At 48.0% G+C, this 72,089-nt stretch overlaps 2 long non-coding RNA genes across 3 annotated transcripts; one reads left to right on the plus strand and one right to left on the minus strand.

Moving 5' to 3' along the window:
- Positions 1 to 4,110: 4,110 nt before the first annotated feature.
- On the minus strand, positions 4,111 to 30,737 carry LOC132342222 (uncharacterized). Of its 2 annotated transcripts, none has more exons than XR_009490539.1 (2): positions 11,039 to 30,737; positions 4,111 to 4,422 (listed from the first exon to the last, which is right to left on the minus strand). It is a non-coding gene; the product is annotated as an uncharacterized lncRNA (long non-coding RNA). The 2 variants fall into 2 exon arrangements; XR_009490538.1 differs by having other exon boundaries at positions 6,461 to 30,737.
- LOC132342221 (uncharacterized) lies at positions 5,644 to 34,691 on the plus strand. Its single transcript, XR_009490537.1, has 2 exons — positions 5,644 to 6,712; positions 18,882 to 34,691. It is a non-coding gene; the product is annotated as an uncharacterized lncRNA (long non-coding RNA).
- Positions 34,692 to 72,089: the final 37,398 nt, after the last annotated feature.

Consider the following 72,089-nt stretch of genomic DNA (forward strand, 5'->3'; position numbering starts at 1 on the left):
TTTGGTGTTTGTCCCCTACTTCTCTTCCCCTAAAACAATAGTTTCTATTGAGGATCTCTGTGGTTTTGAAGAAAGAGACTCTACTTTGGTTCCAAGGGTAGAACAAACTAATTAGTGGTCACAGTGATTCATTCAAGAATAACAATGTGATTTAAACCAGTTTTTTTTTAAAAAGTTAGTTTCATGACTTTTCCTAATAGCAAGAATCAAAGCCGTTTTCTCTCTCTCCTTAGGTGTAAACATGGATGCTTATCATCCCAGCTGAATAAGGATGCATATAGTTCCTTGCTGGGGAGAGCAGCCAGTCTTAGGATAAAAATCACTCCTCTAAGGACAGTATGATGGAAGGAAAGTGGAAGGAAGATGGAAGGAAAGATCCAAAAGGGAGGGGACACATGTATATGTATGGCTGGTTCATTTTGCTGTACAGTTAAAATTAACATAACATTGTAAACTCCCAATTAGTTTAGTTATATATATATATAACTATATATGGAGCACAGTGGTAGCAGTGGCTGTGGTCATCAGTGGTCAGGGGGCAGCAAGTTGGGGAGGGGGGTGGGCGATGGGCAGTGTTTGGTGATGACTGGAAGAACTCTGACCTGGTATAGGGTGATGGTGGAGCACCCAGGCTGGTCTGTGGGGCTGGAGGAGGGGTGTCCCTCAGGAACAGGCTCTGCTGAAGGGCAGGAAGACAGGTGTTATAGTTTATTGGAGTATAAACTATGCTCCAATAAAAATTAAAGAAAAATGATGTATAGGTAGTATATAAACTGTATATCTGTATTATTTTCTTTTACAGTTCATTATAGGCAGTAGGGTTTATAGGGCTTGAGTAGCATCGATACTCCCCATCGTTACTCCACTCTCTTCGCCCCTCCGTGAGCAGCTGCTGCTGTTCTTACCGTAAGGGCTGGATGCCAGGAGCTGCCTGTTTTATGTGATGTGACAGGCAGCTTTCGGTTCTGTCACTCTAACTCGGTCCCTGAATTGACTGTCTCATTTGCTGTAGTATCAAAATCTAAAGCTGAGCCCTTGTGAACATTCCCACTGGGCCACCTGTCTTCCTTTTGTTTTATAGATGAGTCAAACAGGCTTGGAAAGTTGAAGGGTTGTGCCTGCGTATACACAGATGAGGGGTGTCAGGAACTTTTTTTAAATAAGAGGAGTCTTGTGTGCTCTGGGCTTAATTGCTCAGTCGTGTCTGACTCTTTTGCGACACTATGGACTGTAGCCCGCCAGGCTCCTCTGTCCATGGGGATTCTCCATGCAAGAATACTGGAGTGGGTTGCCATGCCCTTCTCCAGGGGATCTTCCCAACCTGGGGATCAAACCCAGGTCTCCCACAGTGCAGGCGGATTCTTTACCATCTGAGCCACCAAGAGGAGTCTTGGAAACCATCAAGTCCATCCAGGGACAGGTGGGCCCCTGGGAAAGAGGGTCTTTAATGTCTTACCCCTCCCTTGACCTGCCTAATTCTCCTCCCCCTCACCTTGTCAGATGTGTGACACAACCACAGGGTCCCCTGAATGCTTTGTCCCTCTATCTCCCCTTCCTCAACCAGGGCAAACCACTCCTGCCTAATCTATCAGCGACTCCCCCAGGGAAACCAGCTCCCCCAGTTGCAAAAGGAGCTGATAAATAAATGCCCCCCTCCCCAGCTGTTAAGTGCTGACAATGGCTTCTAGTGGTTCTGCACTCAAGTGGATATTCTCTAACTTAATTTTTTTAAAGGTAACACATTCAAATGGCCCCAAATTAAAACAATATAAAAATTACCATTCCTAGACCCACCTGCCTTCCATTGTGCCAATTCTCATCTCAACTCTCTGCAGGTAACTTTTTTTTTTTAGCTTCTTGTGTATCTTTTCAGATACTTTATACTCATATAAGCAGATATAGATATATATTTACAAAGAACTCCTAAGAGGTCTCAGAACTGTAAGCCAAAGAAATCCTGCTAATAGTAAAACTGTAGACACTCTGAAAATCTGAGCAGCAGGTCTTTCCCAACAACCCTTTAGTCAGGACTTGTGGCTACTTTCTTGTAGTTGAAGTTCTCAGCTCTAAAGAAAATTGGTTCCTGTGGGACTCTGTAACAAGTTCATCACCCAGAAAGAACTACAACTGTTGCCTCATTTCTAGGTCTGAAAGGAAGAAAGAGTGAGATTAGGGGAGCTCTTGAGACCCATCTCTTCACTGGTTGATTCATTTGTTGACCATTCCTATGCACCAGGCACTAAGCCAGGCCCCAGGACACAGATATAATACCTGTGCTCACTGCAAAAGGAAGACAGCTTAGACCAAGGCTGTTATTTAGATGGTGTCAATTGCAACTGACAGAATATCCAACACAAAGAGTCTCTGTTTTAAAAGATCTGTGTAGTCAAAGTTATGGTTTTTCCAGTAGTCATGTATGGATGTGAGAGTTGAACCATAAAGAAGGCTGAGAGCCAAAGAATTAACACTTTCAAACTATGGTGCTGGAGAAGACTCTTGAGAGTCCCTTGGACTGCAAGGAGATCCAACCAGTCCATCCTAAAGGAAGTCAATCCTGAATATTCATTAAAAGAACTGATGCTGAAGCTGAAGCTCCAATATTTTGGTCACCTGATGTGAAGAGCCAACTCATTGGAAAAGACCCTGATGCTGGGGAAGGTTGAGGGCAGGAAAGAAGGGGGTAACAGAGGATGAGAAGGTTGGATGGCATCACTGACTCAATGGACATGAGTTTGAGAAAACTCAGGGAGATAGTGGAGGACATGGGGTCGCAGAGAGTCGGACATGACTTAGCAACTGAACAACAACTGAAATACGAAAACATAGAGTTGACTTTAGATACAGCTCAATTCAGAGCTTCAGCAGTGTCACTAGGAGATATCTCTTGGCTCTTTTCCCTCTCGGTTCAGTTCTCACTCATGTTGTCCAGGAACACTCAGGTTCATTTCATCATTGATTCAGGTTAGTGGAAGTGAATCAGTGCTTCCTGCAAATCCAAATATCCAGAAGTTGAGTGTCCTTACCCATTTCTAAACCAATCACTGAAGCCCACAGGGATGGACTATACCGATTGGTCTAGTCTAGGTCACATGTTCCACTCTCGGTGCCCAGGGTCAATTTTTCCCAGAACACATAGGTCCAGAGTGAAGGAGAGGTGGTACTCCCCAAATTAAACAAGGGTACTGTAGCCATACACACGAATAGACTGCTGGGGCACAAATATAGGAAGTGTCCACTCCATCCATGCAATTACAAGTGCAGTGAATAGTGCAAAGGGGAACTGCAGGGTGCCATGGAGAGTCTGCCCCTGCAGAAGAAGTGGGCAGCAACCCAGTGAGGGTTGTGGGTTTATATTCATGGGAGGGAAGACTTGTCTTGGGAAAGCCCAGATATGGGAACGCATGAAGCCCTTTCCCAGAACTGAAAGATCTACCATATAACCGGAGCTCAGAAAGCAGGAGTGGGGAGAGACCAAGACCAGATGGCAAAGGAGCCAATAGGGTGGACCTGCCCCTTTAACCCAAGCCGTGACCCCATGCCAAGCCCCACTCGTGATTTATTCCTTGTGTTCAGTCCTGTGAACCAGCTAATTGGAGTAATTGGAGACCCAGTGCTGCATGAGTGTGAGGATCAACTCTCACCAGGTCACTTCCTGGCCCTGTCTTCTCTCCACCTCCTGTTTCTCCCACTCTTGACTTCTCCTGACCCTGCTGGTCCCACACCCCCAATTCAGAAGGGTGTTTAGAGGGAAATCTGGCCAGGTGGGCATACAAGCTAAGAGCCAGTCCTCAGGACCTAGCCTCACCATACTTAGCAAGGCTGCCTCTCCACTGGACACCAACCCTGTGAACTGAGGCCCAGACATACACTATGTCAAGGCCCGGGGTCCAGGACAAACATGGGGAGTGAGCAGTAACCTTCCAAAGTGAGCAGAGGGCAGCAGAGCAGGGGCCACAGGGCCAAAAACATGGTCCTGAGTGTTCTCTGGGCTCTGAAAGCTGCTGAAAGCTGACCCAGGCTTCAGCTTTGAGTTCCTGGGGAAATATTTTGTTAACAAGTCCAAGCTTGCTCTTCTCGCTGCACAACAGGCCAGTAAAATAGGAGACAATGTGCTGAGGCAAGGAATATGACTTTATTCAGAAAGCCAGCTGACCGAGAAGATGGCAGACTAATGTCTCAAAATAACCATCTTCTTCGGGTCTGGATGCCAGGTTCTTTTATAGAACCAGAAAGAGAAATGATGAGGAAGTTAAGTAAAAAAGGCAGAATAGAGAGGGAGAGATGGTGATGAAGTAAAGTAAAAAGGGCAATCAGTCTTGCAAAACATCTCCTGGAATGACCAGCCTCCAGGGAGGGATGTGTTAGTTTCTTCTTTCTTGTCACCATTCACGGGTGGGCAGGGTCAGATTATCTCCCTGTGAGCTGAACAAAAGCACATTAGTTTAACAGTCAGGCAGAGAGGCAGGGTTCTCTGAGACAGGCCACTATGTATGATTATAACAACAAAAGCAATGAAAAGTAAAATTTAAAGTCAAATAAACAGGTCCAACATGGAGTCAACATCGGCTCTTCACTGTAACAGTTTCATAACTCATTTGATGAGAGTCATGGGAAATGCAACTTCTTCAGAGTCTCTTATATAGGAAAGTGAAGAAAGCAAGACAAGAGAGCATCAGATCTACATTTAGTGCCTAATGCTATTTGCCTTAGGTTCTGGGCAGAACTTTCTCTCTACTTCCTCTCTAGTTGCTGCTGTTTCTGACATATTTAAAGCTGCCCAGTTTACATAGGTGTTTTTAATTATAAGTTGCCTCACTTTCTGAAAGTAGATTAATAAACAAATGAAAGAAGAATATTATGAGAGTTGTTTTTTGTTTTTGTTTTTTTAAATTTCGGGCCCTCTCAAGTTTTAAAACATTTCCTTCTCTCAGGTCTATGCTCTCAAAGTGGAATCAGAGCCACCATGAACGGACAGCCAGCTTCCTCTATTTAATCAGTTGCTTGTTAATGCACAATATACAGTTTCCTCCTGACAGTCCAACAAGGGTAACCACAGCTGCAAACACACATCTGTGTTTAGCTAACAGACCAGCAAGGCTCACATCAATCATCTCTTTTATGCAATACTTTATGCAAATGTGGATAAAGCTCACAGGGGGCCCAATGTCTTCTTGAAGGTGGTTTATGTGCAGAAATTACTGTTTGCATTTTCTCATTCATCAACTTGAAAATGACACTCCTCCCCATCTGCTCTTAGTATCTGACTTTAGGGCTCCCCTAACGCAACCCCTGGTGGCCAAAACCCCATAGCTCCACATCCTGCCAGCGCACCATTTCTCCAGTTTAGCACAATTTAGTAATCTCAACTTTATTTTTCTTGACATTAGAACCATGTGAAACCAGCGCAGAGCTACTTGTTGGCTGATGCTATGACTATCAGAAAACCCAGGAAGTCCTCCCACCTGAGTTGTTACTGAGCCCAAGATGGCTCTGCTTGCCACACGACAAGCCAGGGGGGACAAGGCCTGAGGCAGGGAATAGTGACTTTATTTGGAAAGACAGAAGACTGAGAAGATGGCAGATTAGTATCCCCAAAACAAACCATCTTTTGGGGTCTGGATGCCAGAACAGAGAGAGGGAGGAGGTAAGGAAGTAAACAGAGAGAGGGAGGAGGTAAGGAAGTAAAGTTAAAAAAAAAAAAAAAAAAGACCGTTAATTTTGCCTGGCTTGGCCAGCATCAGGTGGCTTGGCCAGCATCAGGGAGGGGTCGTATTAATATTAATTTCTTCTTTTCAGCAACCATTCCCAGGTGGGCAGGCTCAAATTGTCTCCCTGAGAGCTGAACAAAGAAAGGCTCTTTAGTTTAACATTCAGGCAGGGGGGCAGGGTTCCCTGAGGCAGGCCATTACGCACGATTATAACAACAAGGGCAGGGAAAAGCAAACCTTAAAGTAAGGGGAAAAAAAAAAACAGATCTAACTCGGAGTCCGTTTTGGCTCTTCAGAGGACCCACTGGCATCCGCCCCCCTCAATGCCAGGGGCCCCTCACCAGGCCTCAGTGATTCTGCCCATTTTCCCTTTTCCTCTAGAGCATCTCCCAGGCACACTGTGGAGACAGCTGCCAGCTCTTCGAAGCAGGACTTGATCTATCTGTATGTCTGTGTAGCCACGGCTTTGCCCTCCTCCTCCTCCTCCCCACACACTGGAGCTGCACAGAGATGGTGCAGAGGCAATGGCTCTGGGCCCCTCATCTGGTCTCCTTTCCAAGCAGGCGCTTCTCACTGCCATCAGCCAGGGCTTCCAGGCACCTACCACTTTGCAACAGAGAAACTGAGTCCAGGGAGGAGCCTGACAGCAAGCATCCCCCACCCAAGGGAGGTGGTGTTCTGGAGCAGCCTCCTTTCTTGCCAAGCCTCATCCCCCTCACAGTCCTCTTTGAAATAAGCCCTGGGTGACTTACCACCCACATGCCAAGCAGCCTCTAGGACATTTTGCTGACTTAAAAGCCATCCTTTCTTGAGCCGACTATGCCCTCCCTCCCCTCTCCCACGAAAGCAGCAGCTCCTGGGATGGTTCTTGGCTGTACATCAGAAATTTTCTCTTCTATTTCAGGAAGATTCATCCGACCAGAGTGAGCAGACTGCAAGGAGCTGGTAAAGGCTGGAGGTGCCAGGAACATCAGGAGAGCGGCCAGGGCCCTGCGGAGGGGAAGGTATGTGCCTTGTCCTGGCCCTGGAGGATGGTGTGGGATCACCCAAGAGCTTGTTAGAAAGGCAGGTTCGCAGCTGCCACCCCAGGCCCACTGGATCAAAATCTGCCTTTTATAGATCCCTGGGTGACTCGAACAGGAAAGTTTGAGAAGCAGTGGATTCTCTAGGACCCTGTGATTGATTGGATCCGAGTGAGTCTCCAGGTCCTTTCTGTAACCTTCCCCACAGCATCTGGCATAATTAATGCCAAGCACAAAAGTCTTCAACGCACAAAATAAGAAAGCACAACTTCCCTTACTCAATCCTGATGGCAGCCCTGGGGCTTGGAATTGTTATCCTCATTTCAAGGAGGAAGGAGCTAGGCTTAAAGATGTCAGACCACAGGCCCAAGATTATAAACTCAGTTCAGTTCAGTTCACTTGCTCAGTCATGTCCGACTCTTTGCAACCCCATGGACTGCAGCACGCCAGGCCTCCCTGTCCATCACCAACTCCCGGAGTTCATTCAAAGTCATGTCCATCGAGTCAGTGGTGCCATCCAAACATCTCATCTTCTGTCGCCCCCTTCTCCTGCCCTCAATCTTTCCCAGCACCAGGGTATTTTCCAGTGAGTCAGTTCTTCGCATCAGGTGGCCAAAGTATTGGAGTTTCAGCTTCAGCATCAGTCCTTCCAATGAATATTCAGGACTGATTTCTTTTAGGATGGACTCCAAGGACTAGGATTTTTCTGGAGGCTGCTCGACCTCTAGATCTGCCACTTGAAGCAGGAATTCTCTGCTTCAGGGGCTGCACTTAAACCAAAGCCCCAAGAAAGAAGCATCTTGACTCCCAGCTGACAGTCACTCTAGAAACCTGGGCTGAGAGTCCCTAGGCCTCGCTGCAGAGAGGAGGACGAGGAGGGGCTGGCAGGGCTGTGAGCTGCTCCCAGGAAACAGCAGGGTGCAAGCCCCAGCACCCAGGGCCTGTCTGGGCCTGTCCTTCTGCAGCAAGCTCCCACTGCCTAGGACAAAACAGAGCCCTTTGGGCCTGGGCCCAGCTTAGCAGCTCTGGGGCGGGCAGGGGACACATGCCCACAGATCTCCTGGTTCCTCCAGCTCCTCAAGAAGCTGCCTTGCCATGGCAACCCCAGGTCACAACCCCAAGCTCCAAGACCTCTGTCCAGAAATGCATTTTACAGCCTCCCTCTTGATAGCTCAGCTGGTAAAGAATCCACCTGCAATGCAGGAGACCTGGGTTGGATCCCTGGGTTGGGAAGATCCCCTGGAGAAGGGAACGGCTACCCACTCCAGTATTCTGGCCTGGAGAATTCCACGGACTGTAAAGTCCATGGGGTCACAAAGAGTCAGATGCAACTGAGCGACTTTCACTCTTCACTTCTCTGAATCTAGTCCCAGTGTCACCCCTCTGCAAAGTCTGCACAACAGCCCCAGACAAAATTAAAGCTTCTAGAAGCAGGGACAATTCTACAAATGTTGACTGGATGTGTATCATGTGCCCAGTAACTCTGTGTGTGCACACATGTTCAGTTGCGTATGACTCTCTGCAACCCCATGGACTGCAGCCCATCAGGTTCCTCTGCCCATAGAAATTTCCAGGCTAGAATACGGGAGTGGTTTGCCATTTCCTACACCGGGGGGATCTTCCCAACCCAGGGGTCAAACCTGCATCTCCTGTGTCTCCTACATTAGCAGGCAGATTCTGAGCCACCTGGGGAAACTCAGAACTATGCAGGATGTTTTGACTTGTATCATCTCATTTTATCCTTCACCTATGGAGACAGGTACTATTATTCCCATTTTACAACTATGAAAACAGAGGCTAGTGGATTATGGGGCTAGAATTTGTTGACTGAAAAAATTATGCACCGTGTGAGATTTGTGAGTTAAATTTTATTCGGGGCAAAATGAGGACTACAGCCTGAGAGATGGCATCTCAGATATGCAGAGGAACTGCTCCAAAGAGGCAGTGGTGGGTCAGTATAGATGCGATTTTGGTGAAAGGACTATACATTCGATCAAGCACTCATTTTGGCAGAAGCTTGCTGTCACGAGGAGCAGATGTCTCTAAGAATGATTTTAGTGCTTCTCTAGCTATGAGAAGATGCAAGTTTTAGGGTTCATACAACCTTCTGAAAATATCTACCTGAAAACCTGCTCTGCCAGTATTTCCCAAAGCAGAGAGCGTCTCATTCCTAATCTCCACCCTAAACTCTTCTTGCTGCTGCTGCTAAGTCGCTTCAGTCATGTCCGTCTCTGTGCGACCCCATAGACAGAAGCCCACCAGGCTCCCCCGTCCCTGGGATTTTCCAGGCAAGAGTACTGGAGTGGGGTGCCATTACCTTCTCTGAACCTAGTCAATAAACACTGGCAAACGCACTGAATGCATGTTTCTGCAGGACATACAGGGAGACACCCAGCTGAGGGTGCCAGATTCTTCCTCCTGGGTCACAAAGAGCCCCTTCCAGCCCCAGGAGAACAGGGTCGGCAGGGTGGCGGTGGGAGGGATGAGGGCTGCTTCTTCTTTCCTTACAGTTCCCTTAAAAGTGAAAGTGTAGTCGCTCAGTCGTGTCCAACTCTTTGCAACCCCATGGACTGTAGCCACCAGGCTCCTCTGTCCATGGGATTCTTCAGGCAAGAGTACTGGAGTGGGTCGCCATGCCCTCCTCGGGATCTTCTCAACCCAGGAATCGAACCCGGGTGTCCTGCACTGCAGGTGGGTTCTTCACCTATTGAGCTACAAGGTTATAGGGAGGCAGAAATTCCTCCTACGCTGGGCATAGCCCAAAGAGAAGACGATGCTGGGCACAGACTCCACCCTCCCCACCCCCGCAGTGCTCAGAGAGGCTGGACAGGTGGCCAGGCCTTGTGTGCCCTGCAGTCCCCAGGGTGAGGGGCAGCCACAGACCCAGGGAGAGCAGGACAGAGACCCGACTCCAGAGGCCCTCTGGGGACCCTGGGGTGAGGAGGACATGACCCGGAGAGTGACCTGTCAGGGCCCCCCCAGAACTGTGGCCAGGACTGCTGCGAGGGCGGAAAGAAAGGCACAGGGGTTGAGTGGTGTTTAGGAGGTGACACTTGGAGTCGATGATTAATTGGGTGTGGCGGGAACTGGGCTGCCCTGCAGGCTCTGGCAGGGCGGCTGGCTGGGGGGTAGGGGGTCATCGCCCCAGAGACTGAGAGTGGGAGGGAGACAGGGCAGCAAGAGAGGACACGCCGGGTCTGAGAGCTCGGATGCCAGAAGCCAGGGTGCCCAGAGCTGTGGGCACCGGAGAGCAGGCTGGCCTGGGGAGACACAGGAGTCAGCTGACTAGAAGGCACGCTTCCCAGGCAACAGGAGTCTGGAGTGAAAAGGAGCGTGACAGTGAGTCACCAGGACGGCCTGCTTGGCCTGCGTCTCCCCGCCTCCTGGGGAACCCCAGCTCCTCTCAGACACAGCCCAGGAACGCTTGAGCTTGCTCACTCATATGAACTCACTTCTTGAACCAGACCTCTGCGGCCCCGGGGTTTCCACGGCTCTCCCCTCCTCGTTCCTGCCCATCAGCGACCACCCAGACTCAGAGCCATGCCTGGGTCCCGATGCCCACCCAAGGGTCGTGGCTCCAGCTCTGACCCACCTGGGCCAAGGCCCACTGGCCACGGCATCAACGTCTGCATTGGAAGAGTGCATGTTCCACAAGCAGTAAAGATGGAAACCAACAAAACCCACGGCAGGCCAGGCCCCGGCTACAGCAGGGCTAACTCAGCCCCACCACCACCACCCCACCATCACCAGGAATGTCCTGAGCACCTCCACACCTGCAGAGGCAAGCCCCATGGACCCGAGCCCCCGTGCAAACCTGCCTCCAATCCTACCCCATATTAGCATCTTTCCATAATGACTGACTCGGAGAATATCAGTTTGTTTCAAGGGGAAAGCAAAACCTCTAGTCCACCCAGACTGGGCAATCTGAAGACACGATCCAAGTAGACAAGGATCGGTACCCAGAGACTGGATCATCCAGCCTGTGGGCCCAAGCATTATAGTTCTGATGGCACGAGCCTCAACTCCCAGGAAGATTCTAACCACTTCTCATCACCTCCAGTGTCCCCAGCTCAGACCCAGCCACCACTATCTCTTGCCTGGGTTATTGCCACAGCCTCCCTACTGATCCTCCTGTTTCTACCCTTCAGTCCAGTCTTAACACAGTAGCCTGAGTAAACCATCCACCAGGCAGCGCTCTGCTGAAACCTCGTCTTCCCACCTCAGAGGAAAACCCAAGTCCTCCCAAAGCCCTGTGGTCTCAGCCTTAACATAACCACCACCCCCCACAAACCCCGGTGATGCTCTGACCTTGACTCTGGGCTGCTTGTCCTTATTCCCGCTGCTCCTCCAGTCCTCAGGCAAAGGATCTGCTGTCCTCTCAGGCCCCTTGCACTTGCTGTTCCCTCAGCCTGGAATATTCTCCCTGCACGTGGCCACCCACCCCCTCTTCAGTCTTTGCTCACAGTCTCAGTGATTACACCATCTCAGATGTCAGCACCTGTACACACACACACACACACACACACACACACACACACACACATTTTCCTCCACACCTGCTTAATTTTTCTCCTCAGTGTTTCTCACATCATAGCTTACTTGTTGATCTTGTTTATGTGTATTTCCACAGAGACCAAAATTTTATCTGTTTAGTTTGGTTCCCTCTGACCGCTCCCCCCTCCCCCAGTGCCCACAAGAATGCTCACGACTGTGTGTTGAGGTAGATCTGTTGGTCGATTGTGATGTGGGAATGAAACAATTTCTGGATTCTTTGCAGGAGACCCCCCCTTGTTCCCTTATAAATAGACCTGGCGAGTCTGTCTACTGGACTCCTGGATGGGCCCAAACATGCCTGAGAACTGGGTGAACTTAGCTTTCTTCAAACTTCTTTCATCCCAGCCCTGCTGGAATGCAGGGAGCAGTGCAGTGAACCCCTGAGTGTGAAGGAGCTCGGTGGGGAACATGGCCCCTGAGAGAGCAGAGGGGCCTGGGAGGAAGGCTGGAGAACCGGCATCTCCAAGACACCTTTGAACGTCAGTAACAAAGCAATTTGGTAATGAGTGTGAGGTCCTCTGTTCAAGGGGAAACAGTCCGGGGCAGGAAGAGTGCAGTGCCTCACAGCAGAGGAGCCCTCCTCCCCAGGGATTCTGGCAAGCGTAGCTTTACAGAGCTTAGAAGTGAGGGCCGGAAACAAGGCATGGTTGGCTAGTATGTCCTTAGAAGGCCAGAGGCGCTCTTTTCTAGAGTGAGGTACGCCAAAGCCAAGTTAGAGACTTGTAGGTGTGAGAGCAAACAGCCTCCCTCAGGGTGGCGCGGTTGTGTCCTTCCTCAGCTGAAGTGAGACAAGAGCTACAAGCCTTGTGGGATGGAACAGGTTTCTAAAAGGCAAAGCTGAGAGGTCTGAGAAGGAGCCCACAGTGAGGAACTGGGAGGCCTCAGGTCAGAGCTTGTGGGCTGAATCTCAAGACAGCCTGTACTGACGGCAGAGGTCAACAGTGGGAGCCAGGGGCCTAGCCAGGCTCCCATTTTTTCAGGAGCATTTAGCCCATCTCCTGCTGAACTTGTTGGGGGAGACTGGGCTTCCTTCCTGCAGCCCTCCTGCTGGTAGAGAGATGGGCAGGAAGCCAGGCCAGGGTGGGGAGGGGAGAGGGCTCAGTGTGGGGGGGTGGGTTGCCTAGCACCATGGGAGGGAGGGGGACACAGCCCTCAGCTGAGAGGTCCTGAGGGTGGTGTTGGAGAAGACCCTTGAGGGTCCCTTGGACTGCAAGGAGATCCAACCAGTCCATCCTAAAGGAGATCAGTCCTGAATATTCATTGGAAGGACTGATGCTGAAGCTGAAACTCCAATATTTTGGCCATCTCATGTGAAGAACTGACTCATTGGAAAAGCCCCTGATGCTGGGAAAGATTGAAGGCAGGAGGAGAAGGGGACGACAGAGGATGAGATAGTTGGATGGCATCATTGACTCAATGGACATGAGTTTAACCAAACTCTGGGAGTTGGTGATGGACAGGGAGGCCTGGCGTGCAGCAGTCCATGGGGTCACAAAGAGTCAGACACGACTGAACTGAACTAGGGTGGGGCTCCTGTTTCCCACTTTCTTTCCTCCACTGCTTTAGGCCAGTGCTCTTACTCTGTGTTTCTAGCCCAGCTTCTGTATTAACTTCAGAGGACTCTATGCTGCTATTATGAAGGGCTGACCCTCAAACAGGGTTGCAAATGTAAACGCTGGGCAAGTGTGTGGGTCTTGAAGAGGGCCGTTTGGTAGGAGGCAGCCTGATTAAACAACAAAAAACAAAGCCTGCCAGGCCTCTGAAGAAGGCAGAGTTCTTCACACTCGCAGTGTGCAGCCAGAGTTAGAACCGTGTGGTTGGCCTCTGGTTCAGCCATAAGGCTGTGTGACTTCAGGCAGTTTATCAAGGTGGCTTCAGTTTTTTTGTGTGAAGAAGGCCAGCGCAAAACTAACGTGAGGGAGACCCTGGGAGCGGGATAGAACTTGGAACTGTTAATTATAAAGGGGCAGCCACGGGGTCAAAGCCTGAAGAGAGACTTGTGCCTGAGTGAAAGGCAGGGCCGCACCTGAGAGGGGGAGCTGCGTTTTGGGTGAAGACTTCGTGCAGGAGCTGGGCACTCATGCAGTCACCTGTTAACCCAGTCAGAGCTGCGTTCCGGGTGAAGACTTCGCGCAGGAGCTGGGCACTCGTGCAGTCTGTTAACCCAGTCACTTTGCAGACCCAGGACAAAGTCCAGAAGTCAGTTTCAGGGATTTAGCACAGGCTTGGCTGGATTTGCAGCCAGGAATGCTTGCTGTTGTTCTTGCTGTTGACACACACGCTTGAGCTGATGTTGCCTCGAGCCTTCCCCACCCCAACCCTGCCCAGGGTGAGCCGTGGCAGAGGACTCAGGTGGGATGGGTTTTGTGGCTTCCAGCTGTGAGGAGGGGCAGCTAGCAGAGGTCAAGGATCAGACAGGGCCTGACAGATTATGTGGAAACTGGTAGCCATGGCCACTGTCCTGAAACTCATATCCCTCTTCCTTCTATTAACCCCATCTGGAGGGATTTAGCCATGCTGCCAGCAACAGCTGCCCAGACCCATGGCCATGATGCCTGTGAGGAGTGAACGGCCTCTTTCCCAGGGACCCTGGACATGGGTTTGTGTGGACTCCGGAAGTTGGTGATGGACAGGGAGACCCGGCGTGCTGCAGTTCATGGGGTCGCAAAGAGTCGGACACGACTGAGCGACTGAACTGAACTGAAACCAAATATACTCCAATTAAAAAAAAAAGAAACACCTGTTTAAAAATGCAAGTTCCAGAACTCACCCCCAACCCCCTAAAGCAGAATCTCCAGAAGTCAGGGAAGATGTTTCTACAAGGACCTCCAGGCCATTCTTATCATAGGAAAGCGGGTTTCCCCCCCTTTTTTTTAATGCAGATAGCTCCTAGAGATTCACTGTAATGGGGGTGGGGGTGATGTGGCAGCTGGTGGAACCAGGGTGGACTGAAGTTTTGAACACAGTGGCTCTGATGCTTAATCTACTGAGAATCACTGCTGACCTTCAAGCATACTTGACCTATTCTTACCACTTTGATGAAAAAAGCTAAGCTTCAACTGGGCTTTGTAATAATGATTTCAATCAGACTTTCTCCCTTTTGGGTACGATATGTTTGTTTTCTTTATCACCATTATTTAAAAACAAAACATAACAAAAACAAAATCTCTGCTTTTGGAACGGTCCTGTGTGTATTGTGCCCTCATGTGACCCTTTCAACAACCCACCAAAATTGGTTCTATTGTTGCCCCACTTTACAGATGAGAAAATAGTTTGCTTAAGCCCGTTGGGCTGCTAATGAGTAGTGAAGCCATTCTCACCAAATCCAAGACCATCCCCAGATGCCGCACCCCTGGGCTCAGCCTGCCCGAACCCGCCCACAGTGCAGGATGGTTCTGAGCCAAGCAGCCTCCTTGTGGAAACCAGTTTTTCAAGTTGAGAACGAGGCTCCGCCCTGAAGCACACACACCTGCTCTGCATCAGGCCAGCCATGGTGGGCTGTCGGGAGCTCCTTTAGGTCAAGCATTCCCAGGTGATGGTGCTTCAGAATCACCTGGTGAAAGTGAAGTCGAGTCCGACTCTTTGTGACTCCAGAGACTGTGGCCAACAAGGCTCCTCTGTCCATGGAATTTTCCAGGCAAGAATACTGGACTGAGTTGCATTTCCTTCTCCAGGGGATCTTCCTGACCCAGGGATCGAACCCAGGTCTCCCACATTGCGGGCAGACACTTTACCATCTGAGCCACCAGGGAAGCCCTGGGGAAGGTGTTAAACATGCAGGTACCTAGGTCCTGCATCCTCAGAGGCTTTAACTCCAGACTGGGGTGCAGCCCGGGAGTCTATGAGTATAGGCAATGATTCTGATACAAGTAATTGGAGGGAGAGGATGAAAAAAGAAAAAAGATGGGGGAAGGGAAGAAGGAAGGAAGGAAAGTAGAAAACAGGGCCCCGGGTGAGCGGTCAGCCTTGGCAGAAGGCTAAGAAATGCCTTGAGGATGGGAGGGTGGGCAGCTGCAGCCTGAATGACCTCTCTCCCTCCACACCTGGATAATCTCCACTCCTTCAAGCTCGGGTTCCCAGGTCACACCTCCTCAGTTCGGTCTTTTTCCATGACTCCAGGAAGAGTTAAGGAGGCCCCCTTAGGAATGCGCAGCCTTTAAAGTTAGGCACTCATGCATTTTCCTTATCACGTTGGCTCACGTGGTGGTTTTCACTGCTTAATGCTTTGTGGCTGAATTAATCACCCTGCGGGGGTGAAGCCACAGCTCCTGGCTGCTGTGGGCTGCTGTCTGCAGAGAGGCCGCCGGGAAGCTGGAGGAGACCCAGCTGGCAAGCAGAGTCCAGGTGGGCCTGAGCAGACAGATGTTCAGTCAGTTCAGTCGCTCAGTCATGTCTGACTCTTTGCAACCCCGTGGACTGCAGCACGCCAGGCTTCCCTGTCCATCACCACCTCCCGGATGTTCAGAGACTGACAAGAGCTGTAAGTGCTCCACAAGTGAAATGCCCACATCCCCCCGCCCTCACACATAAGCCAAAACTCTGGGCCACTTTCCTGAACTGCCAGCGTCGTGCCCAGTGTAGGTTCAGGATCCATGATGCCAGTGGGTTTCATCTAGCTTGTCAAGCCCCAGCCAGAGGGCAGCAGCTACCTGGAGGGCCCTGAGGTCACCCTGGAGGCAGTATCAGTCTCCCTGGGAAAGAACACTGAGAATGATTAGTAATGTCTGCCTGGGGCCCAGCTGGCTCTGTTCTCCAGCTGCGTTAGCTTCCTAGGACTCCCACAACCAACCAGCACAACCTCGGTGGCTTACAACTACAGAAATTTATTCTCTCAGCCTTCTGGAGGCCAAACCTCTTCAGTCTCACTGATTGGGTCAAAATCAAGACGTTGGTAGGACTGTGCTCTCTCCAAAGGCTCTTGGGAGAATCCTTCCTGCCTCTTCTGGCTGCTGGGAGCCCAGGTGTCCCATGGCTCGTGGCAGCATCACTCAATCTCTGCTCCCAGCCTCTCACTGCCTTCTTCCAGGTCGTCAGACCACCCTCTCTTTTCTTTGATAAGGACACAAGTCATGGCATTGAGTACCCACCCCATGGACTGCAAGGAGATCCAACCAGTCCATCCTAAAGGAATTCAGTCCTGAATATTCATTGGAAGGACTGGCGCTGAAGCTGAAACTCCAATACTTTGGCCACCTCATGCGAAGAACCGACTCATTGGAAAAGACCCTGATGCAGGGAAAGATTGAAGGCAGGAGGAGAAGGGGATGACAGAAGTCAAGATGCTTGGATGGCATCACCGACTCGATGGACATGAGTTGGAGCAAACTCTGGGAGTTGGTGATGGACAGCAAGGCCTGGCGTGCTGCAGTTCATGGGGTTGCAAAGGGTCAGACATGAATGACCAACTGAACTGAACTGAACCCATCCCGAATCCAAGATGACCTTATCTCAAGCTTCTTAACAATTCCATTTGCCAAAACCCAGTGGTTGGGACCCCTTTACTGGTGGTTGGGACCTGGACCTATTTGGAGGCGGGAAGGAGCATGCCTTCAGCCCATTCCCCCAGACTTGTACTAAATCAATGTCGGTAAGGAAGTACCGCCTCCTGCCTTTGTGCCCCACCTCCCACGTCCTTGTTCACACCTTTCAAAACCTGATGCTGCTGAGCCTCTCCTCTCCCTAGGGACTCATGTGCCCATCCAGTAGGGGATGCGGAGGACTGAGAGGGGCAGGGAGCCTGCCACTCCAACAAGGATGGTAGACTGCGTGCCAGGCCCTCTCCAGATGTCCGCAGGAGATCACGAAGTCGGGTCTCCCCCAGGTGTACCAGATGCAGAACCCAGTATATGAGTGTGGGTCGAGGCCGTGGGCAGGTTGCCCTCATGCTCCTGACTCATGCCACCCCTGTGACCATCATGCTCCACCCCATCTAAGCATCTCCGGCTCAAAAGGTCACCCACATCATGAAAGGCAGTTGCGGTGAAGATCAGGCCACCGAAGACCTGCTCCAAATCCCCCTCTACCACCCTGCTTGCAGGCTGACCTCATTTCACTCCCCTGAACCTCACTGTAAAACCAGGCTGATAACGATACCTGAGTGAACAAAAGAAAGTCGCTCAGTCGTGTCTGACTCTTTGCGACCCAGTGGACTCTACAGTCCATGGGATTCTCCAGGCCAGAATACTGGAGTGGGTCGCCATTCCCTTCCAGGGCATCTGTCCCAACCCAGGGATCAAACCCAGGTCTCCCACATGGCAGGTGGATTCTTTACCAGCTGAGCCACTTAACTCCTTTCTCCAGTCAGACCAGGTGTCATCTCCTCCTTCACAGGCCAGATGGGCTGAATGAGTAAGTGTGAAGGTCCCAGGCCTGCAGGAGGGCTTCCGTCAACGTTTTTATTATTTTTTAAACTGAGTGAAAGTAGCTGACAGCACACAGCTGCACCATTGCAGGTCACCAGGTTTGTACACACTCCTGTTTTTAACCAGTGCCTGCACGTTGGTGACGCCTAAATCTCGCCTCCTCCCGCACATCTGGCCCACTGACTCGTATCTCAGTGTTTCCATGGTCAGACTCTGCCTGCCCCATACCTCACCTGCTCCTCGTCCTGGGTCCTCAACTGCGTGAGTAGCCAGCCAACTCAACACCTAACAGGCGTCTCTCCTTTATCCCCGAGTCAGCCAGCAAGTGTCACGGGTCCTTCCCCTTCACGTGCCTCGAATCTCTCTCCACCTCTGTATCCACCGTGTCCTCACATAAAGTCACATCATTTCTCAGCTGAAACAATGAAACTGCTTCCCGTTTTGGTCCCTTCCCTGTGCAGTGTATGTTCACAAGGCTGATTTGTTTTTTTTTTTTTTTGGCTGTGATGCAAAGCATGTGGAATCTTAGCTCCCCACCACGAATCAAAGCCATGCATGCCCCCTGCTCTGGAAGCGGAGTCCGAACCACTGGACTGCCAGGGAAGTGCCAAGGGTGATATGTTTTAAATGCATATCTAATCACGTGCCGGGGCTGCACAGGTCTTTTAGGCCAAAGACCACCCTCCCCAGGGTGGCCACGAGGTCCACCGTGTGACCAACTACCCTCCAGCCGCGTTCCCACGGCCCCTAAACCAGAGCCCTGTGCAGCTGCTGGAGTTCCCCAACCACGTGGGCCCAGCCCCTCTCATTTCTCCGTGCCTTTGCACATCCTGCTTGCTTTCCTGGGAACAGGAAATTCTTCTATTCCTTCCTCACATAATTAACCCCTTCTCAACCTTCAAGACGCAGGTCCTTCAGAAAGCTTCCTTCAGTCTTCCCCCTTCCAGCCCCCATAGCATCTTGCCCTATGTCTCTCGTGCACCTACATCATAAACGCCTGTTACTTTCCTACCCACCCCACACTCCACGCCCAACGCCCTGCCCAGACTGTGAGCTCCGTGAAGTCTGGGTCGGCGTCTTTTCTCTCTGTGTTTCCAGCACCTTCCACAGTGCCTGCCAACAGTGCCTCAATCAACATTTGTTGAATGGCGAGGACAGAGCAGCTTGATAATAAGAGGTGTATCTGGTTGACTCTTTTTTTATTCATGTTTTTTTGTTTGTTTGTTTGTTTTTAGCACTCCATATTGCAGAAGGAAATTCCTATGCATGAGAAAATTCCTTTGTTTAGTAAATCACACAAAAATCCAACAGAAATTGTGAAAATTCTGGAAGACAACATGGTCGTTTTGGAAAAGACAAAAAGATAAACAAGGTACGAGCTAAGGCAGTAACATAACTATTACAAAATGTGTATTCTGAATCCAAAAATCAATGTGAGAGCTTAATGAAAAATCCTAAACAGGGCCTGTGATACACACATAGCATCTCTATAAATGCATCCGAAATTTTTAAAGCTTCTTCCTCAGCTTTACTGATATATCATTGACATGTAATTGTTTGATTCTTATATACAGTAAAATACCATGTTATTCAATGAACAAAATAATAAGCAACAGCCTTAGTGTTTTATTGAAATATACCAAAGTGCTCTTCATGTGGCCATTTCTTCCAAGGGTCTAACACAAGCTCCAACAGTGAAGGCCTTTTGCTAGGCGACGGGGCTAACAGAGTCCTCTCCGGAACTTGTGTCAAGTGGTGGCCAGCATTCGACACAAGAACCACTGTTGAAAGCAGCATACCCCAGGGGAGCCAAGCTTGTGATAAAATCTAGATCACTATCGGTTCAAGATTAAATTTCCTGAGTAAGGCCGATGATGCGCACATCCTGTGTGGTTGATTAGAGAAGATTTGTATTTGGATAGCAGGTGACAAGGATCACAGTCTACGTGAAGGCTGAGCAGCCTATTAAAGAGATGAGGCCTGCTCCATCTCTCTGCAAACACGAGGCACAGCCTCCTCTACATAAATCCTACACCCCAGGGAGGCCGCAGCTCTCCTTTCTCCAGATCCACCGTGCACCTTCCCACACCTCTGCCGTTTTCTCCACCTGGAATGCCCTCCCCCTCTATTCCGTCCCAACAATACCCTGTCCATATGCCCAGGCCCAAGTCATTGAAATAGAGATAACAATCCCCCTGTTATCCCTTTCTTCCACATTGAACTTTAGGCTGGACACTTGGCCACTTGGCTATAGACTACATTTCCCAGCCTCCTTTGTAAGTAGATAAGGCCAATGGCCAAGTTCTGGCCAACAGGATAGGTGAGCCACTCTGGATCTGTGTCTCAAAGCATCTCTGCCTTCCTCCACCGTCTCTCTGCCCTTGCCACGAGGAGGGAAATCGAGGCGGCCATGACCAAGCGTCAACCCTGCAGCTAAAGACAGTAGATGACGGTGGAGCAAAGAAATGAAAAGGGTCCCTGAATGACCCTGCAAGGTTGAGCCATCCCACCAGCCTAGTACCACCTGCATCTGCACTGCTATGGGACAGGGAAACGAAATTGTATCTGAAGATGGACCTGAGACAGACTACTGTTTCGGGATCTCTGCACTGTAGCTGATTTATCCACCATCTCCTCTAGAAAGGCCTCCCTGAGAGCCCTCTGAAGTCCTGCCATGACTTTGGTGGGAACACGCATGCAGCATCATCCATGTGCCATCACGGCCACCTCCATGCATGTTATTTGTCACTTGTAGACTGGAAGATTCTGGAGGGCAAAGGCCACACCGACTTCATCTTTGATGTCCCCAGAGCAATCAGCACAGTGTCCTTACACGGAAGCTGTGTTTGTTGAAGAAGCGAGTGAATACACAGGGCTGCCCATTCGGGTGCTGATTTTAGAAAAGAAGCAAAGATAGCAGCGGTGGAGTTGGCACACAACACACTTCAGAAGAAACCAGAAAGAACTCGGCTGACAAATAAGAGGTCTGCGGCGCCAAGCTGGGAATAGTAATTCTCCAAAAATAAACGTATTGTGGTAACAAAGCCTGAAGAGACCGCACTGCAAAAACACAGATGGTCACCGCAGCCCTGGAGCAGCCCCTCCCTTCCGTCCAGTGACCGCGCCGCCCTCTGGAGACTGAGGTGGGCCTGGCCCCGTGTGCCACAGACCTGGACAACCACTTCTGCAAACCGGGCCCCTCCCGCCGGGCACCGGATGTGGTACCGAGTGAGAGAGGCACCAACACTGTCCTCCCGGACCATGGCAGTGTAGGAAGGGGAGAGGGTTTCCAGGCCATCAGGAAAACAGTCGTGAGGGTATGAGGTCTGGGGGGCCAGACTGCTGAATGTGAATCCCAAATCAGCCACTTACCAGCTGTGCAACCTTGGACAGGTAGCCTAACCTCTCTGCGCCTCCATTTTTCCTCACCTGTGAAACAGAGACAGTAACAGCACCTCCTTCCCAGGTTGCTGCAGGACTGAGTGAGCTCACACACAAAGGCACCCAGGACAGGGCCTGCCACACCGGCCATGGCGGATGCTGTCATCAGCATCGCCTTGCCTCTGGCCGTCACCCTCAGAGGGAGCTCACAGCACAGGACCCTTTGTGCAGCAGGCAGAGCAACACAGAAAGCCTGATTTCCAGACTAAAAGCACTGAGGGGATTACGTAACCTGCCAGGGGTCACTAGGCATAAAAGCAGGACCCCAACTGCCCCTCTGGCCACCCAACTCTAAATCATGTGCTAACAGGCAACTCTGCAGCCTCCACGTGGGGACTCCTGCTGCCTCCAGAAGGGTTCCTGGGCCTCAGGAGGGAGCAGCCTCGGGGGCTACGAGCTGAGGGGAGATGGTCACTCCCTCCTGTCTGAGGGGCCTCTTGGGAGTCCGGGTGAGGAACCAGACCTCTCTGCCCACTGCTTACCCCCCAGCAGCCTCCTGACCCACCCAGGGGCCCCAGGGAGCTGAGCCTTCTCTGCAGGCTGCATGGGGGTGGGGAGGCCCCAGGAAGAAGTTTGGGTATTTGCTGATAAAAATAGATGGAGATATCTGAGAGGACCAGAAAGTCTCAGATGACACTGTGAGCGAATCTGTAGAAAGGAAAGGGTGAATGAGGAAGTACGAAATGAGAAAACAGAAAAAATATATATATATGCTCGGGCCGTGTCAGAGCACAGGTGCTTCCTGTGAAGTCCTGGCTGAGCCTCTTAGCTAAGGTGACCCAAATAAAGCCAGACCCAGTGTGCGGGGGGGAGCGGACAGGTGGCATCGATGCGGACACAGCAGGCGACAGAGAGAGAGAGAGGAAGGGTCAAGGAGCCGCGCACGGGGACAAGAAAGGACAGGAGGAGAGGGGAGAGGAGACGGGCATCACAAAAGAGGCTGAGACAGGAGAAAAGAGGGCCTAGAGCCACGCTGTGGCTCACTCTCGGAGCGCTTCCCTCAGCAGCTGAACAGAAGGAGACTTCTCCCCAAGAGGGCTCACTCTTTCAGGAACGTGCTGGAAGGTTCCAGTTGCTGGGCGCTGACCAGTACTCCAGCCCCGCTTCCTGGCTAACCTCCTCCCCGTTGTCTCTTCCTGATTTGCTAAGACCCACCAAGAAAAGTTATGACCAACCTAGATAGCATATTGAAAAGCAGAGACATTATTTTGCCAACAAAGGTCCATCCAGTCAAGGCTATGGTTTTTCCAGTGGTCATGTATGGATGTGAGAGTTGGACTGTGAAGAAAGCTGAGTGCCAAAGAATTGATGCTTTTGAACTGTGGTGTTGGAGAAGACTCTTGAGAGTCCCTTGGACTGCAAGGAGATCCAACCAGTCCATTCGGAAGGAGATCAGCCCTGGGTGTTCTTTGGAAGGAATGATGCTAAAGCTGAAACTCCAGTACTTTGGCCACCTCATGTGAAGAGTTGACTCATTGGAAAAGACTCTGATGCTGGGAGGGATTGGGGGCGGGAGGAGAAGGGGACGACAGAGGATGAGATGGCTGGATGGCATCACTGACTCGATGGACGTGAGTCTGAGTGAACTCCTGGAGTTGGTGATGGACAGGGAGGCCTGGCGTGCTGCGATTCATGGGGTCGCAAAGAGTCGGACACGACTGAGCAACTGAACTGAACTGAACCCCCCTCTTCCCCGAGGTCTGTTTCTCCCCAGAAAGCCGAGGACCCCATCACGGCCGCCCTCTCGTCCAACTCTGTGCACCGGGCAGGGGGAGGCCGGTGTCCAGCGTGGCCCGCGGACAGCCTCTGAGGAGAGGTCACGCACATTCCCCGCCCCAGCTTGGAGTGTCGTGTGACAGCCAAGGTCCAGAAACTCGCAGGCCCAGGGTCAAGGCCCGGCAGTGGTGGAGAGGCCCAGAGGCCCCTCCGTCTCCAGGGACAGCCCTCCCGCCCCGCGGACAGAGCAGGCACAGAAGTGACCACAGACCACAGCTCCAGGGAGCCCCGTCTGTCCCTGGAGAGGCGGCGGGTGCGCTCCACGCCGGCAGCCCCTGCCTGTGGTTGTCCAGCGCCCATGCCCCACACCTCGGCTGCGAGCCCACCAGGCCTCCTGGGGCTTGGCACCTCCACGCTTGACCGTGTACACTTCCTTCCAGGTCCGGCAAGACTCCAGGCCACGTTCCTCCACCTCCGTTGTCTCCACTTCCCAAGAAACCTGAGCCAAACACCCTCCTTGGGAGGAAAAATCCTGACATCTGCTTTCAGATTCAGATTTCAGGTTCCAGGCCCTTCCTGCCCCCACACCTGACCCCGGAGCAAGGTCAGTAGGATGGGCCTGGGGTTTCCTGCACCCCAGCAGCTCAGCCTGCAGCCTGGTCTCAGGGCAACCCAGACCCAATTCCAAGTCATGTTAGATCTGTGGTCCCAGCTGGTCTGCCACATAGCAGGTGCCCAGTGAGGATTTCTGGACGTATGCCTTTCAATGTCTGATTCCTGGAACCTCTTTCAGGAACTGCCCTGGCAGTCCAGTGGTTAAGACTTTGCCTTCCAGTGTAGGGGGTACGGGTTCAACGCTTGGTCGGGGAACTAAGATCCCACATGCCTCACAGCCAAAACACCAAAATATAATACAGAAGCCATATTGTAAAAAATTCAATAAATATATTAAAAACGGTCCCCATCAAAATAACTTTCCGACCGACACAGGTGCAGCTCGGCCTCCTCTGTTTCTGCTTCAGGCACAGGGGCCACAGGAACCCCTTCTTGGTCCCCCAGACGGCAGAGGTCAGAGGACTGCAGACCCGGAGGTGTTTCTGAGCCATCCCCCAAAGCAGGTGTATCAGTTTCCTGTGGCTGCCGTATTAAGTCGCCATAAACTGGGTCTCTTCAAACAATGGAAATTTATTCTCTCGAGGTTCTGGAAACCAGAATTCTGAACTCAGTATCCTTGGGCTGAAATCAAGGAATGGGGAGAGTGGCTCTCCCTCCAGGGACTCTGAGGAAGGAAAGAATCCATTCCTTGCCTCTTCCAGCTTCCAGTGGCAATCACGGGCTTGTGGCTGCACCAATCCAATCTCTCACCTCCGCAATCACATCGCCTCCTCTTCTCTGTGTGTCAAATCTCCCTCTGCCTCCCTCTTCAAAGGACACATGTGATTGTGTTTGGAGCCCACCTGGATAATCCAAGATAATCTTCCTGCCTTGAGATCCTTAACCACATCTGGGCTAAATTTAACTTAATCGCATCTGGATTATGACAGTGTGTGTCTGTGTGTGCTGTCATGTTCAACTCTTTGTGACCCCATGGACTGTAGCCCACCAGGCTCCTCTGCCTATGGGACTTTCCCGGCAAGAATACTGGAGTAGGTTGCCATTTCCTTCTCCAGGGGATCTTCCCAACACAGGGATGGAACCTGCATCTCCTGCATTGACAGGTGGATTCTTTACCACTGGTGCCACCTGGGAAGTGACATTCAAAGGTGAATATAAGGAAGGTGACATTCACAAGTTGTGAGGATGAAGACCTACATATATTGGAGGAGGGGGGCATTATTTATTTGAACATACCTGGCAATGCAAGAACTCTGGATGCAGGAAGATCTAACACTTCCCCATCCGTAAATCCACACGCTCCTCCCACTCCCACTCCAGCCTCCTTGGAGAATCAGCCTCACTTGAGTGACTGAAGATAGAGATGGTGACATAGAAGCAGCAGCACTGGGCTGAGAGCCCTGGCCTGGAGTGTCCCTTTGCCCCTTGCTAGAGCTGTGACTTGAACAAGTTGCTTCATTGATCCAAACATGTAGGAATGTCTTTTATGTGCCAGGCACCGTGATAGGCCTGAGTTCCCTTCAAAATGGAGGAAATGGTGTGTTCAGCACTATGCTGAAGGCAATGGCACTCCATTCCAGTACTCTTGCCTGGAAAATCCCATGGATGGAGGAGCCTGGAGGGCTGCAGTCCATTGGATCGCTGAGGGTTGGACATGCCTGAGCGACTTCACTTTCACTTTTCACTTTCATGCATTGGAGAAGGAAATGGCAACCCACTCCAGTGTTCTTGCCTGGAGAATCCCAGGGACGGAGAAGCCTGGTAGGCTGCAGTCCATGGGGTCGCACAGAGTTGGACACGACTGAGGCGACTTAGCAGCAGCAGATGTATGGACAGTGTCTGGAATTCATGGTAAGCACTCAATAAACTCTAGAATGCTCTGTGGTGACCTACATGGGAAGGAAATCCAAAACAAGAGGGGATACATGTGTATCCGTAGCTGATTCACTTTGCTGTACAGCAGAAACTAACACAATATTGTAAAGCAACTATACTACAACAAAAATTAACTTAAAAATAAATAAATTCTAGCTATTACTATTTTCTGTAGTAGGTATTCAGTAGGTGGGATTTATTTTTAACACCCAGCTCACATAGGCATGGAAAAACCAGGACAAAAGAGAATTGTGGAGGACAACAGAAAAAAAAGAGTTCCTCCATACCTTGTTTGATTTTCACAATTCTGTGTGAGTTGGGTGATCATTTATTCACCGAGGAAAAAGTAAAGCTCAGAAAGTTGAAATCCAGCACACACAGTTGATGCTCACCACATATCCATGTATATCCCCCAATTCCCCAGCTCCCCTATAGCTAGACCGGCCATGTGACCACTTCTGTCCAGTGGACTGAGCAAAAGTGACAAGTGTCATTAGCAGGATAAAGCAGAGAACGTGCCGCCGAACATCCCCTCAGCCCTCCCTTCACCTGCCGCGGTTCCCACAGAGTTCTCATGCCAAGACAGTATAACCATAATGGTGAAACAACACAGACCCCCGAGGCACTGCTGGGCAGCTGGCTGGTCCACAGAGGACTTCACAGGGCAAGTGAAAGAACAAAAACAAAATACAGAACTTGTGTGTGTTGAGCCGCTGAGGCTTGATGTTTGTGATCGCAGCATAGCCTGTCCCTGACTTACTAGAAATCCAGGTCTTCTGACAGGGTGTTTCTCCACCATCCTTTCTCAACCAAGCTTCTAAAAGGGGTTGTCCACACTAATAGTCTTTACTTCCACACCTGCTGCTTACTTTTTACCCTCTGGTCAGCCTCTGCCCATCTGTCTACTGAATTTGCCCTGTGACCACCAGACTGTCAAAGCCAAAAGACAGTATTCTTTTTTTTTTTTTTTTAATAACAAATTTCTGAGGAGTATGACTCAGCTGAAATATTTTCCTCCCTTGGTTACTCTAATAGAAAGTAACAGAAAACCTAATCCAAGCTGGCTAAAACAAATACAATTCATTACATCACATAGGAGAAGGCTCAGTGGAAGAGTGGATTCCAGAGATGACTGTCAGAGTAGATTACCAGTGTCACCAAAGATTCCAGTTCTTTCCTTTTCTCCTCTCCACCAGCTTTGGCATGTGGACTTGCTCCTTGGGCTGGGTTTCCTTGAGATCACAAGATAGTTGCAAATTGTTCCTGGTGTCCCATACAGACTGGACAAAATCCAGAGCTCAAACAGAATCTCCTCCTTGCCTCTGTCTTTAAAATAGGAAACCTTTCCCAGAAACCCTTTAGAACTCTTCCTCTCATGTTTCATTGGTCAGGATGGGTCACATGTCTGTTCCTAAACCAATCACTGACTAGGGGAATTAGAGTTACCACCACTGGCTTCCACTGTCTAGATCCACCCTCCAGAATGGAAGGGCCCACATACTTATGTCAAAGAGGACAGAGGGACAGACCTTTCTTAGTGTCCTCTCCTGGATCCTCTTCCTCTGAAGGTATCTTGGGTTTCCACTTCCCTGAGGGTTTATGCCCAGATTCTTCTGGTCCTACTCCACAGCCTCTCCCTAGCAGTCTCATTCATCCCTACTGTTTAAATTTCCATATGTATGTATATATATATGTATATATATATATCTCTCTCTCTCTCTCTCTCTCTCCAGGAGTCCAAATCTAACCTCCTGCTCTGAACCCTCCCTTGAGCTCTGGACTCAAATATAAAACCGATTGTTACACAAGGATCCTCAAACTCATTGTGTCTAAAACAGAACTGATCTAGACCTTCTCACCCCAACTTCCTCAAAGTTGCTCTTCTTGGGTCTAAGGTTCAAGTTGGTTGCATCACCTTGCACTCTCCACTGCTCCTTCTGCCACATTGGATTAATCCTCAAACCCCAGGTCTCCAGCCTGAAACCACAGATCCATTCCCCTTCCCCATCCTCACAGCTGCTGCCTGGGTTCAGGATTCATGTTTCTTTCCTGGCGCATCACGGTAGTCTCCTGACTGGCCTCCTTGCTCCAGCCTGGCGGCCCTCAACCCACTTAGCACTGCCTACAGAGCAATGCCATTGTGCCCCTTCCAATCCCTACCCCCAGCTTCTGAACACACCTGCTGGGCCTTCCAAGGGCACATCCTGCCCCTGCTGCTCTTTCTTCTGCATCCCGACAACACCATCCTTCCATCTGATGCCACCACTCTGGGCCTTTGCACTTTCTGTCCCCACTGCCTAGAACACCCAGCAATCTTCTGTTCTTCCTTCAGTCATCACCTCCTCCAGAAAGCCCTCCCTGATTCAGCCCTGATAAAGTTAACCAGTGCCTCCTCTGTGTAACAGTTTCTTTCAGTGATCCAATAAGCATGGGCTGCCAGCTTACTGTGCCAGGCACTGGGGTGAAATGAGACAGACACAGCCTCCGCCCTGTGGGAAGAAGAGGAAAAGGAAACAAAACGAAGAGATGTCAACAGGAATTAGAAGCATGAATGGGAGGGCCTCAGGGAAGAATTCCATGGGCACCTGAAAGATAAGTAGGAGCACCCGAGATAAAGGGGAGAATGAGGTTTGGGCAGAGGGATTAGCACGTGGCAAGGCCTGGTGGTAGAGTGAAGTCACTCAGTCGTGTCCGACTCTCTGTGACCCCATAGACTGTAGCCTACCAGGCTCCTCCGTCCATGGGATTTTCCAGGCAAGAGTACTGGAGTGGGTTGCCATTTCCTTCTCCAGAGGATCTTCCCAACCCAGGGATCGAACCCAGGACCTCTGCATTGCAGACAGACGCTTTACCCTCTGAGCCATCAGGGAAGTCCTAGCAGCGGTAAGAAACACCTCAAGTCTAAACCTTCTACTGGCTTCTCTTGCTGGATCTCCCACACCAGGCTCACCTGAGGGTCTTCCCTGCCAGGAAGAGTCCCTAGAGGGCAGGCTCCAGGATGGACTCACCCCCTCCTCTCTCTGCTGTGGACATGGCACCCAGGAGGAGCTCAGGGTGTTTGGGGAGAACGGAGAGACAAGGATGAATTGACCCAGGTGTCACATGTACACTGGCCGCCATTCTGCACAGACAAGCTTATTCCCAGGGAAGAGGCCGGGAGTGGAAGCCCTCTTTGTACCCACTCTCATGTCCACACCCACACTTGCCAGGAGACACCTGGCCCTGCAGGCAGCAGGAGAGATGCTGCCCCATTGCCCCTCGGGAACAGTGCTGTTTGTGTCCCCTCAAAATTCACAGTGGACACCTGATCCCCAACGCGATATCCACAAGGCAATGCCTTTGGAGATGGCCCTTTGAGAGGTGACTAGGTTGAGATGAGGTCATGAGAGTGAAGCCTTCATGAATGGGATTAGTGCCCTTATAGAGACACCAGAGAGGATCTCTCTCCACCATGTGAAGACACAGCAAGGAGATAGTCTGCAAACCAGTGTCCACTGAAAGGAAAAAAAACAAAACATAAAAGCTGTGAGTTAGGTGTTTTCAGGGATCTTACTGAGCACTATGGGCTTCCTTGGTGGCTGCAGTGTGCGAGACCTGGGTTTGGTCCCTGGGTTGGAAAGATCCCATGGAGAAGGGCATGGCAACCCACTCTGATATTCTTGCCTGAGTAATCCCCATGGACAGAGGAGCCTGGCAGGCTACACTCCGTGCAGTTGCAAAAAGTCGGACATGACTGAGCGACTAAGCACACACACGCTGAGCACTGTAGCCCAGGAATCAGCCTCTCAGATAGCTCTGAGGAACTACTCCCAGGAGGTAGGAGAGGAGCCAGTATATAAATGAATTTTGGGACTAGGAAAGACAGGTAGTCAAGCATACATTTTGGTAAAAAAGGAGCCAGTATATAAATGAATTTGGGGACTAGGAAAGACAGGTAGTCAAGCATACATCTTTGTGACTGCTGATCACAAAGAACACATACGTGAAGTTAATGATTTTAGTGCCTTTCTACTATGGGAAGACTCGAGAATCCACGGCCTTTGAAATTCTTCCCTAGAAATGCGTCTTATCTATCTAGGGGCCTGTTGATCCAAAGCACAGAGCGCCTCACCCTGTTTTTTTCCATCCTGAGTTCCCCTCCGGGCGCACTGTCCTGAGTGACTGCAGTGGGCTGTAGTTTAACCCTTTGTATAATGGGGTGATGAGCAACACTGTTCTTTTTGTTTCCACCAAGAAGAGAGCCCTCACCTGAACCTGACCATGCAGGCACCCTGGACTCCAGAACTGTGACCACTGCATTTCTATTGTTTAAATCACCTGTTTCGTGTATTTTGTTAGAGCAGCCACCTCCTGGCATATCCATTGAGGCTCTTCTCAGCAAAAGGAGGTGAGATTTCCCCGGCCCCCGCCGCCCCCTCCCACCCCCAGCGACGACAGGGCAGAAGGGGAAGATGCAGACACCTTTCCAACTTCACCCCCTTCCTCAGCTCCACTGTGGCCCCCATACTTGAGTGCACCTGGAACCTGGTCCCCACTCTCTGCATGGCCTAAGCCGGTCCTTCGCTGGTCCTGGAATAAATAAAACACGGGGGACATGGTTCAGACAGATGTAGAGCTGTGTGCCACGTGCTCTTTTAAGAGCGCTACAGATACAGACAGAATAAACCTGGGCTTCCAGACCCAGCCTGGGTCCTCGAGCCAGTTCTAACCCCGCAGAGGCCTGGGGAGCAGCACCAGAAAGATCCTTATTTTTCAGCCTTGTTCACCCCATCCCACTTTAGAACAGCAGAGGGAGGCCCAGGGATGCTGTCCTGTCTGTGAAAACTCAGTGATCCAGAGCAAAAGGCCACCTAAGGCTACCTGATTCTCCACTCAAGATTTGGCCAGGCACCCTACAACGGCTCTCAGTGTTTTCTGGGGCTGAATCAGGTCAAAGGGAACTATGCACAAATGGAGGGAGACTTTGCTGGGACTCATCAGAGGCACGGAGAAGGCAATGGCACCCCACTCCAGTACTCTTGCCTGGCAAATCCCATGGACAGAGGAGCCTGGTAGGCTGAAGTCCATGGGGTCGCTAGGAGTCGGACACGACTGAGCGGCTTCACTTTCACTTTTCACTTTCATACGTTGGAGAAGGAAATGGCAACTCACTCCAGTGTTCTTGCCTGGAAGATCCCAGGGACGGGGGAGGCTGGTGGGCTGCAGTCTATGGGGTCGCAGAGAGTCAGACACAACTGAAGCGACTTAGCAGCAGTAGCAGCAGCATCAGAGGCAACGCTCTGTCTGGGAGGACAGCCCATCTAGGAGGACACTTGCCTGCTGGGAGGAAGATGTGCCTCGTGCCCACCCCACCCCTCACCCAGCTCCTCCCCAGCTGGATGCTAGGACAGACCTGGGCAGAGCCATCCTGGAATCACACTCTGCTTGAGTCTCACTTTTCTCTGGGGACTCAGCATGGGAAGTCCAGTGATAGCAACAGTAAGACCAGTGAACATTTACAGAAAATCCACAGAGTAGAGAATAAAAGACTTCAATGACACAGGTCCCTAAGCCATAGGTTGAAACACTATTCAGAAGCACTGAGGGGCAGGGCATCCAGTGGGAAGGCAACTGGAAGGCGAGTGAGCGTGGATAAACCCGCTAAATCCAGACAACCAGCCCCCGTCTATTATCTTCAGCTCAGTTCAGTCACTCAGTTGTGTGTGACTCTTTGTTGATCCCATGGACTGCAGCACGCCAGGCTTCCCTGTCCTTCACCAACTCCCTGAGCTTACTCAAACTCATGTCCATCGAGTCAGTGATGCCATCCAACCATCTCATCCTCTGTCGTCCCCTTCTCCTCCTGCCTTCAATCCTTCCCAGCGTCAGGGTCTTTTCCATGAGTCAATTCTTCGCATGAGGTGGCCAAAGTATTGGAGTTTCAGCCTCAACATCAGTCCTTCCAATGAATATTCAGGACTGATTTCCTTTTGGATGGACTGGTTGGATCTCCTTGCAGTCCAAGGAACTCTCAAGAGTCTTCTCCAACACCACAGTTCAAAAGTATCAATTCTTCAGCACTATTTTCTTACAGCCTTTCTTTTTCATCATCTCTTTGGGGACAGAGGGTAGCAGCAGAATCTCAGGTCCTGGGGATCAGAAAAAGCAAAACTTGCCGAAAGTTTGAGCCTGACACCTTGGTGCGGTTTCTTCCTTATCTGACCTTTCTTTATCTGGCATCTGACCTTTCCAAGTTATCACTACACCCTTGTCTGCCGCTTCCCCCACCCCTCACTCACCAGGCTGTGGGCGTGCAAGGGAAGGATGACTGATCTTCTCAATCAGAAGGAGATAGAGTTCCCCACAGAGACACCCCAGGACCAGGGTCCTCCTGGGGAAGGGATGCCTTTCCTGAACCTGTCATGCCACCGGAGACTCAGGTCAAGAACCTGCTCTGGGTAGGCGAGTGTGGGTCTGCTGAAAGCACAGACTCTGAGGGTGACAGGTGGTGGTTACACCTGGTTCTCACCTGTTCATAGTAATATAGTCCCCAAATGTGGGCATGAGGGCTCCCCCATGAGCCAGAGACCTCTGTGACAGGTTCCGCGAATTCGTAGTGTTCAGGGACATATGCAACCTTCCCCGCGCCCCAACCACACTGCTCGGTGAGGGCCTGCCCAGCCTTGGGTGGGTTTCTATCCCCTTGTGAGCATGGCAGGCTGAACTATGGCCCCCAGAAGATTTCCACTTCCTACACCTAGAACTTGTGAGTGCTACCTTATACAGAGAAAAAAGGAGGCAGAAGAATTTTGTAGGTGTCATTAAGGGTCTTGAGGTGGTTGTCCTGGTGGGCCCCACATGCAATCAATGAGTCCTTATAAGAGGGAGACTTGACGCACACAGAAGACAAGGCGATGTGACCGCAGGGCATTGGAGTGATGCAACCACAATCCAAGAAGTCTGCAGAGGTCAGAAGAAACAGGAACAGATTCTCCCCTAGACCCCCCAGAGCATCTTATCTCTGCTGACACCTTGGTTTTGTTACCAAGTCCAAGCTCACTCTGCTCGCTGCACGACAGGCCAATGAATCCAACATATGGGTGTTGAGGCGAGGAAAATGACTTCATTCAGAAAACCAGCTGACCAAGAAGGTGGCAGGCTAGCACCTCAAAGTTACCATCTTGTTGGGATCTGGACACCAGGTCCTTTTATAGAGCCAAAGAGAGGGAAGAATGAGGAATTCAAGTCAAAGGGCAGACTAGAGAGGGAGAGGCAGTGAGGAAGTAAAGAGGGTCTTCAGTCTTGCAAAACATCTTCAGGAAGAGCCAGCCTTTGGAAAGGGGTGTGTTACTCTCTTCTTTTTTTGTAGCCATTCATAGATGGGCTTGTATTTTCTTTGGCTCCAAAATCACTGCAGATGGTGACTGCAGCCATGAAATTAAAAGACTCTTGCTCCTTGGAAAAAAAGCTATGACCAACCTAGACAGCATATTAAAACGCAGAGACATTACTTTGCCAACAAAGGTCTGTCTAGTCAAGGCTATGGTTTTTCCAGTAGCCATGTATGGATGTGAGAATTGGACCATAAAGAAAGCTGAGTGCCCAAGAATTGATGCTTTTGAACTGTGGTGTTGGAAGACTCTTGAGAGTCCCCTGGACTGCAAGGAGATCAAACCAGTCCTAAAGGAAATCAATCCTGAATATTCTTTGGAAGGACTGATGCTAAAGCTGAAACTCCAATCCTTTGGCCACCTGATGTGAAGAACTGACTCATTTGAAAAGATCCTGATGCTGGGAAAGACAGAAGGTGGGAGGAGAAGGGGACGACAGAGGATGAGATGGTTGGATGGCATCACCAATGAACTCGATGGACATGAGTTTGAGTAAACTCTGGGAGTTGGTGATGGACAGGGAGGCCTGGCATGCTGCAGTCCATGGGGTCGCAAAGGGTCGGATACGACTGAGCAACTGAACAACAGGTGGGCAGTGACAGATTATCTCTCTGTGAGGTGCACAAAAGTTCTTGTTTATAGTCAAGCAGAGGGGCAGCGTCCTCTGAGCCACATTAAGTGTGATTACAACAACAAAAGAGATGAAGAGCAAGTCAAAGGAACAGTCCCAGCGTGGAGTCAGAGCTGTCTTCCTCCCCGCAGCAAATTCAGCCCAGGGACACTGACTGTGCCCTTAACGGCACCAGAACTGTAAAAGAACAAACTTCTGTTGTTTCTGTGGTTTTAAGCCTCCTAGTGTCTAGCAACTTTTACAGGAGCCACAGGAAATAAATACAGTGAGTGACCTCATAGAATTCATTCCTCTTATTCATTGGAGAAGCATCTGCCACGTGCCCACGCTATGCCAGGCACTTCTGTTGGTGCTGAGATGCACGGGACAGAGCGGGCCTTGCCCCATGGAGCTGCAGTCCAGCTGCGTGATGAGGGCCCAAAGGTGTGGAGATGAGTATCTTAAAGGGCTTGTTCCAAATAATTGACGCTGGCATCACAGAGGAGGAGAAGGAGAGAACAGTCATTTGAATAGATCCCTTATAAAGGCAGCTTTTAAAAAACCACATAGACCACCATAAAATATTTGCACCTACTGCACAAATTATATGCAAGTAGACTTTGATCACAAATGTGCTCTTCAGGGAAACAAAGGTCTCTGGATCCAAGCCACACCCCAGAATGCCTTCTGTGCCCGCCTGCAGGCCAGCTCTGGTTGGCCCCTGCACCTCTGCCCTTCAGGGATCACAGGTTCCAGTAGAGAGGGTGGGGCCTCAGCCCTCACAGGCCTGTAGAAATGACCTAACCCGGCAATAGGGTCCTGAAAGAGTGGCTTTTCAATGTTAACGTAGAGACTGGCAGCGTGTAATTTACACCAAACCTGAGGATAAGGTCATGACTCCGGGCTCACTTTGGATGAGTCAAAACACACTGGGCCCAGAAGACTCCAGGCTTTCCCACATGTAAGCTGGTCACATCCGCAACTGGTGACCTCATGTAACCACCTGGCCTGTGAACCCCATCTCCAAAGCTGGCTAAGCTCCTAGCACCACCCAAGCATGACCGGGTAACCTGATTCTGCAAAATACCTGCTGATCATCTTGGCCACAGGATCCACTCTGTCTGAACAACCTGGAAGGAAGCAGGGACCATCCAGGGCAGGGAGGAGGCCAGGCCGGTCCGCAGTCTGCCCCACCACCAGGCCCCCCACTTCTGGGGTTTAACAGTAATCCTTCTTTCCACCTCTTTTGAGAATTAACACGTTCAACGTTTGCAAATATACTTTGGAAAGTGGTAGGTGTGGAGCCAAGTCTAAATGATGTTTTTAATCATTGTCATTATTCAGTTGCCTCTGGAAACAATGAACTCTACATTGTCTTTGTTGGGTGCAAAAGAATAAAACTCTTCCTCTAAACCAGGTTTCAGTAGCTACAACTGTGTGTGTTGGCTGATTCCCACCCCACCCCCACACTCATTTGCCTCCAAGATGGCTGCTGCAAGGCTGTTTCCAGAGTAGAACCTTCAGCAAAGGCAGGTCTGACCTGTGTCCTCAGCTCCTGCAAGGTATTGCTAAAATTCTTAAACTATCCTGATCGATAAGCATTTCCCTGGGGCCTTGGACCACACTGGATAGTCTAATACCATGATTTATGGTGGGGACTTGGGCCACATGTAACCTCAGGTATGCAGATGACACCACCCTTATGGCAGAGAGAAGAGGAACTAAAAAGCCTCTTGATGAAAGTGAAAGTGGAGAGTGAAAAAGTTGGCTTAAAGCTCAACATTCAGAAAACGAAGATCATGGCATCTGGTCCCATCACTTCATGGCAAATAGACGGGGAAACAGTGGAAACAGTGTCAGACTTTATTTTTTTGAGCTCCAAAATCACAGCAGATGGTGACTGCAGCCATGAAATTAAAAGACACTCCTTGGAAGGAAAGTTATGACCAACCTAGATAGCATATTGAAAAGCAGAGACACTACTTTGCCAACAAAGGTCCGTCTAGTCAAGGCTATGGTTTTTCCAGTGGTCATGTATGGATGTGAAAGTTGGACTGTGAAGAAGGCTGAGCACCGAAGAATTGATGCTTTTTGAACTGTGGTGTTGGAGAAGACTCTTGAGAGTCCCTTGGACTGCAAGGACATCCAACCAGTCCATTCTGAGGGAGATCAGCCCTGGGTGTTCTTTGGAAGGAATGATGCTAAAGCTGAAACTCCAGTACTTTGGCCACCTCATGTTAAGAGCTGACTCATTAGAAAAGACTCTGATGCTGGGAGGGATTGGGGGCAGGAGGAGAAGGGGACGACAGAGGATGAGATGGCTGGATGGCATCACTGACACAATGGATGCGAGTCTGAGTGAACTCCAGGAGTTGGTGATGGACAGGGAGGCCTGGCGTGCTGTGATTCACGAGGTTGCAAAGAATCAGACACGACTCAGTGGCTGAACTGAACTGGGCCACATGTAGATACTCAAACTCCAGAGGGCTGGAGATGAAAGGTCAGCCAAGCAGGTGGTCCACTCTGGCTACCTGACTGAACCTAAACGAAAGTTCTGGAGAACAAGGCTCAGGTGGGCTTCCCTGGTTGGCAATATCCCAGGTGCATTGTCACACATCATTGCCAGGAGAAGTCAGTGCTGTTCAGGACTCCACGGGGAGAGGACAGCTGGGAGTTCCTCTCTTGGAAATTTCTGCACAGGTGTTTCCTCCCTTGGATGAGTACTGGTAGTAAACCATAGCTATAACAGCTCAGTTGAATTTGGTAAGTTCTTCTAGTAATTTATCAAAATTGCAGGTGGCCTCAGCACCAACGATGGACCACAGAGATTATCATACTCAGGGAAGTAAGTCAGACAGAGAGAGACAAGTATCATATGATGGCACTTCCATGTGGAATCTAAATCATACGAATCAACTTGTTTACAAGACAGAAATAAACTCAGGCGTGAGTGCCTAGTCGGCTCAGCTGTCTGACTCTTTGCGACCTCATGGACCGTAGCCTTCCAGGCTTCTGTGTCCATGGGATTATCCTGGCAAGGATACTGGACATTTCCTTCTCCAAGGGATCTTCTCAACCTAGGGATCAAACACGCATCTCCTGCATGGCAGCTGCCTCCTATATTAGCAGCTGGATTCTTTACCACCAAGCCACCTGGGAAGCCCAGACCTAGAACACAAACGTATGGTTACCAAAGGGAAAGTAGGGGAAGAGATAAATTTGGAATTTGGGATTAACAGATACACACTACTCTATAAAATAAACCACAAGGGCCTATTGCATAGTGCAGAGACTATATTAATATTTTGCATAACATAAAGGAATAGGAAAATGAATACACGTATATATGTATAACTGAATCACTTTGCTATGCACCTGAACATTATAAATTAACTATACTTCAATTGAAAAACAAAAAAAAAACTGAGGGTGGTCTTGGGGACCCCACCTCTTGCAGTTGGCATCAGAAGTGAGGGTGGTCTTGGGGACTGCCTCTGCACTCTGTAAGTTCTTAACATTTTCATACCCTGGACACCTTCAGCAGTCAGTCTGGTGAAGCCTGTTGACTTTATCCAGGATAATGTTCTTAACAGCATAAAATAAAATATAAAGTAGTTTTTTTAAAAACCCACTTACACTGAAATGTAAATATCAAAATATGTGCTTCTTTATTAACACATAAAATATCAAGTTCTAACAGCAGATTTGCTGTCTAGCTTTGTAGTATCAAGCATAGCCAATGTTTTATGTGGACTGCTGTTGGTGTCAAAATCACAGGTGTTGTTACTTCTAGTGTATGTTGTTGCCTAGATTCATCATTGAAGGAGATTCTTCATTTCAGTTAGAGGTTAGTGAGAATAAACGGTCTAATTTTTTTTTCCTATCCAAGGTCACAAACCCCATGAATTTGACCCACAGACCATCAAGGGGTCCAAGGGCCCTGGATTAAGAGGCCCAATCAAGGGCTTGGGAGATAATATCACCCTTCACAGCTGTGTAAGGGCTGCTGCTCTCAATATTATTATCAACTATAATAGCTAATATTCAGTGCTTGCTCTGTGGTAGGCATAAGAAAGGTGAAAGTGTCACACAAATCTGAACCATTATTTTTATATTATATTAATGAATTTAATGGTTGATTCAGAAGGAAATGGCAACCCACTCCAGTATTCTTGCCTGGAGAATCCCCTGGATGGAGGAGCCTGGTAGGCTACAGTCCATGGGGTCACAAAGAGTGGGACACAAATGAGCGACTTCACCTTCATTTTAAGAAAACAATTGGTACTGCTTTTGGTGAGTTTGGCATGGCCAGGCTCATGCCATGTGCTTCCAGTGGATTCTTCACTTAGGCCTCCCTACAACCTCGTGAGGTGAGTCTGCTCTTCTTCCCATTTACGGACAAGGTGAGTATGTCTCGGTTTAATCAACTTACTCAAATCATGGTGCCAGTAATTAGTAGAACAAGGAGTTCAAACCCAGATCTCTTTGACTTAGGACAAAGCACAGATCCCCCAAATCGGCAGAATGACACTCTGCAAACAGAGAGGGCTGCAAGGTGCCACCAGGTGACGTGCCCACAACGTCCACTTGTGCTGGGCAGAAAGACGGACCACTGAGGGGAAAGAGAGACAACTCGGCGCCAAGTCCTGCATGGATTAACAAGCCAGTGATTGCCGAGGCTGTGAGGCAGTTCCTGTGATAATCATTAGCATCTAGATTCCAGAACCACGGGGATCACCGAAGACAGCTGCCTGGCGAAGGGCCTCCCTGGTTTCCCTGAGAATGCCCTTGCTCTGCACCCGGAGAAACCCACAGGTGCCCCACGGAGCAGCAGCACCCTCTGCACCGGGCCCTGTGGGCACCGCTTTCTCCCAAGGGAAAAATCTCGCAGTTCCTATGTGGTGGGAACTCCGCGTCTACAGAGCAGCTTCTGGCAGGAAAGCCCATGGCAGAGTCCAGCAAGGGGCTACCAAGCCCTGGAGCGCTGCCTCCTGCTTGGCGGGGCTCAGAGGGGGGATGGAGACCTTCTCAGGCACCAGCAAATCCGCAGTGTCGGTAGCGGCCGCCGTTCTTCTCACCCGGAGGGAGCCCGGCCGGGTCCACTGGGCTCCCTGCCCAAGCCCTGTGGGCAGTCAGGTGGGAGAGTCTGGGCAGACTGGAGGGCGGGCCCGTGGTGGGCTCAGCTCACCCAAACCACGTTAGCATCACCTGTCACTTGACATAAACAGCCGCCCTCCCTACTTCTACCCATGGGAAAGGCAAATTTTCAGAAACCTCATGTCAGCCTCTCCCAGCACTTTCAAATATTTTGTGTGGAGCATGTCACAGTATGTAATAACCTCACACAGGTAACATTTCTTTTACTCTTGTATGAGGTCTGAGAGCTGTAAAGGGCAGATCATATAGCCATTTGGTAAAAGAGGCAAGAGGTTCTAGAAGTGAAGTTGCTCAGTCGTGTCCAACTCTGCGACCCCATGGAGAGTGCAGTCTACCAGGCTCCTCTGTCCATGGAATTTTCTAGGCAAGAGTACTGGAGTGGGTTGCCATTTCCTTATTCAAGAGATCTTCCCAACCCAGTGATTGAACCCGGGTCTCCCACATTGTAGGCAGACACTTTACCATCTGAGCCACCAGCATGTGAAAAGCCACCACCACACAGTAAATAAAATGGCAGAAAAAAAAACCCAGATCTGAGTGGGAAGCCCCAGCTCCTTCCACTATATCACACTGGCTCCCGCTGAGCTGAAACCACACCTGCAGCCCTTCATCCTGACGAGGTTCCTGGGGTACCTCAAGCAAAGACAGCATTAGACAAGGATCTCTGGGTGCTCACAGCCTCCCCCAGCCTGCTGCTCCTGCACTTTGCAAGCCCTCCCCCAGGCCCCATCTCCCACCCCCACCTCCCTGGCAAGCACTGCTGGAGCCAACAGGTTAGACCATTAGACACTCGCCAACATGTGGTCAGCCTTCACCAACCATGGGTAGGGCAGGGAGCAGCTGAAATGAGGGGGTTAGACAATCCTGTCTACACAGGGATCATAAATGTATAATCCTCTGCACTTACCTCCAGCTTTTTGTACAGAAAGCATTTCACAAGTAGGTCAGGCTTAGGGTGAGTCAGACAGAAGCCATCCCATCTGCTTAGGTCAAGAAAACCCAGGTGGAGAGAATGTTCTAAGCTGTTCCCTGCAGACAACACAGTCATCACGTGGAATTCAGGTAAGCGGCCTGCTTGGGGGGATTTTCACAGGGCCTGTCCAGAAAACTCCAGCCACACACCTTTCAGTCTCACCGTATTTTCCTTTTTGGTGGTGGAGTTTGGGCCTGGTTCCCCAAAGCGGCTCAGGCCCAGTCCCGAGAGATGCAGGCCATGAAAGGTCGTTCAGTTCACACACGGTCCTCCTAATTCCTGAGGTCCCCTCTGGAATTTCTGCCCTTTTCCTCACCCTCTCCCCTCACTGTGGTGCCGAGGCATCCTTCCTGGCCCAGAAAAAAAGCAATTTAGTAAAATGATGGCAGGCTAAGATGCAGGTGTCATGTTTCCCAAGAGAGGTGAGAGCAGCTCGGCAGAGAGCGTGATGGCTGGGTAAAAGAGGGCGCTGGTTCACTGCCTGGACTGATTGTGTAACTGGACGTCACCTTTCCTTTTTTCTCCCCCTTGCCTTTCAAACCTTCTTGCTCTTGGTTTTCTCTTCCCATCCTGGGACAATATCTTGGGAAGGTCCCCAAATGCTCTGGTCACTTTCAGATATTAACCAATGATTCTGATTTTCAGACATTAAATATTCCAGGCCAATCTAAGTGCAAACCTTCACCTCAGCCAGCTCAAGGCTCATTCCCTCTTCTCCTTTGGCCCCACACCTGATGCAGACACCCACCCTGGGGAGGGTCAGTGGCTCTTCCGCCTCACTTTCTACTCCCTCCATATTCACCACCTGCTTGCATCTGCAGGTGTGGAGCCCTGAAGAGAGATGAGAAGCAGAGGGGGCAAGTGTCCTTCTAGCGAATGGATTTTCTACTCCTCTCTGGCCAGAATTAGCAAATAAAAAAACAGGACGCCCAGTTAAACTTGACTGTCAAATAAACAATGCATAACTTCGTGGCATAAGAATGTGGCCTGCCATATTTGGGCAGCCTGTGTTTCCTCTGGCAGAGATACACTGGCTGCCGAATGCCTCCAAGTCATAGAAGGTGAATTTGTTCCCCATTGCTGCCCTAACAAACTGCTACCAACTTAGAGGCTTAAAGTAACAGACACTGATTCTCTCACAGTCCTTGAGATTTGAAGACTGAAATGGACTGCCTGCCTTCTGGAGGCTCCAAGGGAGAATCCCTCTTCTGGCCTCTCTCAGCTTTTAGGACCTACCTGCATTTCTTGGTGTGTGGCCCTCTCCACCATCTTCCAAGCCAGCACCATCTTCTCTCTGACTTCTGTCCTCATCCTTCTCTTAAAATGACTCTTGAGATTGTATCGGGCCTGCCTGGCTAATCAGGATAATTTTCCCATTTCAAGATCCTTAACTTAATCACATCTGCAAAGTCCTTTTTGTAATTAAGGCAATATAACCACAGGTTCTGGAGATTAGGGCATATCTTTGCCAATCGTCTACAGGCGGGCTTTCCCCCTATTGTTCAAGGGGGCCATTGGTGGGTTCTTAAAGACCCCTTGCTGGGGATCCCCAGCACTGCCCTGTTCTCTGACCCAGGAGACGTGGGTGATGCCCCCTCCAGCTAACTTTCTACAAACATCCCTTAGCTCCTGCTTCAAAGTTCAGCCCACAGAGGCACTTTTTTTTACTGGGGTGTCCCTTCCTGAGCAGGTGGAAATCTTGGCTGGGAAGCTTTCAAGACCCATGAGTCTAGGTATCTCCCAGGGTATCAGTCAGGTCACCTTGGACCCCAAGGAAACATTCCAGCCATGGCCCAACAAATTCTGGAAGTGAATGCCATATTCAAGAAATAGTTTAATAAAGCCACCTGAGGTGGCATGTTATTCTCTTTTTTTTTTAAATTTAATTTTATTTTTAAACTTTACATAATTGTATTAGTTTTGCCAAATATCAAAATGAATCCGCCACAGGTATACATGTGTTCCCCATCCTGAACCCTCTTCCCTCTCATTAAAGAAATCCTCAGATCTCTAAGCAATCTTTAGATTTTCTTAGATCTAGGCTGGAGGTGGGTGATGTCCCAAGACCAGAAGTTGCCAAACCAGCTTGGATACTTCTTAGCAAATTCTTCACGAATGGTCTAGCATCTCTCTTCAAAATGTGTGTTGGTAGAAGTGGGGAGTAGGGAGCAGGAGGCAAGGGGGGAGGGTCTATTATTCTAGGCTTTGGATTTTAGCCAATATCCCCAGACCACTGGAAAAGTCTAGCCCATCCTTCTGGACAAAGAAAAAGATGATCCTGAAAATAAATTTGCAGTGAAGTGTGGAGTCACCTGTCTCAGAAGTACGTAACATTTAACAGAGGAGAGAACACTGATTGACTCAAAAGTATGCATCACTGATGGAAAACTGCCTCACATCAGTGATACACCTGCCCAGGAAGTCCGTCACGCACCCGGTGTGCCTACCTGAGTCCAGCATCTGCATTCTGCAGGGGGGGCGGGGCCTAAGACACACCTTCAGGCAGGAGATAGATGGGCCCCAGGCTGAGCAGCTGGAGTTCCCCTCTGTGGACAGATACTCAAAAATAGCAGGAGCAGGAGACAGCTGAGCCCTGCCCAGATAAGAGATAAAAGACTACATATTCCTCATTCTCGAAGTCAAGGAAACCTCCTTGACTACATGTGCACAGAAAGGCTCCTTGGAAGTCAAAAAGGGAGGTGACGTCACCCCATAGTAAGTGATGTCAACCTACCTATTCACAGGCCTCCTCACTGGATTCATCTTGGCTAAGAGATGCACACACACACGGGAGGATCTGGAGATGAACCAAATATGGACTCAGAACCAGGCAAAGCAAGGTGACTGGCCAAAGGAAACCCAGAATAAACGCCCCGTATGTGATTCAAATTACCGCAGGAGCACGACTCTCCCTCTGAGCCCGCCCGTGTGTCTATTCGCATGTCCCCTTTTCTGTTCCTAATACATTGCTTGTTTCACTCCTTTCCATCTCTCCATCGAAATTCATTTCTACACAGCTGATGGGCCAGGGCCTTGCCACTGGCTGCTGGTCTAGTGGCTAGGATTCCGCGCTGTCTCTGCCACGGCCTGACTTCACTCTCCAGCTGGGAATCTAAATCCTGCTTCAAGCCACTGCAGGCCGAGATCAACCTGAGTTGGCAGATAGAGCCCACGATGACCCATAGGACGGCAGCTGGAATGGTGCTGGGAGGGCCCACAGGCAGGGCTTGCGTGCCTACCCCGCAGGTCTGGAGTGGCTAGCTGTCTGTGGAAGGGCCCTGGGGCTGCCCTGGATTTGGTGAGAAAAGGGATCTCAGCCAGCTTCCACCTCTGCTGTGGACACAGGCTCCGAGCCTTGGAACGCTCTGAGAGCCGGAAGGTGCCTGCAGAGTCGGTTGCAGGCAACTGACTGTTGTGTGACATCAGGGTTCTTGCTTAACCTGTGAACCCCCATCTCTATAAACTGATGGAAAGCTATCTATGATCTAGGATTCTTATGAAGAGTAAACGAAGCAATGTTTGCAGAGCACCTGGGACCCAACGTATACTATGTCTCTCCTCTTCTCACCTTCTAAGGTATCCTCATGTCAGACACCTTTTCTTTGTGTCTATATCAGTGGATGTATTTACCGTTCAGTCCCTCCTTCATGCAGATGCAAATCTGTCTGGGACTAAGGACAGAAGCATACTTCAGCAGTGACCCATCCTGGGTGTGACACAATTTCTCTGGCATTGACTTTCAGGTGTGAGTCTGGTTGGAATTCTGCAGGGACGGGTTTTCAGTTTATAAAGATCAAGTGGTTTTGCTCTGAGCCCGTGAGCTGATTTCACCCCCTCCACACCACACACACACACACACACACACACACACACACACACACACACACACCCCCCTTATTGGAGGTCAGGGAGAGAGGAGCAGAGCAGAACCCTGCCACCGCCCCACCTCCCACCCAGGACAGCTGCATAAAGCAAGGTGTCATGGAAATCTTTCCCGTTTACTCCAGAGAAACCATCTCAACCCAAGTTCAGAGTGGCCCTTCCCTCCCCGTATCAACATGAGGCGCTGGACTAAGCACTTTAACTGCATCTTGTCATGTCTCACAGCAAGCCCGTGAGACTGGCAGTTTATTACACCTAACTCGCAGAGAAGGAGCAGGACACAAAGAAGCTCTAACATGAGCTGACAACGTCTGCACCAGAGCTGACCCCGGTCTACACAGCAGGGCCTCCGCTCTCCCCGCAGGTGAGACCCACTCTGCCCGCCCCCTGCAAGTCATCTGACCCCATACAAGTGTCAGAGAAGCTTCCCCCTCCAAGGGCACTGGCAGCCTCGCCTTCCCTCCACCCCAAGTACCCGCCAAAGGCAGGAGGAAAGCCCGCCGCACTGATCTGCTCACATCCACCATCTCCCAACTCTGACGGGCCGGCCATCCCTCCCCTGACTTTCTGAAGAGCCCAGAAAAGAATCTCCGCTGCAGGGCAGGCCAGAGGGCTTCTGCCATCAGGGGAGCCAGAGCAGAGCTGATTCATGGACAGGTGTGAGCAGGTGTGAGCAGAGCCTGGGCAGGCGTGGGGATGGGAGGCTGGTGAGTGTGGAGCAGCCAGTCTTGGCTTCTCCCCTGACCTGCCCTGCCCATGACCCGGCTCCTCCTCTGCAGAACCAGTGGGAGGGGACAGACACCACCTTCAGCTCCAGAAAGAGATCAGATGCCATTCTTCTGGAGCTCCCAGTCCAAAAGGAGGCTCCAGAGACTCAGTGGCCACCCTCACACCAACAGCTCGTGTTTGAGCAGCCTGTGACCTTTTTTTAGGCCATTTCATGATACAAGTCCACAGTTTTGATTAACCAACCGCTACCCCTCCGTCTTTATGCATCTTCCCTACCAGCCCAGCAAGCCTTTGTTGATTGAATCCCTTGGTGGGAATTCATGAGAGCCTCCCAGGGGCCTGGGAGGTAGTCAGGGTTACAAATCTAGGCTTCCAGATGGTAGGAAGGGAACTGACATTCGTTAGGGATAGGGTGCTAGGCTTAGCAAATGAAAGCATAGGGTTCCCAATTAAATTTGAACTTCAGCTAAACAGCAAGTAAGTTTTTCAGTATAAGTGTGTCTTATGTGTATTTGGGATATACCTACCCTAAGGGCAACCCACTCCAGTATTCTTGCCTGGAAAATCCCATGGACAGTGGAACCTGGTAGGCTATAGTCCATGGGGTTGCAAAGAGTCGGACATGACTGAGCGACTTCACTTTACCCTAAACAAATTCTTGTGTATATCTCAAATCCAGATTTACCCAGCATCCTGTATTTTGTTGAATAACCCTAGCTGGAGACCTGGTATACACCAGATATTGTCTCTACCTTCTCTCATTTGAGCCTCATACAGTCCTGGGAAGGAGCAAATAGTAAGTTATATTGACCTCACTGTACAGATAACAAAAAGGATACTTAGGGAGATAACCTGATTTGCTTAATATACCTCAGTCCAGAAAAAGTGGGTGAAGACTAGCGCCTTGCGTCCCTGACCTGCCAGGGCAAGGCTGCTCCTCTACCCTAGGAGAGGAGGCGGGGGTTGCAGAGCGGAGAAGGCCTGGGGGGTTCCACATCATTATGGTCAGAGACAATGGATTCTGGAGGAGACTCAATTCTTAGAGCAGAGTCCAGGCACCTGGGCCGAGTCCACCAGGGCTCCTGGGGGCAACACCACGCAGGTGGGCAGGGATGGGCCCGTGGTACCTGCCAGCGCAGTTCACAATTAGTGCCTTTGCACCCAAGTCTTTTAGGGTCATGTGTGGAATGCCTGCATGCTACATGAGTAACAACCCAATAATAACAATACAGACAACAATAACTGTAGTAATATGCACCAGGGAATTCCCTGGTAGCTCAGATGGTAAAGAATCTGCCTACAGTGCAGGAAACCTGGGTTTGTTCCCTGGGTCAGGAAGATCCCCTGGAGAAGGGAATGGCAACCCACTCCAGTATGCTTGCCTGGAGAATTCCAAGGACAGAGGAGCCTGGTGGGCTACAGCCCATGGGGTCACAGAGAATCGGACACGACTGAGCGACTAACATTTTCAGTATGCACCAGGCACTGTGATAACTCTTTACATCCATCACTCCCTTTAATCCTCCCACCACCAAAGAAACAATAATGGTATTACTATTACCTACAACCACCAACTGTTTCGTGTTACTGCGTGCCGGGCCATACAGGGACTTTGTGTTATCACCTCATTTAATACAAATAACAACCCTATAGTTATCCACATTTCAGGTGAGGATCAGAGAAGTTAAGGGCCAAGATCACACACACAGCTGTCAGAATTCAAACCCAGATTTAACCTGAAGCCCGTGTACTTTCCACTGCCTGACACGGGCCCTCTTACCAAGGGAGCTTGTCCGTGTGGAAGGTCCCCAGACAGAACACAATGCTAGTTGCAGCCAGCTCTTCCACACTCCTCCTCCACCCAGATAAAGGAATCCATATCAAAACACAGCCTCACTTCCCTTCAGGGGCAATCGTCCTGGAATAAAAACTTCAAAACAAAGTCTGGGCCCTATAACGCCTCTGGCAGATCAATATCCTTAGGAGTGCCTCTGTGATCCCCACAGTTTCTAGCCTCTTCATCCATAAACCAGCCTTAGAGAGTGCCTATTGTGGTCTGGTTTGTACCTTTCTGTTGAGATCAATTTCAGCTCCATGCCCTTTGACCTAATTCAATTAATGAACTAAACATTATGACTGAGAAACCCATCAGTTCAGTTCAGTTCAGTTCAGTTCAGTCGCTCAGTCGTATCCGACTCTGCAACCCCATCAATCGCAGCACGCCAGGCCTCCCTGTCCATCACCAACTCCCGGAGTTCACTCAAACTCATGTCCATTGAGTCAGTGATGCCATCCAGCCATCTCATCCTCTGTCGTCCCCTTCTCCTCCTGCCCCCAATCCCTCCCAGCATCTGAGTCTTTTCCAATGAGTCAACTCTTCGCATGAGGTGGCCAAAGTACTGGAGTTTCAGCTTTAGCATCATTCCTTCCAAAGAACACCCAGGGCTGATCTCCCTCAGAATGGACTGGTTGGATCTCTTTGAAGTCCAAGGGACTCTCAAGAGTCTTCTCCAACACCACAGTTCAAAAGCATCAATTCTTTGGCACTCAGCTTTCTTCACAGTCCAACTCTCACATGCATACATGACCACTGGAAAAACCATAGCCTTGACTAGACGGACCTTTGTTGGCAAAGTAATGTCTCTGGTTTTCAATATGCTATCTAGGTTGGTCATAACTTTTCTTCCAAAGAGTAATCGTCTTTTAATTTCATGACTGCAATCACCATCTGTGGTGATTTTGGAGCCCCCAAAAATAAAGTCTGACACTGCTTCCACTGTTTCCCCATCTATTTCCCATGAAGTGATGGGACCAGATGCCATGATCTTTGTTTTCTGAATGTTGAGCTTTAAGCCAACTTTCACCTTCATCAAGAGGCTTTATAGTTCCTCTTCACTTTCTGCCAGAAGGGTGGTGTCATCTGCATATCTGAGGTTATTGATATTTCTCCCGGCAGTCTTGATTCCAGCTTGTGCTTCTTCCAGCCCAGCGCTTCTCATGATGTACTCTGCATATAAGTTAAATAAGCAGAGTGACAATATACAGCCTTGACGTACTCCTTTTCCTATTTGGAACCAGTCTGTGGTTCCATGTCCAGTTCTAACTGTTGTTTCCTGACCTGCACATAGGTTTCTCAAGAGGCAGGTCAGGTGGTCTGGTATTCCTATCTCTTTCAGAATTTTCCACAGTTTATTGTGATCCACACAAAGGCTTTGGCATAGTCAATAAAGCAGAAATAGATGTTTTTCTGGAACTCTCTTGTTTTTTTGATGATCAGGTTCCTAAAAATGAGAAGCCAAAGTTTCAGTCTTCCCAAGTTAATTTATGGCTTCATTAATCCCATTCAAAAATCAAACAGGACTTCTTGGTAAAACCTCACAAATTTGAAAAAACAAATGACCAGGGAAAACCAGGGCTTCCCTGGTGGCTCAGATGGTAAAGAATCTGCCTGCAATGTGGGAGACCTGGGTTCAATCCCTGGGTTGGGAAGATCCCCTGGAGGAGGGAACGGCTAACCACACCAGTATTCTTGCCTGGAGAATCCCCATGGACAGAGGAGCCTGGAGGGCTATAGTCCATGGGGTCCCATAGAGTCAGACATGACTGAGTGACTTTCACTTTCTTCTCTTAGGGAAAACCAAAAAAAAAATTTTAAGGGAAAAATAGTAATAATTGGGGACTGGTTCATCTTCATTTTAGCATTTCTTATTAAAATATCAAGTATATGCAAGTTATAAGCAAACATATTAGCAGGGAAAAATTAAGAATCCAGAAACAAACTTTATACAAATAACCTGACAAAGGACACACCTCAAATATAAGGCTAATGGATAGATTACTTTAAAAAGATTCTGAGAAACAATACAATGGAGAAAGGAGTCTTTTCAACAGATAGTGTTGGAATAACCAGACATCCACCTGGAAAGGAAAAAATCTAGACAAAGATCTTACATTCTTCACAATTCAAAACAAATCAAAAATGCAAAACTATAAAATTCCTAGAAGATAACAGGAGAAAATCTAGGTGACCTTGGGCACGGCAATGATTTTTTAGACACAACACCAAAGGCACAGCTCATGAAATATCTGATGATAAGTTGAACTTTACGAAAATTAAAAATCACACGGTGAAAACGACACTGTCAAGATAGTGAAAAGACAAGCCACAGCCTTGAACAAAATGCTTGCAAAAGACGTATTTAATGAAGGATTGGGAATCTAAAATGCACAAAGAACCCTTAAACCTCAACAATGGAAAAATGAGCAACTTGATTTAAAAGCTGGCTAAAGCTCTGAACAGACGCTTTATCAAAGAAGACAGAAGATATACAGATGGCAAGTAAGTATATTAAAAGATGCTCAACAAAAACAAAAGGATGGGGGGATTTCCCTTGTGGTCCAGGGGCTAAGACTCCACATTCCCAACGCAGGGGGCCCAGATTCGATCCCTGGTCAAAGAACTAGATCTCACATGCTGCAACAAAGACCCAGCACAGCCAAATATATGTATACATATGTACGAAAGATGCTCAACACCCTATGTCATTAGGGAAATGCAAATGAAAACAGCAACGAGATGCCACTGTACACCTATAAGAATGACTGAAAAGCAGAACACTGACAGCACCAAAGGCTCACGAGGATGTAGGGCTGAGAAGGCTCTTCCCTTTTGATGGGACTGCAAATTACTACAGTCCTTTTGGGAGGCCGTTTGATGGTTTCTTCCAAAACTAGACACACATACTCTCACCTTAAGATCCAGCAGTTCTGCTGCTTGGTATTTACCCGAATGAGATAAAAACTTATGTCACTACAAAAATCCGCACGTGGATATTATAGCAGCTTTTTTATAATTGCCAAAACTTGGAAGCAACCAAGATTTTTCTGCAGGAGAATGGATAAACAAACTGGTACATAATGGTCAATACAATGAAATATTATTCAACACTAAAAAACAACAACAACAACAAAAAAAACAAGCTACCAAGACCTGAAAAAAATATACAGGAAAGTTAAATGCACATTACTAAGTGAAAGAAGCCAATATGAAAAGGCTACTAATGGGATGATTCCAACCTCAATATAGGATTCCAGCTGTATGACACCTTGGAAAAGGAAAAACTATGGAGACAATAGAAAGATCAGTGGCTGGGGATGGGGAGGGATGAATAGGTGGAGCACAGAGGATTTTCAGAGCAGTGAAACCACTCTGCAGGATGCTATAAAGGTGGACACGTGTCATTACACATTTGTCAAAACCCGTAGAACCTACAACACCAAAAATGAACCCCAATATAAACTATGGACTTTGGATTATAATGTTGTGTCAATGTAGGTTCATTGATTGTAACAAATGTACACCTCTGGTGGGGGATTTTGATAGTGAAGGAGGCTGGGGGTAGGGAGTGAGGGGGAAATAAGGGAACTCTGTGTTTTCTGCTCAATTTTGCTGTAAATCTAAAACTGCTCTAAAATATAAAGTCAATTTTTTTCCTAATTTAAAGTCATGGGGAAATGGAAACTTGGAAAAATATTTAGAACACCATGTCATTTCACACTCAAAAAATTTTTAAGTTAAAATGTAAAAAAAAAATTGACACCAAATATAAGAAAATATGGTTACTTCATCTTATACCTGGATAGGGAAAGACTACATAAAGCATAACATCAATAAAATAAATTATAAAGGAAATGATCAATCAATTAAACTACTAAGAAGGCTGAGCACCAAAGAATTGATGCTTTTGAACTGTGGTGTTGGAGAAGACTCTTGAGAGTCCCTTGGACAGTAAGGAGACCAAGCCAGTCAATCCTAAAGGAAATCAATCCTGAATATTCATTGGAAGGACTGATGCTGAAGCTGAAACTCCAATATTTTAGCCACCTGATGCAAAGAACTGACTCACTGGAAAAGACCCTGATGCTGGGAAAGACTGAAGGCAGAAGGAGAAGGGGACAACAGAGGATGAGATGGTTGGATGGCATCACCGACTCAATGGACATGAGTTTGAGTAAGCTCTGGGAGATGGTGATGGACAGAGAGGCCTGGTGTGCTGCAGTCCACAGGGTTGGAAAGAGTCAGACACGACTGAGAAACTGAACAACAACAATTAAACAACTTAAAGCGAAAGAAAGTGAAAGTGTTAGTCGCTCAGTTATGTCCAACTCACTGCGATCCCATGGACTGTAGCCCTCCAGGTTCCTCTGTCCATGGAATTCTCCAGACAAGAATACTGAATGGGTTGCCATTGCCTTCTCCAGGGGATCTTCCTGACTCAGGCATTGAATCCAGGTCTCTTGCATTTCAGGCAGATTCTTTATTGTCTGAGCCACCAGGGAAGTCCAAACAACTTAAAACTCAAAAATCTTACTATTAACTCAAATTTTAAAAATATTACTATGACAAAATATTACTATATCTGTAAGTCAATTAAAAGTTAAGCAGCAATACTTTAACAGAAAAATGCATATGATATGACTAAAGAATTTACAGAAGTATCTTCTTGAGTGACTAATCTGTAAAAAATGAAATTCAAATAAAAATAGCAATGGAATATCATTTACTCCCATTAATTTAGCAAATATTATCCAGAGTAATAATACTCAATATTGATAAAGGTGTGATGAACAAAGCTATTCAAATCATTTCTCAGAAATGATTTAACAATACGTATCTAGGGCTTTTAAAATGTTCATACCTTTAATCTAGTAGTTTCACTCCAAGAAAATAATCATAAATATGAACAAACATTGTGCACAAAAAAGTTCATCACAGCACTATTAATAATACTGAAAATTTAGAAAAATGTAAATGCCTAACAATAGAGGAACTGTTATTATTTTACAATGATTAAAAATATTTGTGAATAGTTTTCCCCCAAGGAAAACTGTTATTTTGATGATAAAAATAGTCTGTGTTCATCATAATTCCAAACACTAAAAATGATAAGCAAAAAAATGACAACTATGCCAAATTCTATCATCAACAGGCAATCACTACTAATATTCTAACAAATTATCTTACAGACATCTTTCTGGGCATATAGTTTTACAAAATGGAATCATGAAATCCATTTTTTTCAAATGCTTATTCCACTGAGTCTCTAATAGACATTTTTACATAATAATAAATAGACATATCTTTGGGCCATTAATCTGAATGGCCATATTGTCTTCCAGAAAACAACTAATTTCCTACTAGTGGACATTTCCTACATTTTTTGCTATTACAAAAATGTAGGAAATATCACAAGGAGCACACTCATGCAATCACCTTTACACGTATGTCCAATTATCTCCTTAGACACAATCAGAAACCAGCCTCAAAGAATATGCCTGTCCTAATAATAACACATACTGTCAAGCTCCCCTCCAGAAAGTCTGAACCAATTACACCCCCAGAAAGTTTCAAAAGCCCATTGCCCCAAGACCTGATACTGTCCCTCTTTGCAGTTGCCACCAGTTACCACAAACAAGGACTATCTTTATTGCTTTAATTGGTATTCTTTTAATTATGAGTGAGAATGAACACATTTTCATATATTTACTTCTCATTTGCTTTTAATCTTTTGTGAACTGCTGTTTATGTCCTTTGCTCATTTTTAAAGGCCTTGCCTTATTAATATGAATTTGTAAATGTCCTTTGTATCTTAGAGATATTAACTCATTGTCATAATTGCTGCAAACCTATTTCCTTCATTTGTCATTTGTATTTCAACTTTATTATTCTTAGTCTTCAAGCTGTTTTATTTAATTGCATGTACCTGAATCTATAAAATATTCCTCTATCATTTCCCTTTGGTATCTTACCTTCTGCATTTCAGGACAATAAAAATAGCTACCCATATTTTAGTATTTTACGGTTGATTTTTAATCTTTGAATTTTTAGTATTTACAACTTATTTTGGTATAAAAATTGAAGTAAGGATCAAGCTTTATGGTGTTTCTGCTAGGTAGCTGTCAAGGGTTTGAAACCCCACCTTTATCTCATACATATAAACATTGTCCTAGTTTGTTAGGGCCGCCATAACAGGCAGCAGACTGAATGGTTTAAACAACAGAAATTTCTTTTCTTTTTTTTTTAACACCAAAAACATCTTGTATTGGAGTGTAGCCGATTAACAATGTTGTGGTTGTTTCTAGTGAACAGCGGAGGGACACAGCCGTACATATACATGTGTCCATTCTCCCCAAGCCCCCATCCCATTCAGGATGGCACATAACAAGAAGTTCATTTTCTTATCGTTCTAAAGCTAGAAGTCTGAGACCGAGGTGTCAGCAGCGCTGACTCTTCTGAGTCCTCTCCCCTTTGTTTTAGACAGCGGTCTTCCTGCGTTTTTACACGGTCTCCCCTCTGTGCACAAGGTCATGTCCCAATCTGCTCTTACACTGACACCAATCATATCGGATTAAGGTCAACCTAACAGCTTCATATTAACTCAATGACCTCTTTAAAGACACTCCAGTATCTCAAATCCATCACATCCTGAGATACTGGGGGTTAGGACTTTTACTTATGAATGCTGGGGGGACATAACTCAGTCCACAGCACACACACACTCCCGTCTGCACTATCTTGTTTCATTGATCTGTTTGTTCCAGTATTGATATCATACACATAGTTGCTATAGCCTTGTAATACCTTCTAACCCACTCCAGTATTCTTGCCTGGAGAATCCCCATGGACAGAATATCCTGGCGGGCTACATTCCATGGGTTCACAAAGAGTCAGACATGGCTGAGTGACTAAGCACAGCACAGCACAACACCTTTTAGTACTAAGTGGGCAAGTACCTCCTTGTGACTTGCCTTTTCCAGAATTATCCTGGCCATTTTCTTATTGTTCCTCTCCCCCTATGAGTTTCAGAATTCATTTGGAATCACTTGGGATTTTTATAGAGATTACATAGGATTTACAGATTGGCTTAAGAATGTGCATCTTTCCATGTGTCCCAACCTTATTTCTCTCAGCAGAGTTTCATACAGATTTTATTCTATTTTGTTTGGGGTTTAGTTACATGTATTCCTAGGTATTTCATTTTCTTGATACTTTTGTAAGTAGAATATCTTTTCCATTACATTTTCTAAATGGTTGATGCTGAGATATAAGAAACCATTCATTTTATATATATTTAACTTGTAAACTACAGGGAATTCTATTACTTCCAAAGCTTTATAATGATTCTCTTGGTAAACAATCATATCTTCAAATGAAGACAATTTTGCCTTCTTCTCTCCAATATTTAGACTTGTTTCATTGTCTTGCTCACTATATTGACATGCACTTTTAAACAAGGAGAAAAGGGTGCCATTTATTTTTCTTTGACTCTAACAGAACTGTGTCCAATCAAGGTATTACTATTAATTTCAGATTTTTAAAAATCATGTGAATTTTCATATGACTTTTCAGTATCAAAATGATCACATAAAGTGCTCACATAAGACTGAGTAACAGATTTCCTAATATTCTTTATCTCTGCATTTCTGAAATGAAATTCACTTGCTCATGCTACGTTTCTTCAAGCAGACTGATGGATCTTATACCCAATATTTTATGATATTTTCCATCAATGTTTATAAATAAGACTGAAATGCGAAATATGTGTGTTTCCCGTGTGCTGTCATTTCTATCTAGTACAATTAAAGTTTGTGCTATGATTTTTGTTTGGGAAAACGCATATTCATTATTTGCCTATATGTACAGGGCAGAAAGCAAAGGTAACAACATGGTAAGGTAATAACGGTAACACTGGTTACCTTAAGGGGGAATTATAAAGTTTTTTCCTTCAATTTTCTATAACAATTGAGCACCATATTTATAACAAGATGTTTTAAATATATGCCACTAAAAAAGTGGGTGAAAGTGTATCAGCAGTTATCTCTGGAAGGGGGAGTGAAACATGATTTTTATCTTCTCTGTCCTGCTATGAATCTGTCTATCCATCAGTATTTCCCCTTTCTGTCCATGCCCTGACCCTGCCGATTAAAAAATACAAATATACATATTTACATTGTTACTTTCTTTTTTAAGAAACTACAATGAACTTAAGACTTCTCAAATTATAGTAAACCAGTGCAAATAGATGTAAACTCTCCTCAGGATAAAATGAATAGGAAATTACATGGCTATTAAGTAGGGTCTAATTAGAGAAGGCTCTCAGCTGTGACTATCTTATTTTGGTAACTGGAGTCAGGTATGAGCTACGTCTCTGCTTATATGAAAGCAGATGATTGGGATTTCAGCAAAACGAGGAAGTTTTGCTCCTTTAGGAAGTTAGCATCTTAGCTTGAGTGGTACAAGAGGGACTTTAAACAGCCTACAGCCTCACAAACGAAACCTTCAGTCTCACACAAGGCACCAGTGCATGGCTACTGGCATCCTTCTTCCAAATAAGCCTAAGCACTCCACCCACTTTGACTAGTGTTCTTAAACTGTCTTTTAAAAAATGGCTGGGGACATCCCTGGTGGTCAGTGATTAAGACTGGACCTTCCAATGCAGGGGGTATGGGTCGATCCCTGGTGGGGACGCTAAGATTTCCACATGCTCACAGCCAAAAAAAAAAAAAAAAAACCACCCACAAAACATAAACAATATTGTTACAAATTAAATAAAGATTTTTAAAAACATGGTCCACATAAAACATCGCTGGAATTTATGAGGGAAGATGCCTCACTCCGTCTGCCCTGTGGCCGCCTCAGGCTGTTGCGCCTTCCCAGCTGAGGTCCCAACGCTGCAGGACAGACAGGGCGGCACAGACAGACAGACAGAACCCCGCCGGCCCTCTGAGTCACGAAGCAGGGGACAGTGGTTACACGGCAAGAGATAACTAGATGCTTACTCTAGGTTTATTGGAAAACAAGCTATCTTGCAACTGCTCAGGATAAAGGATTCCCCACAGCACTGCGGAACTTCCACAGGAATCACGAGAGCCAGATAGGCCGCAAGGCCGCGCACATCCTGCTAAACAGCCCACCCCGGGAAACAGGGGTTCAGCTCTGACTCCTTACGTAAGAGCCCAACAATGGGTCCCCATTAATCATCGGGTTTCTCAGAGATTAGTGGCGAAGGGACAAATCTGGTGAGGGTTTTCAAAAAATAAAATAAAAGATTTACATCATCCTGCCAAAAAAAAAAAATGATCAGAGTTGTGAGTCTTGGAAAAGTTTCATATTGTCTTCATGCAGTGATAGGTTAGCCCTCGACTGAAGGCAAGAGCAGGGCCTGGACCAGTGGGGGCTCTGGCCCCTGAGGACACTTCATCAGCCAGCCATTGGCTACACTGACTGTTAAAGGAGAAAAATTAATCATTCAATCAACAGCTGAATTCAGTTTCCAAACAATTAGCTTGTATGTATGCCCGTCTCCAGCTTTCCAAGTGCTTTTGTAAACCTTGCTTCATTTGATCCGAAGAACTGCTTACAACAGAGATGACAGATATCATCATTCCTAATAAAAACAGCTTCCATTTTATGCGTGACTACTATGTGCCCAGTACTGGCCTAAGAACTTCAAAAACCTTGTTTCATTTATCCTCACAACAACCCTCTGAGGTTAGAACAATTGGTTTTTGTTTTATGGGTTTGTTTTTTTGCTTTGGGGGTTTTATTTATTTATTTATTTTTGGCTGTGCTGGGTCTTCGTTGCTGCCCACGGGCTTTTCCTAGTTGCAGAGATCAGGGGCTACCTTCTAGTCGCAATGCTCGGGCTTCTCGTCGTGGTGGCTTCTCGATGCAGAGCACAGGCTCTTGGCATGCAGGCTCAGTGGTCTTTGAGCAGGGGCTCAGCAGCCCTGTGGCGTGTGGAATCTTCCCAGATTCCTAGGGTTCCAACCCACGTCCCCTGCATTGGCAAGTCAGATTATTAACCACGGGACCACCAGGGAAGTCCCAGGAACAGTTGTTATCCCCAGGTTACAGCTAAAAGAACAAAGGACTTGAAGAAGTTAAGGAAATGCAAATTCAGTTAAACACTTATGTCCCCAATTTCTGAAGGAAGGAATAGCGGCCTTAGCAAAGTCGAGTGACTCTGCAAATTCACAAGGTTCGTAACAGTGCAAACTGATTCTTAACCACAGGTCCACCCGATTCCAAAGACCACAATCTTAACCGTTTGGCTGTCCACTCTCCTGGGGTCATCGTTAAGTAACCATGGGGACGGGAAGCCTCCGGTCAGCAGTCAGCGTGGCAGAAGAAGCCTCACCATTCCTGTGTAGACACCATGCCGCTTCCCAGTGAGAACCATCACTGTCGATTCTGAGACTCTGGGGGAGAGTTTTTACATTTTTTCCTGTGAAAAGTTTCCCTTGGGAAAAGTCAGACGCTATCAGCTTCCTCCGCCGAAACGGTCTGACTCTAAGGGGCCCGTTGCTGCTTCCTCTGTGAGGCTGCCTGACTTCCTGAGTGGATTTAAGAACAGCGCCCCCAGAGGCCAAACCAGCGGCACAAAGCGCCAGGGGTGCGGGCATGTGGCTGAGAGAACCGGCGGGAGCAACCCAGTCCACGCTGTGGCCAGTAAGCCCCAGAACAAGGCCGCAGCAGAGGGGAGCTGTGCCCTGGCCTCACCCCCCGAACGGGGAGGCTTTGCTTGCAGTCCTTCCAGCTGGCTGGTGGGGGCCAGCCGCCTGAGTCACACGGAAGGGACTCAGTGGCCCGGGCTTACCACGTTCCCCCCTCAGAGGTGTCCAGAAACGCCTCCACCTACAGCTTGCAAGGAACCCTGGGCCAGATGTTCTGGAAGGCCTCCCAAAGCCGGAGTCAGCATTTATTTATTCCGCAGGCTCAAACGGATGACAGACAGTGACACCAACGTGGAACACGCTAAGCTGGGATGAAAGACAGGAAGCAGCTCAGCAGGGACAGATCTCCTGATAATGGCAACTCAAGGATAAAAACGAGCCCCACCCCCAGGGGTCCGCCACTCCCGCTCCGGCTGTGACCGCCGTGGAAAGGGAGGTGGGCCGGAGCCCCTGGAAGAGCACGTGCACCCCTGGTTGGCCAGGCTTTGGGACGGGGGACCTGAGACACGACTTCACCACTCTGTTGGGGCAGGTGGATCTGTATCTGAAAGACTTTGATCATCCCTTTTTCTTCCCAGGCAAGAACTGAGGGTAGAGGGACCTTAGAGGGGTCACCTGGGCACCCAGGGCAGAGGAAGACACAACAGATGAACACGGTCCAGCCCCAAGTCTTTCTGGTATTTCATTTCCTCCTCTGAGAGCTAAGTCAGTATATTTGTTTCAGCAACAGGCCTAAAGCTACATTCGCATAAATAAAGTGGGACCAAGCTACTGCAGTTGGAGAAGGAAATGGCAACCGACTCCAGTACTCTTGCCTGGAAAATCCCACGGACGGAGGAGCCTGGTAAGCTGCAGTCCATGGGGTCGCTAGGAGTCGGACACGACTGAGCGACTTCACTTTCACTTTTCACTTTCATGCATTGGAGAAGGAAATGGCAACCCACTCCAGTGTTCTTGCCTGGAGAATCCCAGGGATGGCGGAGCCTGGTGGGCTGCTGTCTATGGGGTCGCACAGAGTCGGACACGACTGAAGCGACTTAGCAGCAGCAGCAGCAGCAAGCTACTGCAGGGGAAAAAATATCTCAAGCTTTTCTAGAAAGAAAAAGAAGTTTGAACTTGTTTCTGGCAGTAAACCTACAGGAGAGAAACTCTCCACACTCAGTTCTCTCACCCAAGAGTAACGGTGGGGCCATGGCCAGGTTAAGATCCCAAAACAGATCCCTTCAACCTTGGCTATGTGTTAACTTTACCAGTTCAGTTCAGTTCAGTCACTCACTCATGTCCGACTCTTTGCAACCCCATGAAACGCAGCACGCTAGGCCTCCCTGTCCATCACCATCTCACCATCCCCCGGAGTTCACTCAAACTCACATCCATCAAGTTGGTGATGCCATCCAGCCATCTCATCCTCTGTCGGCCCCTTCTCCTCCTGCCCCCAATAAATTCTGATATCCAAGCTCACTATTGGATAGTGACTATTAAACCTCAATCTCAGGGGTAAGGTCTCAGCATTGGTTATTTTTAGAGAAGTCTCCCTTCCCCATCCTCACCCCTTGTGTGCAGCCAGTTGTGTGCAGAACTGCTGGCCTGAAGGCTAAGAAGGAAGAGGCCTCAGCAACCTGGAGTGCCTGCAGCAGCCACTATAATGTTCAGACACAAAATACGTCAGCAGCATCCCCAAGCTACAGACCCCAACTTATGAAATCATGCCTAGGGGTGTGGTTAGTTTCATGTTGCTTTCCTCTCCATCCACCCCTCTAGGCTACTCCAAGAGTGCACAAGCAGTGCTGGTAGATGTCTGTTGCTTTGGAAACAAACATCTCCATGTCTCTTTGTGGGCAGTGCTACTGTCCATCAAGGTCCTCAGCTCCTGGCTGAGGAAGCGGCATGCATGCGTGCTCAGTCACCCAGTTGTGTCTGACTCTTTGCGATCCCATGGACTGTAACTCACCAGGCTCCTCTGTCCATGGGATTCTCCAGGCAAGAATACTGGAGTGGGTTGCCATGCTCTCCAGGGGATCTTCCCAACCCAGAAATCAAACTCACGGCTCTTGCGTCTCCTGAACTGGCAGGCAGGTTCTTTTGTGTTAGCGGAAGCACACTCATTGGAACCGCCCACCCTGGCCAGGCACCATAGTAACTATTTGCATGAGTTATGACAGGAGATCCTGATAAGGAACACAGAACCAATAAGCCACCACCAACTGGAAGAGTTCCGGAAAGGTCAAAAGACACTGCATGTCCGTCCACTTCCCAGAATCCCTCTCACTAGCATCCATCTTGGCTGAGCGATGCGTGGGCCACCAGGAAAGACTCTGAATTAGAATGATTGGCCAAAGACCACCCAGAAACTAATCCCATCACCATAACACCTGAGACTGCGAGCCACGCCCCAGAGCAGTTCTCTTGGGTTCCCTTACCCTACTGCTCTCCACCCGGGTGCCCTTTCCCAATAAAATCTCTTGCTTTGTCAGCACATGTGTCTCCTTGGACGATTCATTTCTGAGTGTTACACGAGAGCCCAGTTTCAGGCCCTGGAAAGGGTCCAGGTGCAACAATTGCACCCCCTGGGAAGCCCCAAGCGAGGGGGCAGATTACCCAAACTAAGATGATCCAGCTCTCTCTCCCCAAGATCTGGCTCTTGGGTGGGGTAACAAAGGAGCAGAAAACGGCTGGAGCTGAGTTGTGCTGGTATCAGCCTAGGAATAACTAAGAGTGTCCTGGTGTTGTCTTGCTGCCTAAGACCCAGACTTTTCTTCAAGTCTGTGAGCTGCCCCCAGAATTTAACAAGTGCCTATTTGCTTTAGTGAGCCAGAACTGGCTTCTATTGCTCACAATCAAAGAACTCTAATTGACAACTTCATTGATCAGAGCAGGTGAGGTTATGCTCTGATAAAGCTCCATGCCATCCCAGTACACAGGGGCCCTGCTGTGTCACCCCCTCCCTGGTACCCAGGCTGATGGGGAGCCATTCCTGGAATACTGCCAGTCACTATGGCAGAGTTTCCCTCAGAGGATCTCACGCTGTCTATTAGACACTGGCCTTGGGTGACATGTGCCAGGGCTCACGGTTCATTGGCCAGAACCAATCAGAATTCCCACGGCTCCACCCAACAACTAAGTGGAATCCCACAGTGCAAACAGCACTAATGGTCTTTAGCTCCTCTAATCCAACAGCTCAAATATACTGAAGACAATCTGCCAAATTATTGTTTCAGTACATTTTTCAGGTCTAGCTTGGAGAGTTGACCATGATTCAAAACAATGTTCCCATGAGAAATTAGGTGCCAAGTTCTTCGTAGTTGACTTGTAAAAGAAGGTGGATTCTTGACTGGGAAATCCCATGGACAGAGAGGCCTGGCAGACTGCAGTCTATGGAGTCCCCAAAGAGTCAAACACATCTTAGCCACTAACCAACAACAACAACAAAAGGCGGAACACAATCTGCTGGTAAGTTTAGCTTTCTGCTTCTCAGGTTGCTCAGCACTAAAGCGGGTTCAATCCCTGGGTCAGGAAGATACCCTGGAGAAGGAAATGGCAACCCACTCTGGTATTCTTGCTTGGGAAATCCCATGGACAGAGGAGCCTGGCAGGCTACAGACCATGGTGATACAAAGAGTCTAACACACTAAGCGACTACGCACAGCACAGCACAGCAATTAAACAGCAGTGGAAACAATACTTACATAATTATTTAAGAAACAAGACCCCAGAATTTGATAGACAGGACTGGATTACTCAACCACAGCCGTGACAAACAGGGCCAGCTAATTCATTTGTGGGACCCACTTGTGGGTTCCCATGTTCAGCACCGAAGAATTGATGCTTTTGAACTGTGGTGTTGGAGAAGACTCTTGAGAGTCCCTTAGACTGCAAAGAGATCCAACCAGTCCATCCTAAAAGAGATCAGTCCTGGGTGTTCATTGGAAGGACTGATGTTGAAGCTGAAACTCCAGTACTTTGGCCACCTGATGCGAAGAACTGACTCATTTGAAAAGACCCTGATGCTGGGAAAGATTGAGGGCAGGAGGAGAAGGGGACGATAGAGGATGAGATGGTTGGATGGCATCACCGACTCAGTGGACTTGAGTTTAGGTAAACTCGGGGACTTGGTGATGGACAGAGAGGCCTGGCTGCGGTTCATGGGGTCACAAAGAGTCGGACATGACTGAGCGACTGAACTGAACCGAACTGTACTTGTTCAAAAAGCAAGAGAAAGTACCATTAAATGTACTAAGTGTAAAGCTTTTTCCTTTCTTCCCTGGATGTTTTATTTGCTAGTTAATGTTCTCAGAAAAGGTAAGGTAAAATTTTAAAGTATCAGCATGAATTTTACAGTTTACAGTGTGCAAAGCCTGTTTTAAATGCAAACACAAGCCTGTTTTAAATGCGCCCTGGACAAAACTCCCATTTCAGAATCGGTACCGGCCTATGTCTTGTGTTCTTGACAGAACCGTGGCAATGCTGCAGGTCACTCACTCAGCTAATCTTAATTTTCCTTCTGACTCGACTGAGTAACTTCACTTTCACTTTTCACTTTCAGGCACTGGAGAAGGAAATGGCAACCCACTCCAGTGTTCTTGCCTGGAGAATCCCAGGGACAGGGAAGCCTGATGAGCTGCCATCTATGGGGTCGCACAGAGTCACAGACACAACTGAAGCGACTTAGCAGCAGCAGCAGCAGAGTGCCAGCCCGGCCAGTCATCTGACTGACAAGTAAGGACCGGTGGCGTGGAGGGCTCTGTCTCCATTTCCTTCCACAGTGTCATTGTCAGAGCAAGCGGTCAGCTCACCAGGAGACGAATAGGACTAAGACAGGATAACCAGCATGTTCCTTGCCTTTTTGCTTTCCAAGCAGGTTCTGATGCAGACGGCTTCTCAGGCAGTGGGAGCCTCTGCAGACCTCGGCAGAGATGCCACGCGCTCAGCCCGCCACGGCTCGCATCTTACCAAGCACGCATGCGTGGCACACCGGTCCACAGGCGCCCGGGACCCTGCAGAAATGTGCAACAGGTACTCGCAGTGCACGGGCACGCTCCGTGCTCCCTTTGGACTTCCCTTACAAAGCAGACGTTCAAAGAAAAAAATTACTAGCGATTTTGAGAACGTCACAGAGCGTCAAAGCAGAGGCCCCTTCTGAGCACAGGTCCCTGCGATGGCACAGCGCACGCCCAGGGAGCCTGCCCTGTGACACCACTGCCTTCAGCCTTCGCTCTGCCACGAAATCAGCGAGGCCCGTGTTCAGCGATTCTGAGCCAGTGTCCTTAGAGCTATGAAGAGGGCCTGAACCGTAGGGCCTGCCACTATTCTTTTCAGGCCACAGATGTTTCAGTCAGTTCAGTTCAGTTCAGTCGCTCAGTCGTGTCCGACTCTTTGCGACCCCATGAATCGCAGCACGCCAGGCCTTCCTGTCCATCACCATCTGCCGGAGTTCACTCAGACACGTCCATCGAGTCAGTGACGCCATCCAGCCATCTCATCCTCTGTCGTCCCGTTTTCCTCCTGCCCCCAATCCCTCCCAGCATCAGGGTCTTTTCCAATGAGTCAAGCTTCGCATGAGGTGGCCAAAGTACTGGAGTTTCAGCTTTAGCATCATTCCTTCCAATGAACACCCAGGACTGATCTCCTTCAGAATGGACTGGTTGGATCTCCTTGCAGTCCAAGGGACTCTCAAGAGTCTTCTCCAACACCACAGTTCAAAAGCATCAATTTTTTGGCGCTCAGCTTTCTTCATAGTCCAAATCTTGCGTCCATACACGACCACTGGAAAAACCATAGCCTTGACTAGACGGACCTTTGCTGGCAGATGTTTACTCAGCAGCTATTATGTGCCAGGCACTGTTTTAGGTGATGGAGATAAGACAGTAAACACAAAGGAAAAGCCCTGACCTCAAGAAGCTGACTTCCAGCGGGAGAGACAACAAACAAAATGTGTAAATAAAGTCAAATAGTGTGTCGGATGGTAGCTAAGGGCTAAGGAAGGGAAAAATAAACCAGGGAAGGGGCAGGAAGGATGGGATTGAGGGTGTGGATACTTAACATTTTACAGCCGTTTACTGCAGTAGTGAAGAACAGAGAAAATATTACAGGAGAAAGCTGATGGGGAATTGGCAGGTGCTGGCAGTCAGAGACAGGAAAGGTTTTCTGAGGAGGGGCTGGGTTGTGCTCACGCAGACCCCACCCCCAACCCCCATCCCGCTCCACCCAGCCTTGGGCAGGGAACCTGCACAGGGAGCTTCCTGCCACCTCCAGCCGAGCTGGTCTAGTCTGTGCAGGTGTGAAATGAGGTTCATTAAAGGACTGTTTCCCTGAATGCAACGGCTGGGCAGAGGATGAGCTCTTATAGACTCAAGAAAGTTTAGTAGCCCACATTTAAATCAGCTTTTCAGTCAAAGCTTTCACATTTATGGTTAAATGAGCCGGTTGATTAGGCGCCATAACTTAGGCCAAAAGTGGAGGGGATTCCCCACCCCTAGCCCGTAAATCAGACGCCCAACTTGCCTAAGTGAAAGCGAGAGGGTGAAGTATATTCCCCCAGGGTTTTACTATGCAGCTGAACCCAGACCAACACCAGGCCTTCCACAACACTGTACTTGTCAGCCTATCTTTTTGAACATCTCCAGAAACCATTCAGTTTCCTCTCCAAGAGAATTGCTTCCTAACTTCTGATCACTTTTAAAATGAATTTGTAATGCATTTCCTGACAACTATAATATTTGACAATAGGTATTAAGAGGGCTTCCCTGATAGCTCAGTTGGTAAAGAGACTGCAATGTAGGAGACCCCAGTTTGATTCCTGGGTTGGGAAGATCCACTGGAGAAGGGATAGGCTACCCACTTCAGTGTTCTTGGGCTTCCCTTGTGGCTCAGCTGGTAAAAAACCTGCCTGCAATGCGGGAGACCTGGGTTCGATCCCTCGATTGGGAAGATCCCCCAGATAAAGGAAAGGCTACCCACTCCAGTATTCTGGCCTGGAGAATTCCATGGACAGTCTATGGGGGTCACAAAGGGTCAGAGACGACTGAACAACTTTCACTTCAGACATTAAGATGGAAAGGTTTAGGAAAAAATGAAGATATTCTCTTTATCCCTCGCTTGTGTGATGTTTGTCTCCCTCTTTTAGTAAAACAACAAAGATAATCAGGAGGCTCTCGGGACCTTGTTCTTGAGTCATTTTCACGTCCCAGGTTCAAATTCCACTTCTATTAATTTTTAAGATGTCCATTGGTTTGGGAAGAAGAACTTATATTATCACTTCTATAACTAAAACATGGTGACCGTGCAAAGAATAAGTCAGCATCAAATATGCCAACCGTCCAGACACAGGGCCACATGTCCCCTTTTTAATTTGGGCAGAGTTTAATGTGAAAGTTAATGTCTAGCCAGATCTTCCTGCCTGGTTTTCCAAGCATGTCCGCACAGGCTGGCAAGGGGAGCAGAGTGGGTAGCCTGGTTGAGGAAACAGTAACGGGAGGCCAGGATGCTCCCCAGCCTGGCCTGGTTGGCTTTGGACTCCCAGGCAGAATGAAGAGGGCTGGTGGGGACGCTCCTTACCCATTCGCCACTCCCACGCGGAACCCAGTCTGAATGGCCTCTGGTGTTATTATTTGTTGGCGGATTCTGCCCACGTCCCCTCGGCATTACACGCTGGCATCTCTGAAGCTGGCTTTGTCTCCCACCCATTGTTGGGTTTGGGCTGCGTTTCTGCATTTCAAGGCCCTTAAAGAACCTCACGAAGTAGAAGAGAAAAGAAAGGGGGCAGTCAGACAGGATACACTGGTTGTACTATTCTTACCATCCATCCAGTTCCAAGAAGCTCCTGCATCTTGAATAGATAATAAAAGGTTGGTGTGCAGCTGGGCCCCATTGACCCGCTACCCTTCCCTTAAATGCCGGATAAGGGAGGCTTTAGGATGCCTCATGGAATACAGAAATGACTACCTTAAGAAACAATCTATCCTTACAAGTAACCTAGTTAAAAAAATAAAAGGCCAATGTGGGTCCATCAGCTGTAACAAAGATACCACCTTGGAGCTGGGTGTTGAAGGTGGGAGAGAATGTGTATGGCGGGGAGAAGGGGGCATATAGGAACGCACTGTACTTTCTCTCAAATGTTTCTCTGAACCTGAAACACTCCAAAACATAAAATGCATTAAAAACTAAAAGCCATGAGGAGATCTATTTATTTAAAATAGTTTTCTTAAGCAAACCTTATTCACATATACTGTGGGAATGAAACAAGGTGAAATTTAAATGAATAAAAATATTCTTTATCATTAGGCAGCAGGTATTTGCATGTTATTTAAAATACAAGCAGTAAATTAAAACACTGATCATCTCATGCTTAACTATTCATTAAACATCTGCTGAACGATGAACTCCTTAAAAACAACTCTGTCCGGAAAGTGCTACTATTATCCCTTCTTCCCACAAGAGGAAACAGGTTGAAGCAGGTTAAGAAAATTGTGTCCAGTCACACAGCCAATAAATGAGCAGCTGGGAATTAGCATCCACTGAAAAGAGGAAAAAATAAAGGAGAGGGCATTCACCCAATATTCTTTTGCCTAAAAAGACACAAATTAAGCACATTAAAAAAATTTAAGTTAAAAAAAAAAAAAAGAACCTTATCCTTACATCTAAGAGATAAGCTGCAATTAATAAGTTTGGAGGAGCAGAGTGATAAGGAAAAAAAGAGTGATATAGAAAATGGATACCATTTTTAGGGGTTTTGTTGTTCAGTCGCTCAGTCATGTCTGACTCTTTGCAACCCCATGGACTGCAGCACGCCAGGCTTCCCTGTCCATCACCAACTCCTGGAACTTGCTCAAACTCATGTCGATCAAGTCAGTGATGCCGTCCAACCATTTCATCCTCTGTTGTCCCCTTCTCCTCCTGCCTTCAACCTTTCCCAGCCTCAGGGTCTTTTCTAATTTTCAGAGGAGAGAGAGTTAAAAGAATTCTGCTGGGGCAGGGGGTGCAGAGGGTTGAGGAGGGAAGCTAAGTTTGGAGACAAAAAGTGAAGAGGGGAAAGGGAGAATGTGAGAGAAGGGAGGAAGAAATATTAAAGAGTGGGACAATGTAATTTATGTGACTGTCATATTGGAATGTATTGGTTTCAACAAAATGATAGTCTGTGGTGGCATGACATAGGCAAATATGCTTTCAAATGAGTCAGAGTCAATTGTGACTCAGTTAAAGACCTTTAAATAGTTTTCCATCTTTGTTGCGTAGAGATGCTGCTGCCTCTCTAGGACCTGAGGCTGCTGTTCCTTGTTCCTCAGGCTCAGACCCCTGAGGCCTCTCATGGGGGAACATCTCATGATTCACTATCTGAAATATGTGTTTGGGGTACACCATGGCCCCCAGAGTGCAACCCAGGGACTTCATTTTGTGCTTAAAGGAAGAAGCAGCCAATAGCGGGGGAAACTCGAGCCTATTTGTCTTGACTGAGAGCCTGTGAGCCAGTCTCTTCCTAAAGGATTTTCAGAAGAAGCCTTAAGTTTGCTGGACATTTGCCTCATGTGCTAGTGTAAAAATTAACCCCATGCACAGACACACTCGAGGGGCTGCTGTCTCTCTACACCCTGCCCACCTGCACCCAAACCCCAGAACCATCCAGGTGGGGGAGGTGAGCCGTTAGGAGAGGCCGCTCCCCAGTATTAATGATGAGTCCTCCTCCTGCGCTCTGTCCTTTTCATTAAAACATTCATTGTAAATGAATGACGCATCTTCAAGTCAGCATTTTTTATATCAAGGTTACATTGGTGCCTAAATGATTGATCCTGCCTGGTAAATGGCTATCTCGAAACTAGGAAGCTGAGTTCTCCGTGGGCCTCCAGCTCACTGCTCCAGGCGACCTTGGGCAAGTCCCACCAGGGCCCAAATTCCTCAACTTTACAGAGTAAGTCAGATGACCTGACCCTTCCAGCCACAAACTTCCATTATCCTGCTCACCTGCCGCCTCACAGCAGGGGCAAAACTGGAGTTTAAAAGAATCGATCCTGGATTCTGACCAACGCATGAGCCCACCCAAGATTGACCAGTTCACACTTACGTGTCAGAACGCACATTTCCATGTGCCTTATCTCACATCCCATATGCAGGCTAAGGAAGGCATATCTCACAAACAGGAGAGAGTGAGATAAACAGTTTTTATCACTGCATGGGACTCCCAGGGAACATCCAAGGACAAGTTGATGATAAGGAGGTAGAATAATCCATCCTTTACCTAAAATATGACCGAACTGCTCAATATCTATAGACTCTGTTATTATTTTTAAAAGGGCAAAAAAAAATTGAACTGATGAGTTAATATTCAATTGTTGAGCAATCACAAAGAAACCCAGGGAATATTGAGAATGATTAAACATCCAAATGGTGGACCACTCTGAAACTGTCACATCTAATAACCAACTCGTAATGCATCTGACAGAATGTGGTCCACTGGAGAAGGGAATGGCAAACCACTTCAGCATTCTTGCCTTGAGAACCCCATGAACAGTATGAAAAGGCAAAATGATAGGATATTGAAAGAGAAACTCCCCAGGTCGGTAGGTGCCCAATATGCTACTGGAGATCAGTTGAGAAATAACTCCAGAAAGAATGAAGGGATGGAGCCAAAGTAAAAACAATACCCAGCTGTGGATGTGACTGGTGATAGAAACAAGGTCCGATGCTGTAAAGAGCAATATTGCATAGGAACCTGGAATGTTAGGTCCATGAATCAAGGCAAATTGGAAGTGGTAAAACAGGAAATAGCAAGAGTAAACGTCGACATTCTAGGAATCAGTGAACTAAAATGGACTGGAACGGGTGAATTTAACTCAGATGATCATTATATCTACTACTGTGGGCAGGAATCCCTTAGAAGAAATGGAGTAGCCATCATGGTCAACAAAAGAGTCCGAAATGCAGTACTTGGATGCAATCTCAAAAAAGACAGAATGATCTCTGTTTGTTTCCAAGGCAAACCATTCAATATCATGGTAATCCAACTCTATGCCCCAACCAGTAACACTGATGAAGCTGAAGTTGAACTGTTCTATGAAGACCTACAAGACCTTCTAGAACTAACACCCAAAAAAGATGTCCTTTTCATTATAGGGAACTGGAATGCAAAAGTAGGAACTCAGGAACACCTGGACTAACAGGCAAATTTGGTCTTGGAGTACGAAATGAAGCAGGGCAAAGGCTAATAGAGTTTTGCCAAGAGAATGCACTGGTCATAACAACAACACAAGAGAAGACTCTACACATGGACATCACCAGACGGTCAAGACTGAAATTAGACTGATTATATTCTTTGCAGCCAAAGATGGAGAAGCTCTATACAGTCAGCAAAAACAAGACCGGGAGCTGACTGTGGCTCAGATCATGAACTCCTTATTGCCAAATTCAAACTTAAATTGAAGAAAGTAGGGAAAACCACTAGACCATTCAGGTATGACCTAAATCAAATTCCTTATAATTATACAGTAGAAGTGAGAAATAGATTTAAGGGACTAGATCTGATAGACAGAGTGCCTGATGAACTATGGATGGAGGTTCATGACATTGTACAGGAGACACGGATCAAGACCATCCCCATGGAGAAGAAATGCAAAAAAGCAAAATGGCTGTCTGAGAAAGCCTTACAAATAGCTGTGAAAAGAAGAGAAGCAAAAAGCAAAGGAGAAAAGGAAAGATATACCCATTTGAATGCAGAGTTCCAAAGAATAGCAAGGAGAGATAAGAAAGTCTTCCTCAGCTATGAATGCAAAGAAATAGAGGAAAACAACAGAATGGGAAAGACTAGAGATCTCTTCAAGAAAATTAGAAGATACAAAGGGAACATTTCATGCAAAGATGGGCTCGATAAAGGACAGAAATTGTATGGACCTAACAGAAGCAGAAGATATTAAGAAGAGGTGGCAAAAATACACAGAAGAATTGTACAAAAAAAAACTTCATGACCCAGATAATCATGATGGTGTGATCATTCACCTAGAGCCAGACATCCTGGAATGTGAAGTCAAGTGGGCCTTAGAAAGCATCAGTATGAACAAAGCTAGTGGAGGTGATGGAATTCCAGTTGAGCTATTTCAAATCCTGAAAGATGATGCTGTGAAAGTGCTGCACTCAATATGCCAGCAAATTTGGAAAACTCAGCAGTGGCCACTGGACTGGAAAAGGTCAGTTTTCATTCCAATCGAAAAGAAAGCTAATGCCAAAGAATGCTCAAACTACTGCACAATTGCACTCATCTCACACGCTACTAAAGTAATGCTCAAAATTCTCCAAGCCAGGCTCCAGCAATACGTGAACCGTGAACTTCCAGATGTTCAAGCTAGTTTTAGAAAAGGCAGAGGAACCAGACATCAGCTTGTCAACATCTGTTGGATCATCAAAAAAGCAAGAGAGTTCCAGAAAAATATCTATTTCTGCTTTATTGACTATGCCAAAGTCTTTGACTGTGTGGATCACAATAAAATGTGGAAAATTCTGAAAGAGATAGGAATACCAGACCACCTGACCTGCCTCTTGAGAAACCTATATGCAGGTCAGGAAGCAATAGTTAGAACTGGACATGGAACAACAGACTGGTTCCAAATCGGGGAAGGAGTATGTCAAGGCTGTATATCGTCACCCTGCTTATTTAACTTACATGCAGAGTACATCATGAGAAATGCTGGGCTGGAAGAAACACAAGCTGGAATCAAGATTGCCGGGAGAAATATCAATAACCTGACATATGCAGATGACACCACCCGTATGGCAGAAAGTGAAGAGGAACTAAAAAGCCTCTTGATGAAAGTGAAAGAGGAGAGTGAAAAGTTGGCTTGAAGCTCAACATTCAGAAAATGAAGATCATGGCATCTGGTCCCATCACTTCATGGGAAATAGATGGGGAAACAGTGGAAACAGTGTCAGACTATTTTTCTGGGCTCCAAAATCACTGCAGATAATGATTGCAGTGAAATTAAATGATTTTAAAAGATACTTACTCCTTGGAAGGAAAGTTATGACCAACCTAGACAGCATATTGAAAACCAGAGACATTACTTTGCCAGCAAACGTCTGTCTAGTCAAGACTATGGTTTTTCCTGTGGTCATGTATGGATGTGAGAGTTGGACTGTGAAGAAAGCTGAGTGCTGAAGAATTGATGCTTTTGAACTGTGGTGTTGGAGAAGATTCTTAAGAGTCCTTTGGACTGCAAGGAGATCCAACCAGTCCATCCTAAAGGAAATCAGCCCTGGGTGTTCTTTGGAAGGACTGATGCTGAAGCTGAAACTCCAATACTTTGGCCACCTCATGCAAAGAGTTGACTCATTGGAAAAGACCCTGATGCTGGGAGGGATTGGGGGCAGGAGAAGAAGGGGATGACAGAGGATGGGATGGCTGGATGGCATCACAGACTAGATGGACATGAGTTTGGGTGAACTCCAGGAGTTGGTGATGGACAGGGAGGCCTAGCATGCTGCAATTCATGGGGTTGCAAAGAGTCGGACACGACTGAGTGACTGAACTGAACTGAACTGAACTGAATGCATCAATCTCTGTTGCACTTCAGAGCCTCAAATCCTACCTTGGGTCCATACTTTCTTCCTTTTCTCTAGTCTGTCCTTGTGTTTCTGAATTACTTATTCCCAGGATTTTTAATTAAAGAAGTCCAGGCATGAATAAATTTATTAATTAATAATATCAGTGTCTCCTTTGAGGACTGTCAGGTGATGAAGCCACAGCAACACCAACGATGTGCATATATTCGGTGTCTAAGTGAGTACAGGATCTTAGATTCAATTGTTAATACAAGAGATTTATCACAGTTGATCAGTTCAGTCAGTTCAGTGGCTCAGTTGTGTCCTAGTCTTTGCGACTCCATGGACTGCAGCACACCAAGCCTCCCTGTCCATCATCAAGTCCTGGAGTTTACTCAGACTTGTGTCCACTGAGTCAGTGATGCCATCCAACCATCTCATCCTCTGTTGTTCCCTTCTCCTCCGGCCTTCAGTCTTTCCCAGTATGAGGGTCTTTTCAAATGAGTCAGCTCTTCACATCAGGTGGCCTAAGTGTTGGAGTTTCAGCTTCAACCTCACTTCTTCCAATGACTATTCAGGACCGATTTCCTTTAGGATGGACTGGTTACATCTCCTTGCTGTCCAAGTGAGTCTCAAGAGTCTTTTCCAACACCACAGTTGATAATCACCATTTATAAAAAGGAACGATAACAAACAGCGATTACATCTACTTGCTTACGTTGGGTCCTAAAAAAGCAAAATGAACAAAAAGATCTGTTCCTTAGTGTCCATGTTAATATTTACCTCTTCCTCTTGCAGGCTGGGGTCAGTGCAACAAGGGTCAGAACCTCATGTTCTGAAAGTCTCCTCTCTCTCCCCCTCTTCTCTCTCCTCCTCTCTCCTCATTATGTCCCATTCCCACTGAGCTACTTAATCATGGCCCCTGGAGCATGAAGTGTCCTCTTCTCTGTATCTCTGAACATGCCCTTCCCTCTGGCGAAAACTCTTCCTTTCCTGTCCAAAGAAGGTTGTCTCCTTCCAGAAAGACCTAAGGCCCCCTGCCATCTCCTAGGGGGCTTCTGGGTTCATCCTTTGGATCACTTGCAGTCTGCCACTCCCTCCAAGCACCAGTTTTCATCATCTTTGGTCAACAGCCAAAATGGGAGTCCCTTTGTCACCTCTTCAGTCAGTTCAGTTGCTCAGTCGTGTCCAACTCTTTGCGATGGCATGGACTGCAGCGTGCCAGGCCTCCCTGTCCATCACCAACTCCCAGAGTTTGCTCCAACTCATGTCCATCCTGTTCGTGATGCCATCCAACCATCTCATCCTCTGTCATCCCCTTTTCCTCCCGCCTTCAATCTTCCCCAGCATCAGGGTCTTTTCAAATGAGTCAGTTCTTTGCATCAGGTGGCCAAAGTATTGGAGTTTCAGCTTCAGCATCAGTTCTTCCAATGAATATTCATGACTGATTTCCTTTAGGATGGACTGGTTGGATCTCCTTGCAGTCCAAGGGACTCTCAAGAGTCTTCTCCAACACCACAGTTCAAAAGCATCAATTCTTCGGCGCTCAGCTTTCTTTATAGTCCAACTCTCACATCCATACATGACCACTGGATCTCTTAGACACACTCTAACCTCCAAAGAGCTCTCAGTTTCCTTGTCCTTGATCACCTCCTCCGCCTGCTCCCTTCTCTCCATAACCTTTCCCCACGAGCCCTCTGGAACTTCATTCCATGATAAACTCTGTCTTGCCCACAACCATGTCACAGTGGGCCTCCCCTTCACCTCTTCGGGCTAAACGAGTCCCAGCTCATCACTGCAAGGCCACCACTCCTCCCCTGTCACCTTCCCAAGGAGATGCCATTCATGCAGACTGGACCCAAGAGCGGGAGGAGAACCACACTGTCGGCTCCCAGTGACAGCTTACCCATTCATGCTGATGCGGAACTAGCCTGTACACTGTCCTCTGTCAATGTCAGATGCCAACCCGCATCATTCTTCGTCCTCATTCAAGAAGCCTTTGGCACCTTGCTCAATCTTCCTGTCCACCCCTAGTCCTGCC

The sequence above is a fragment of the Bos taurus genome, chromosome 14 (genome assembly GCF_002263795.3).
Source record: "Bos taurus isolate L1 Dominette 01449 registration number 42190680 breed Hereford chromosome 14, ARS-UCD2.0, whole genome shotgun sequence".
Lineage (NCBI taxonomy): Eukaryota > Metazoa > Chordata > Mammalia > Artiodactyla > Bovidae > Bos > Bos taurus.